The sequence below is a fragment of the Oncorhynchus kisutch genome, linkage group LG12 (assembly GCF_002021735.2).
Source record: "Oncorhynchus kisutch isolate 150728-3 linkage group LG12, Okis_V2, whole genome shotgun sequence".
Lineage (NCBI taxonomy): Eukaryota > Metazoa > Chordata > Actinopteri > Salmoniformes > Salmonidae > Oncorhynchus > Oncorhynchus kisutch.
In genome coordinates, this window is record NC_034185.2 from 9,787,823 (window position 1) to 9,859,911 (window position 72,089).

At 43.7% G+C, this 72,089-nt stretch overlaps 3 protein-coding genes across 3 annotated transcripts in view; 2 read left to right on the plus strand and 1 right to left on the minus strand.

Moving 5' to 3' along the window:
- The window catches only part of LOC109900499 (actin, alpha cardiac-like), a 10,377-nt gene extending 7,267 nt beyond the window's left edge, over nucleotides 1-3,110 (minus strand). Inside the window, exon 1 of the mRNA XM_031836827.1 lies at nucleotides 2,999-3,110. The gene's annotated coding sequence lies outside the window, so the exon portion shown is untranslated. The remainder of the gene's footprint in view (nucleotides 1-2,998) is intronic.
- A 19,232-nt stretch (nucleotides 3,111-22,342) lies between these two features.
- On the plus strand, nucleotides 22,343-28,332 carry ak7a (adenylate kinase 7a). Its single transcript, XM_020496158.2, has 18 exons — nucleotides 22,343-22,448; nucleotides 22,551-22,709; nucleotides 23,060-23,174; nucleotides 23,887-23,981; nucleotides 24,079-24,189; nucleotides 24,269-24,352; nucleotides 24,449-24,537; nucleotides 24,784-24,874; nucleotides 25,008-25,085; nucleotides 25,281-25,430; nucleotides 25,704-25,832; nucleotides 26,063-26,168; nucleotides 26,319-26,447; nucleotides 26,568-26,624; nucleotides 26,705-26,902; nucleotides 27,092-27,312; nucleotides 27,630-27,788; nucleotides 28,163-28,332. Exons 1-18 carry the CDS (start codon nucleotides 22,362-22,364, stop codon nucleotides 28,196-28,198), a joined length of 2,094 nt encoding a protein of 697 aa, XP_020351747.1. The 5' UTR covers nucleotides 22,343-22,361; the 3' UTR covers nucleotides 28,199-28,332.
- Nucleotides 28,333-35,302: 6,970 nt separating this feature from the next.
- On the plus strand, nucleotides 35,303-53,508 carry papola (poly(A) polymerase alpha). Its single transcript, XM_020496159.2, has 20 exons — nucleotides 35,303-35,517; nucleotides 36,851-37,021; nucleotides 38,166-38,232; nucleotides 38,663-38,744; nucleotides 39,100-39,209; nucleotides 40,974-41,027; nucleotides 41,148-41,259; nucleotides 41,614-41,703; nucleotides 42,812-42,950; nucleotides 44,287-44,359; nucleotides 44,891-45,011; nucleotides 45,381-45,465; nucleotides 47,967-48,020; nucleotides 48,218-48,337; nucleotides 48,415-48,524; nucleotides 48,680-48,801; nucleotides 48,961-49,215; nucleotides 50,609-50,815; nucleotides 51,018-51,089; nucleotides 51,263-53,508. Exons 1-20 carry the CDS (start codon nucleotides 35,510-35,512, stop codon nucleotides 51,356-51,358), a joined length of 2,148 nt encoding a protein of 715 aa, XP_020351748.1. The 5' UTR covers nucleotides 35,303-35,509; the 3' UTR covers nucleotides 51,359-53,508.
- Nucleotides 53,509-72,089: the final 18,581 nt, after the last annotated feature.

Genomic DNA, 72,089 nt, shown 5'->3' on the forward strand with positions numbered 1-72,089 from the left:
TCGTACCCTTCCCCAGATCTGTGCCTCCACACAATCCTCTCGGCGCTCTACGGACAATTCCTTTGACCTCATGGCTTGGTTTTTGCTCTGACATGCACTGTCAAGTGTGGGACCTTATATAGACAGGTGTGTGCCTTTCCAAATCATGTCCAATCAATTGAATTTACCACAGATGGACTGCAATCAAGATGTAGAAACATCTCAAGGATGATCAATGGAAACAGGATGCACCTGAGCTCAAATTCGAGTCTCATAGCAAAGGGTCTGAATACTTATGTAAATAAGGTATTACATTTTTTTTTATACATTTGCAAAAATGTGTTTTCGCTTTTTCATTCTGGTGTATTGTGTGTGTAGATTGCTGGGGAAAAAAAGATATTGAATCAGTTTTAAAATAAGACTGTAACGTAAAGCATAATGTGGAGAAAGTCAAGGGGTCTGAAAACTTTCCGAAGGCACCGTACACTACATTTAGGATTCAGTTACGTTATTAAAGACATCCTCCAAGGAGGTGACTGGTGAATTAATATGTTATCATTATTGTCTAATATAATGCCTAATGCCATGATATTTATTTTTATTTTTATGTTGTCAGTGTTTTAATAGTGCAAATAAATTCAAATGTTCCTAGAAATAACTTTTCAAAAGTGTTATTGAAATAACCTAGTACTCTTACTGACCACTGATAACCTAATCTTCTCCCTCTTTGTCAGAGCTGCCCTGTAAAGCCAAACAGGGACATAGTAGAGCCCCCCCACACACACACTACTGTCTCTATTCTTAACCATGGCCCTTGTCATTCCAAACAACGGCCACATGGAACACTACCTCCTCCCCCATCTCCTCATCCTCCTCAATCCTCCCCTATCTCTAACAGAGCCTTGTCACAGCTGAAGTAACTTGTCTGTTGACAATTAACAGTGGTGGCCAAGTAACTGTCGGCACAATAGTACCTCCTGTATGCTTTGTAGGGGAGCTGGAGAGCATATGTTACTGTCCCCCTAATCCTCCACCCAACCTCCTCTTAATCTATCCCTCCATACTCCTGTTACTGTCCAGCTATCCCTCCCTGCTTCTCTTAATCTATCCCTCCATACTCCTGTTACTGTCCAGCTATCCCTCCCTGCTTCCCTCTATCTATCCCTCCATACTCCTGTTACTGTCCAGCTATCCCTCCCTGCTTCCCTCTATCTATCCCTCCATACTCCTGTTACTGTCCAGCTATCCCTCTATCTATCCCTCCATACTCCTGTTACTGTCCAGCTATCCCTCCCTGCTTCCCTCTATCTATCCCTCCATACTCCTGTTACTGTCCAGCTATCCCTCTATCTATCCCTCCATACTCCTGTTACTGTCCAGCTATCCCTCCCTGCTTCCCTCTATCTATCCCTTTTACTGTCCCTCTCCATCCCTCTCTTCAGCCAGGCTTGGCCTGGCAGCTCTCTTCAGAGCTTGTATTTCTGTCCCTCCATTCCTCAATCCATTATCCTCTTTCTGTATCTTTCCATCGCTTTATCCCTCCATGCCAACCGGTCAGCCAACCAACCAACCAGCCAGCCAGCCAACCAGCCAACCAGCCAACCAGCCAGCCAACCAGCCAACCAGCCAACCAACCAACCAGCCAGCCAGCCAGCCAACCAGCCAGCCAGCCAACCAGCCAACCAGCCAGCCAACCAGCCAACCAACCAACCAGCCAGCCAGCCAGCCAACCAGCCAACCAACCAGCCAACCAGCCAGCCAACCAGCCAACCAGCCAACCAACCAGCCAGCCAGCCAACCAGCCAGCCAGCCAACCAGCCAGCCAACCAGCCAGCCAACCAGCCAGCCAACCAGCCAGCCAGCCAACCAGCCAGCCAACCAGCCAACCAACCAGCCAGCCAACCAGCCAACCAGCCAGCCAACCGGTCAGCCAGCCAACCGGTCAGCCAGCCAGCCAACCAGCCAGCCAGCCAACCGGTCAGCCAACCGGTCAGCCAGCCAGCCAGCCAACCGGTCAGCCAGCCAGCCAACCAGCCAGCCAGCCAGCCAACCGGTCAGCCAACCAGCCAGCCAACCGGTCAGCCAACCAACCAGCCAACCAGCCAACCAGCCAGCCAACCAGCCAACCAGCCAGCCAACCAGCCAACCAGCCAACCAGCCAGCCAACCAGCCAGCCAACCAGCCAACCAGCCAGCCAGCCAACCAGCCAGCCAACCAGCCAGCCAACCGGTCAGCCAACCAACCAGCCACCCAGCCAGCCACCCAAAAGGTCTGCCAAAACTGGCATGACACCTCTCTTCATTAGTAGACCTGTCCAGTGGTCAGAAGTCGGGACGCCTGGCGCTCCACAGCGGGCGATCTGTTCCTCTGTCTGACCCCCTGGTCAATCCACCAGATCACTGATCACCAGATCACGTGTTCACACGTGTTGCCACCAGCACGGCCTGTCAATCAATGACAACAAGCCTGGCTGCTACAGACTGCTGAACTACATGTACTGTCTTCCTGTCTCCCCATTCAGCTCCTTTCAGATCTCTTTCTTTCTCCACCCTTTATTCCTTCTCTCCACAACCTCAAAACATCGTTCTCTCACCAGCCAATTAGAAGTAGACAGACATCCGTTGTAGGCATTAACTCTACATGTGGTGATGCGCTGTCTCTTTCAACCGCAGCATCAGCTCCCGGCAGTTAAACCAAACATCCTTCTTCCCTTTCCAAAGCCACAACAACACAGCGGCACCATGCTTCCCAAGAGTAGCTCACAAAAGTGTGAATCCTTCCTAACACCACCAAGTCATGTAGTCCTCCTCCTCTCCCCTCTCTCTGTCGTCTGTCTGAAGTAGTCGTAGACCAGTAGATAAACAGTGTTATAGACAGTACTGAGTCCAGTAGAGAAACAGTGTTATAGACAGTACTGAGTCCACTAGAGAAACAGTGTTATAGACAGTACTGAGGCCAAGAGAGAAACAGTGCTACAGGGCAGTAGTGGAACATGAACAAAGCAAAAGAAGACACTCACCAAGTTGTACGCCAAGACTGGAGTTTCCACTGGGACAAAGGATGAGGGTGAAAGGTGTCCCTTAAATATCCCCCCTTTGTCCCGGGGCCGGTGGCCAGGGGCCTGGGGCCGGTGGGCGGGGGTCTGGGGCCCGGGCGGGGGCCTGTGGGCGGGACCAGGAGTTCACAGAAGCCCAAATAAGAGCTGCTAGATAACGGTTCACTAGAAAGTATATCCTGTGTCACTCAGGGCCTTCTTTGTGATGGGACGCCATCTAAAACGGAGTGTTGTTACCTAGGAGACGGAGGGATCTAGTCCCGCCCCTGACTGGCTGGCTGGTACAAAAATAAGAATTGGTTGGCAGAGTGAACTGAAAGGGATTATTTCTAGATGTTTTCCATTACAGTGTTACAGTTGATTATAGTTGTGTCATGATGAAGTAGGTGTTAACAGACTGACTTTTGAAGACCTGTGATTAGCTCAGACCGTATTCGTGACCGTATTCAGATACATTAAAACTGTAGAGGAATTTCTGGCCCTTCCTATTGGAGGAGCGAAAATAATTTACTGCTGTATCAGATTTGACCCTGTTTGTTATTGTGTTATAAAGGAGAGAAAATGAAGTGAAAAGAATGGAGGACACACAATTAATCTCCATGTTTTACATAATTTGCATATTCATTTGCATATCGACAATGATTATAAATGACTAAAGCATACATTGAGAGTCTTCTTTTTATTTTGTATATGAATGTATGTCTCAAATAGCCTACAAGTGTTGTCACTGAATGTAACAGAAGCTTGTGTATCTGTCAGGTCTGTTATCATGTTGATGAATGGATGATTTATTTACCCTCTCCTACACCTTTTGGCTGATAACAGACAACCAATAGATGATTTGTTTACCCGCTCCTACACCTTTTGGCTGATAACAGACAACCAATGGATGATTTATTTACCCCATCCTACACCTTTTGGCTGATAACAGACAACCAATGGATGATTTATTTACCCCATCCTACACCTTTTGGCTGATAACAGACAACCAAGCCATTATTTATTCACGTCAATCATGACTGACTCCTTACTGGCTGTCATCTCATCCCAACACAGAGTGAAATATTGAAGTCACAACTTTTATTTATTTTTATTTATTTATTTCACCTTTATTTAACCAGGTAGGCTAGTTGAGAACACCTTTATTTAACCAGGTAGGCCAGTTGAGAACACCTTTATTTAACCAGGTAGGCCAGTTGAGAACACCTTTATTTAACCAGGTAGGCTAGTTGAGAACACCTTTATTTAACCAGGTAGGCCAGTTGAGAACACCTTTATTTAACCAGGTAGGCAAGTTGAGAACACCTTTATTTAACCAGGTAGGCTAGTTGAGAACACCTTTATTTAACCAGGTAGGCTAGTTGAGAACACCTTTATTTAACCAGGTAGGCCAGTTGAGAACACCTTTATTTAACCAGGTAGGCAAGTTGAGAACACCTTTATTTAACCAGGTAGGCTAGTTGAGAACACCTTTATTTAACCAGGTAGGCTAGTTGAGAACACCTTTATTTAACCAGGTAGGCTAGTTGAGAACACCTTTATTTAACCAGGTAGGCAAGTTGAGAACACCTTTATTTAACCAGGTAGGCTAGTTGAGAACACCTTTATTTAACCAGGTAGGCTAGTTGAGAACACCTTTATTTAACCAGGTAGGCAAGTTGAGAACACCTTTATTTAACCAGGTAGGCTAGTTGAGAACACCTTTATTTAACCAGGTAGGCTAGTTGAGAACACCTTTATTTAACCAGGTAGGCTAGTTGAGAACACCTTTATTTAACCAGGTAGGCCAGTTGAGAACACCTTTATTTAACCAGGTAGGCCAGTTGAGAACACCTTTATTTAACCAGGTAGGCTAGTTGAGAACACCTTTATTTAACCAGGTAGGCTAGTTGAGAACACCTTTATTTAACCAGGTAGGCCAGTTGAGAACACCTTTATTTAACCAGGTAGGCTAGTTGAGAACACCTTTATTTAACCAGGTAGACTAGTTGAGAACACCTTTATTTAACCAGGTAGGCTAGTTGAGAACACCTTTATTTAACCAGGTAGGCTAGTTGAGAACACCTTTATTTAACCAGGTAGGCCAGTTGAGAACACCTTTATTTAACCAGGTAGACTAGTTGAGAACACCTTTATTTAACCAGGTAGGCTAGTTGAGAACACCTTTATTTAACCAGGTAGGCCAGTTGAGAACACCTTTATTTAACCAGGTAGACTAGTTGAGAACACCTTTATTTAACCAGGTAGGCTAGTTGAGAACACCTTTATTTAACCAGGTAGGCCAGTTGAGAACACCTTTATTTAACCAGGTAGGCTAGTTGAGAACACCTTTATTTAACCAGGTAGGCTAGTTGAGAACACCTTTATTTAACCAGGTAGGCCAGTTGAGAACACCTTTATTTAACCAGGTAGGCTAGTTGAGAACACCTTTATTTAACCAGGTAGACTAGTTGAGAACACCTTTATTTAACCAGGTAGGCTAGTTGAGAACACCTTTATTTAACCAGGTAGGCTAGTTGAGAACACCTTTATTTAACCAGGTAGGCCAGTTGAGAACACCTTTATTTAACCAGGTAGACTAGTTGAGAACACCTTTATTTAACCAGGTAGGCTAGTTGAGAACACCTTTATTTAACCAGGTAGGCCAGTTGAGAACACCTTTATTTAACCAGGTAGACTAGTTGAGAACACCTTTATTTAACCAGGTAGGCTAGTTGAGAACACCTTTATTTAACCAGGTAGGCTAGTTGAGAACACCTTTATTTAACCAGGTAGGCTAGTTGAGAACACCTTTATTTAACCAGGTAGGCTGGTTGAGAACACCTTTATTTAACCAGGTAGGCTGGTTGAGAACACCTTTATTTAACCAGGTAGGCTGGTTGAGAACACCTTTATTTAACCAGGTAGGCAAGTTGAGAACACCTTTATTTAACCAGGTAGGCTAGTTGAGAACACCTTTATTTAACCAGGTAGGCTGGTTGAGAACACCTTTATTTAACCAGGTAGGCTAGTTGAGAACACCTTTATTTAACCAGGTAGGCTAGTTGAGAACACCTTTATTTAACCAGGTAGGCTAGTTGAGAACACCTTTATTTAACCAGGTAGGCCAGTTGAGAACACCTTTATTTAACCAGGTAGGCTAGTTGAGAACACCTTTATTTAACCAGGTAGGCCAGTTGAGAACACCTTTATTTAACCAGGTAGGCTAGTTGAGAACACCTTTATTTAACCAGGTAGGCCAGTTGAGAACACCTTTATTTAACCAGGTAGGCTAGTTGAGAACACCTTTATTTAACCAGGTAGGCTAGTTGAGAACACCTTTATTTAACCAGGTAGGCTAGTTGAGAACACCTTTATTTAACCAGGTAGGCTAGTTGAGAACACCTTTATTTAACCAGGTAGGCTAGTTGAGAACACCTTTATTTAACCAGGTAGGCCAGTTGAGAACACCTTTATTTAACCAGGTAGGCCAGTTGAGAACACCTTTATTTAACCAGGTAGGCTAGTTGAGAACACCTTTATTTAACCAGGTAGGCTAGTTGAGAACACCTTTATTTAACCAGGTAGGCTAGTTGAGAACACCTTTATTTAACCAGGTAGGCTAGTTGAGAACACCTTTATTTAACCAGGTAGGCTAGTTGAGAACACCTTTATTTAACCAGGTAGGCTAGTTGAGAACACCTTTATTTAACCAGGTAGGCTAGTTGAGAACACATTTATTTAACCAGGTAGGCTAGTTGAGAACACATTTATTAACCAGGTAGGCTAGTTGAGAACACCTTTATTTAACCAGGTAGGCTAGTTGAGAACACCTTTATTTAACCAGGTAGGCTAGTTGAGAACACCTTTATTTAACCAGGTAGGCTAGTTGAGAACACCTTTATTTAACCAGGTAGGCTAGTTGAGAACACCTTTATTTAACCAGGTAGGCTAGTTGAGAACACCTTTATTTAACCAGGTAGGCTAGTTGAGAACACCTTTATTTAACCAGGTAGGCTAGTTGAGAACACCTTTATTTAACCAGGTAGGCTAGTTGAGAACACCTTTATTTAACCAGGTAGGCTAGTTGAGAACACCTTTATTTAACCAGGTAGGCTAGTTGAGAACACCTTTATTTAACCAGGTAGGCTAGTTGAGAACACCTTTATTTAACCAGGTAGGCTAGTTGAGAACACCTTTATTTAACCAGGTAGGCTAGTTGAGAACACCTTTATTTAACCAGGTAGGCTAGTTGAGAACACCTTTATTTAACCAGGTAGGCTAGTTGAGAACACCTTTATTTAACCAGGTAGGCTAGTTGAGAACACCTTTATTTAACCAGGTAGGCTAGTTGAGAACACCTTTATTTAACCAGGTAGGCTAGTTGAGAACACCTTTATTTAACCAGGTAGGCTAGTTGAGAACACCTTTATTTAACCAGGTAGGCTAGTTGAGAACACCTTTATTTAACCAGGTAGGCCAGTTGAGAACACCTTTATTTAACCAGGTAGGCCTAGTTGAGAACACCTTTATTTAACCAGGTAGGCCAGTTGAGAACACCTTTATTTAACCAGGTAGGCTAGTTGAGAACACCTTTATTTAACCAGGTAGGCTAGTTGAGAACACCTTTATTTAACCAGGTAGGCTAGTTGAGAACACCTTTATTTAACCAGGTAGGCTAGTTGAGAACACCTTTATTTAACCAGGTAGGCTAGTTGAGAACACCTTTATTTAACCAGGTAGGCCAGTTGAGAACACCTTTATTTAACCAGGTAGGCCAGTTGAGAACACCTTTATTTAACCAGGTAGGCCAGTTGAGAACACCTTTATTTAACCAGGTAGGCTAGTTGAGAACACCTTTATTTAACCAGGTAGGCCAGTTGAGAACACCTTTATTTAACCAGGTAGGCTAGTTGAGAACACCTTTATTTAACCAGGTAGGCCAGTTGAGAACACCTTTATTTAACCAGGTAGGCTAGTTGAGAACACCTTTATTTAACCAGGTAGGCTAGTTGAGAACACCTTTATTTAACCAGGTAGGCCAGTTGAGAACACCTTTATTTAACCAGGTAGGCCAGTTGAGAACACCTTTATTTAACCAGGTAGGCTAGTTGAGAACACCTTTATTTAACCAGGTAGGCTAGTTGAGAACACCTTTATTTAACCAGGTAGGCTAGTTGAGAACACCTTTATTTAACCAGGTAGGCTAGTTGAGAACACCTTTATTTAACCAGGTAGGCTAGTTGAGAACACCTTTATTTAACCAGGTAGGCTAGTTGAGAACACCTTTATTTAACCAGGTAGGCCAGTTGAGAACACCTTTATTTAACCAGGTAGGCCAGTTGAGAACACCTTTATTTAACCAGGTAGGCCAGTTGAGAACACCTTTATTTAACCAGGTAGGCTAGTTGAGAACACCTTTATTTAACCAGGTAGGCTAGTTGAGAACACCTTTATTTAACCAGGTAGGCCAGTTGAGAACACCTTTATTTAACCAGGTAGGCTAGTTGAGAACACCTTTATTTAACCAGGTAGGCCAGTTGAGAACACCTTTATTTAACCAGGTAGGCCAGTTGAGAACACCTTTATTTAACCAGGTAGGCTAGTTGAGAACACCTTTATTTAACCAGGTAGGCTAGTTGAGAACACCTTTATTTAACCAGGTAGGCTAGTTGAGAACACCTTTATTTAACCAGGTAGGCCAGTTGAGAACACCTTTATTTAACCAGGTAGGCTAGTTGAGAACACCTTTATTTAACCAGGTAGGCCAGTTGAGAACACCTTTATTTAACCAGGTAGGCCAGTTGAGAACACCTTTATTTAACCAGGTAGGCTAGTTGAGAACACCTTTATTTAACCAGGTAGGCTAGTTGAGAACACCTTTATTTAACCAGGTAGGCTAGTTGAGAACACCTTTATTTAACCAGGTAGGCTAGTTGAGAACACCTTTATTTAACCAGGTAGGCTAGTTGAGAACACCTTTATTTAACCAGGTAGGCAAGTTGAGAACACCTTTATTTAACCAGGTAGGCTAGTTGAGAACACCTTTATTTAACCAGGTAGGCTAGTTGAGAACACCTTTATTTAACCAGGTAGGCTAGTTGAGAACAAGTTCTCATTTACAATTGCGACCTGGCCAAGATAAAGCAAAGCAGTTCGACAGATAAAACGACACAGAGTTACACATGGAGTAAAAACAAACATACAGTCAATAATGCAGTATAAACAAGTCTATATACAATGTGAGGTGAGAAGGGAGGTAAAGGCAAAAAAGGCCATGATGGCAAAGTAAATACAATATAGCAAGTAAAATACTGGAATGGTAGTTTTGCAATGGAAGAATGTGCAAAGTAAAAATAAAAAATAATGGGGTGCAAAGGAGCAAAATAAATAAATAAATTAAAATTAAATACAGTTGGGAAAGAGGTAGTTGTTTGGGCTAAATTATAGGTGGGCTATGTACAGGTGCAGTAATCTGTGAGCTGCTCTGACAGTTGGTGCTTAAAGCTAGTGAGGGAGATAAGTGTTTCCAGTTTCAGAGATTTTTGTAGTTCGTTCCAGTCATTGGCAGCAGAGAACTGGAAGGAGAGGCGGCCAAAGAAAGAATTGGTTTTGGGGGTGACTAGAGAGATATACCTGCTGGAGCGTGTGCTACAGGTGGGAGATGCTATGGTGACCAGCGAGCTGAGATAAGGGGGGACTTTACCTAGCAGGGTCTTGTAGATGACATGGAGCCAGTGGGTTTGGCGACGAGTATGAAGCGAGGGCCAGCCAACGAGAGCGTACAGGTCGCAATGGTGGGTAGTATATGGGGCTTTGCTGATAAAACGGATTGCACTGTGATAGACTGCATCCAATTTGTTGAGTAGGGTATTGGAGGCTATTTTGTAAATGACATCGCCAAAGTCGAGGATTGGTAGGATGGTCAGTTTTACAAGGGTATGTTTGGCAGCATGAGTGAAGGATGCTTTGTTGCGAAATAGGAAGCCAATTCTAGATTTAACTTTGGATTGGAGATGTTTGATATGGGTCTGGAAGGAGAGTTTACAGTCTAACCAGACACCTAAGTATTTGTAGTTGTCCACGTATTCTAAGTCAGAGCCGTCCAGAGTAGTGATGTTGGACAGGCGGGTAGGTGCAGGTAGCGATCGGTTGAAGAGCATGCATTTAGTTTTACTTGTATTTAAGAGCAATTGGAGGCCACGGAAGGAGAGTTGTATGGCATTGAAGCTTGCCTGGAGGGTTGTTAACACAGTGTCCAAAGAAGGGCCGGAAGTATACAGAATGGTGTCGTCTGCGTAGAGGTGGATCAGGGACTCACCAGCAGCAAGAGCGACCTCATTGATGTATACAGAGAAGAGAGTCAGTCCAAGAATTGAACCCTGTGGCACCCCCATAGAGACTGCCAGAGGTCCGGACAGCAGACCCTCCGATTTGACACACTGAACTCTATCAGAGAAGTAGTTGGTGAACCAGGCGAGGCAATCATTTGAGAAACCAAGGCTGTCGAGTCTGCCGATGAGGATATGGTGATTGACAGAGTCGAAAGCCTTGGCCAGATCAATGAATACGGCTGCACAGTAATGTTTCTTATCGATGGCGGTTAAGATATCGTTTAGGACCTTGAGCGTGGCTGAGGTGCACCCATGACCAGCTCTGAAACCGGATTGCATAGCAGAGAAGGTATGGTGAGATTCGAAATGGTCGGTAATCTGTTTGTTGACTTGGCTTTCGAAGACCTTAGAAAGGCACGGTAGGATAGATATAGGTCTGTAGCAGTTTGGGTCAAGAGTGTCCCCCCCTTTGAAGAGGGGGATGACCGCAGCTGCTTTCCAATCTTTGGGAATCTCAGACGACACGAAAGAGAGGTTGAACAGGCTAGTAATAGGGGTGGCAACAATTTCGGCAGATAATTTTAGAAAGAAAGGGTCCAGATTGTCTAGCCCGGCTGATTTGTAGGGGTCCAGATTTTGCAGCTCTTTCAGAACATCAGCTGAATGGATTTGGGAGAAGGAGAAATGGGGAAGGCTTGGGCGAGTTGCTGTTGGGGGTGCAGTGCTGTTGTCCGGGGTAGGAGTAGCCAGGTGGAAAGCATGGCCAGCCGTAGAAAAATGCTTATTGAAATTCTCAATTATGGTGGATTTATCAGTGGTGACAGTGTTTCCTATCTTCAGTGCAGTGGGCAGCTGGGAGGAGGTGTTCTTATTCTCCATGGACTTTACAGTGTCCCAGAACTTTTTGGAGTTAGTGTTGCAGGAAGCAAATTTCTGCTTGAAAAAGCTAGCCTTGGCTTTTCTAACTGCCTGTGTATAATGATTTCTAGCTTCCCTGAACAGCTGCATATCACGGGGGCTGTTCGATGCTAATGCAGAACGCCATAGGATGTTTTTGTGTTGGTTAAGGGCAGTCAGGTCTGGGGAGAACCAAGGGCTATATCTGTTCCTGGTTCTAAATTTCTTGAATGGGGCATGTTTATTTAAGATGGTTAGGAAGGCATTTTTTTTAAATATCCAGGCATCCTCTACTGACGGGATGAGATCAATATCCTTCCAGGATACCCCGGCCAGGTCGATTAGAAAGGCCTGCTCGCAGAAGTGTTTCAGGGAGCGTTTTACAGTGATGAGTGGAGGTCGTTTGACCGCTGACCCATTACGGATGCAGGCAATGAGGCAGTGATCGCTGAGATCTTGGTTGAAGACAGCAGAGGTGTATTTAGAGGGGAAGTTGGTTAGGATGATATCTATGAGGGTGCCCGTGTTTAAGGTTTTGGGGAGGTACCTGGTAGGTTCATTGATTATTTGTGTGAGATTGAGGGCATCAAGTTTAGATTGTAGGATGGCTGGGGTGTTAAGCATGTTCCAGTTTAGGTCGCCTAGCAGCACGAACTCTGAAGATAGATGGGGGGCAATCAGTTCACATATGGTGTCCAGAGCACAGCTGGGGGCAGAGGGTGGTCTATAGCAGGCGGCAACGGTGAGAGACTTGTTTTTAGAGAGGTGGATTTTTAAAAGTAGAAGTTCAAATTGTTTGGGTACAGACCTGGATAGTAGGACAGAACTCTGCAGGCTATCTTTGCAGTAGATTGCAACACCGCCCCCTTTGGCAGTTCTATCTTGTCTGAAAATGTTGTAGTTTGGAATTAAAATGTCTGAGTTTTTGGTGGTCTTCCTAAGCCAGGATTCAGACACAGCTAGAACATCCGGGTTGGCAGAGTGTGCTAAAGCAGTGAATAGAACAAACTTAGGGAGGAGGCTTCTAATGTTAACATGCATGAAACCAAGGCTATTACGGTTACAGAAGTCGTCAAAAGAGAGCGCCTGGGGAATAGGAGTGGAGCTAGGCACTGCAGGGCCTGGATTCACCTCTACATCGCCAGAGGAACATAGGAGGAGTAGAATAAGGGTACGGCTAAAAGCTATGAGAATTGGTCGTCTAGAACGTCTGGAACATAGAGTAAAAGGAGGTTTCTGGGGGCGATAAAATAGCATCAAGGTATAATGTACAGACAAATGTATGGTAGGATGTGAATACAGTGGAGGTAAACCTAGGTATTGAGTGATGAAGAGAGAGATATTGTCTCTAGAAACATCGTTGAAACCAGGAGATGTCATTGCATGTGTGGGTGGTGGAACTAATAGGTTGGATAAGGTATAGTGAGCAGGACTAGAGGCTCTACAGTGAAATAAGCCAATAAACACTAACCAGAACAGAAATGGACAAGACATATTGACATTAAGGAGAGGCATGCTTAGTCGAGTGATCAAAAGGGTCCGGTGAGTGGAGAGGTTGGTTGGTGATTTAGACAGCTAGCCAGGGCATCGGTAGCAAGCTAGCATAGGATGGAGGTCTGTTGTTAGCCACCTCATGCGTTCCGTCAGTAGATTAGTGGGGTTCCGTGTGGTAGAGGGGATTAATCCAAATCACACAACAACAACAAAAATAAAAACAATAGATATAGTTATAGAGGCCCAAGAAGAAAACATAATAATAATAATTAAAAAAAAGAAAAAAAAAAGAAAAAAAATATTTGTCTATTCAGATAGCAGCCGGTAAGACAGCTAACGGTTAGCAGGCCGCAGATGGGCGTTCAGGTAACGTCGCGACGGAGGAGCCAGCCGAATAACTCCTTCGGGTAGATAACGTCGGCAGTCCAGTTGTGAAGGCCCGGTGGGGCTCCGCGAAGGCAGTAAAACGGGTCCGGATAGGTGACTGCAGCCCAGGTGTGATTGATGGAACTCAGGAGTGATTGACGGAGCTTGCTAGCTCCGGAATAATTGATGTTTGCTCCGGAATCGACGAAGGCCGATAGTCACACGGATAGCAGCTAGCTAGCTGTGAGATCCAGGTATGAATGTCCAGAGATCAGTCGAAATCCAGGGACATGGAGAGAAAAATTGGTCCGGTATGTTTCGTTCCGAGCCGCGCTGCGCCGTACAGAACTGGCGATAGATTTTCGAGCTAAAGGATAGCTGATGACCACAAACCGTGGTTAGCTGAATACTAACGATTTGCCAGTAAAGGAGCTAACAAGCTTCTGAACTAGCTTCTGAACTAACTTAACACAGACACTGTATTTTATTTACATACCAAAACTGAAACTTGAAGCTTGAAATCTCAGCTCCATTCATTGAAACTGTCCTCCTATCCATGACAGAGATACAGTCGTGTTATAAAGACTAAGCTCAGATATGGGGTGTCTATCAGAGAGGGTAGATGGCGTGGGGTGTCTATCAGAGAGGGTAGATGGTGTGGGGGTGTCTATCAGAGAGGGTAGATGGTGTGGGGGTGTCTATCAGAGAGGGTAGATGGTGTGGGGGTGTCTGTCAGAGAGGGTAGATGGTGTGGGGGTGTCTGTCAGAGAGGGTAGATGGTGTGGGGGTGTCTGTCAGAGAGGGTAGATGGTGTGGGGGTGTCTGTCAGAGAGGGTAGATGGCGTGGGGGTGTCTGTCAGAGAGGGTAGATGGTGTGGGGGTGTCTGTCAGAGAGGGTAGATGGTGTGGGGGTGTCTATCAGAGAGGGTAGATGGCGTGGGAGTGTCTATCAGAGAGGGTAGATGGCGTGGGGGTGTCTATCAGAGAGGGTAGATGGCGTGGGGGTGTAACTTTAGACCTCCTTGGGGGTCTGCAGATAGGGCCTATAGTAGGGTAGGGCCTGTGGTGGGATAGCGTCTGTGGTGGGGTAGCGTCTGTGGTGGGGTAGCGTCTGTGGTGGGATAATGTCTGTGGTGGGGTAGCGTCTGTGGTGGGATAGCGTCTGTGGTGGGGTAGCGTCTGTGGTGGGGTAGCGTCTGTGGTGGGGTAGCGTCTGTGGTGGGATAGCGTCTGTGGTGGGATTGTGTATGTGGTGGGATACTGCCTGTGTAGATTTGCCAACCAAGAGCTGTTGTGGAATGTTTGAGAGTGAGGACCCAAAAATATGCCAGACAGCTGAGAGGGAGGGGGCAAAGGGGGGTTAGAAGTTAAAGGGGGGGAGGAAGTGAAAGAGAGAGCGAGACACAGAGAGAGAGAGAGGAGTGGGGGGGTTGGAAGCCAAGCGAGAGGAGGGAGGAGGGGGGATAACAATCAGTGTCCAGAGTCCAGACCCTCCTCTCTCTCCGTGCGCTTGGCTCAACGTGTCTTGGGGCCAGCCTGTGGCAGCAACCGGGTGGTAGCCTCTTTCCGATTGGCTCCTCTCTCTCCTTTTAGGGGCATGCTGGGTAACAGGTGTCGGCGGCTGCACGTTGTGGTGGCTTCCGGAAGTAACGTACTCTGCCCCAGCTCCTTATTAGTCACCTCCCTCCATCCCCCCATACACCCTGGCTTTGTATCTTATCAGGAGACAGAGAGGGTTTTTTCAGAATAGAATCTTGGGCCGGTAAGGTCCAATAGGAATGCGAGGACCCCCCCCACCGCCACCATTTTGGACTGCAGTATTCCATTTGTAGCTGCTGTACTGTGTGTGTTGGGATGTTGATGTACCCAAAGGGAGTATCTGTAGCCAACCTACTTTAATGTGTCTATTCTCAGAATTCACACAAGAAGATAACTGTTTAAAACCAAGGCTTCCTACAACTCTTCTTGTACCTATGTTGGAGAATAATAGCTAGGTTGAATACATATTGAGAAATCTCCTGGTGAATCTCTTCACACAACAACACTACTTCACAACTCTCATTGTTGGAGTCTCTCTTAAGTACAATAGCGTCACATTGTTTTAGAAATGTATCATGACAGTATAGATACCTACACCTGTCTAGTCATCTGAATGGGAGAGATGTGAGATGGATAGAAGGATGGCGAGGTGTTGTGTGTTACACTATGTCCCGTTTCAGACAGTGAATCAACACTATGAGGTATTGGCCTAACCGTGTTCAATCACGATTATGTGAGAGCATTTCTCTGGTTGCGTCCTAAATGGGACCATTCTCCCTATGTAGTGTACTACATTGGAACAGAGCCCTAGACCCTATTTCCCTAAGACCGTATGGCCCTGGTCCAAAGTAATGCACTCTAGTGAATAGAGTGGCATTGGGATGCAACCACAGTGTAGTCTCACTGGATACCTTGCTGAGGAGAGGCTAGGGGGCTATATTTACTAGATACTGTGCTGAGGAGAGGCTAGGGGGCTATATTTACTAGATACTGTGCCGAGGAGAGGCTAGGGGGCTATATTTACTAGATACCGTGCTGAGGAGAGGCTAGGGGGCTATATTTACTAGATACTGTGCTGAGGAGAGGCTAGGGGGCTATATTTACTAGATACCGTGCTGAGGAGAGGCTAGGGGGCTATATTTACTAGATACTGTGCTGAGGAGAGGCTAGGGGGCTATATTTACTAGATACCGTGCTGAGGAGAGGCTAGGGGGCTATATTTACTAGATACTGTGCTGAGGAGAGGCTAGGGGGCTATATTTACTAGATACCGTGCTGAGGAGAGGCTAGGGGGCTATATTTACTAGATACTGTGCTGAGGAGAGGCTAGGGGGCTATATTTACTAGATACTGTGCTGAGGAGAGGCTAGGGGGCTATATTTACTGGATCCTGTGCTGAGGAGAGGCTAGGGGGCTATATTTACTAGATACTGTGCTGAGGAGAGGCTAGGGGGCTATATTTACTAGATACTGTGCTGAGGAGAGGTTAGGGGGCTATATTTACTAGATACTGTGCTGAGGAGAGGCTAGGGGGCTATATTTACTAGATACTGTGCTGAGGAGAGGCTATGGGCCTATATTTACTAGATACTGTGCTGAGGAGAGGCTAGGGGGCTATATTTACTGGATCCCGTGCTGAGGAGAGGCTAGGGGGCTATATTTACTGGATCCTGTGCTGAGGAGAGGCTAGGGGGCTATATTTACTAGTTACTGTGCTGAGGAGAGGTTAGGGGGCTATATTTATTGGGGGTTATCACAGCAGTAAGTAGAGAGCCTGTGAACACAACCCTTCAGGATTCCCTGTAGTTGTACTGTAGTCTGGATCTTAATGAGGGATGAGGAACCATGTAGATGAAGAACAACATATCACTGTCTGTAGGGAGGGTAGAGGGATGATCTGAACAACAGATCACTGTCGGTAGGGAGGGTAGAGGGATGATCTGAACAACAGATCACTGTCGGTAGGGAGGGTAGAGGGATGATCTGAACAACAGATCACTGTCGGTAGGGAGGGTAGAGGGATGATCTGAACAACAGATCACTGTCGGTAGGGAGGGTAGAGGGATGATCTGAACAACAGATCACTGTCTGTAGGGAGGGTAGAGGGATGATCTGAACAACAGATCACTGTCGGTAGGGAGGGTAGAGGGATGATCTGAACAACAGATCACTGTCGGTAGGGAGGGTAGAGGGATGATCTGAACAACAGATCACTGTCGGTAGGGAGGGTAGAGGGATGATCTGAACAACAGATCACTGTCGGTAGGGAGGGTAGAGGGATGATCTGAACAACAGATCACTGTCGGTAGGGAGGGTAGAGGGATGATCTGAACAACAGATCACTGTCGGTAGGGAGGGTAGAGGGATGATCTGAACAACAGATCACTGTCGGTAGGGAGGGTAGAGGGATGATCTGAACAACAGATCACTGTCGGTAGGGAAGGTAGAGGGATGATCTGAACAACAGATCACTGTCGGTAGGGAGGGTAGAGGGATGATCTGAACAACAGATCACTGTCTGTAGGGAGGGTAGAGGGATGATCTGAACAACAGATCACTGTCGGTAGGGAGGGTAGAGGGATGATCTGAACAACAGATCACTGTCGGTAGGGAGGGTAGAGGGATGATCTGAACAACAGCTAGGGTCAACGGTTTCCGTTTAAAGTCTAAGAACAACAACAACAACAAAAACAATTATAATTGACTTTTGAGAATGAAAATGGTATGAATCACCATAAGTTTGTTTCCTGTGAAATGTGTAGGGTATTCACCAAAGGATGGCAATAGTGAAAATATGTCAGATAACAGATAAACAACAAAGGAATGATACACAATGAATACCAATCCAATAGTGAATACCACTCCAATAGTGAATACCACTCCAATAGTGAATACCACTCCAATAGTGAATACCACTCCAATAGTGAATACCACTCCAAGAATGAATACCACTCCAATAATGAGGCTAAACAAATACCATATATTCTGTTACCAACGGGGGTGAAAAAGGAAAAGAAAATCACTTTGAATCACCATTGAATTTTTTAAATTCTTTTTATTACTTGTTTCACGGTCAAGTGGCACCAAGCCCAGTGAGAGTTGACCAGGATAATCAGAATAGGTCTGAAACAGGGCATCATTTTAAGGGACCTTCGTCCTTATAAGGTAACACAGGAGACCCAGGATATGTCTGTCCCTGACAGCTGCCTGGCCTGGCCTGCCCTGTGTGTGTGTGTGTGTGTGTGTGTGTGTTTTGGTTTTTAATTTCCTTGTGGGGACAAGAAGTCCTCACAAGGATAGTGAAACAAGGAACATTCGGACAAGTTGGGACATTTCGCCGCTCACCCCAAGGAAAAATTTTAGGCTTAGGGGTTAGGTTTAGAGTTAGGGCTACAATTATGGTTAGGGTTAGGCATTAGGTTTAGGGGTTTGGGGTTAAAGTTAGGGTTAGGTTTAGGGAAAATAGGATTTTGAAAGGGAATCGATTGTTTGGTCCTCACAAGGATTGTGTGTGTATGTATGTGTGGGGGGGGGGGTGCATGCGTGCGTGCGTGCGCATGGCAGCAGTGGTCATCACCATAGGCAGCTGTTCTGTCGGCCTCAAATGCTTTTTAGCATTAGCACGCGCATCTGTGTTTTTCAACAATTTCCTGTGTTTGAGGGGTGAAAATTCCACTTGTCACTTAAATCCTGCTGGATTGATTGCTTTAATTTGACTCCTGCGACTCTTTCATACTATTGCTTGTGCCTGTTAACGTTACGACCACGGAAATGTTTGTTAAACACACAGGCTATTAGTTGGTTGTGTTGTACTTACCAGTACCCAGTGTTCGCGGGGTCTGACATACCAATCAACCTGCTATCTGCCAATCACGGGAATGCCTGGAATGTTCTGACGCCGGGCTTCCTGGTGGTTGGCGGAGTGGCGTGGAGGGGGGTTGAGCAGGGGGATGGAGCATTGGAAGTTAAGACCAGGTTTAGCCTTTGTTCTCTCTCTTATGTCTGGCCTTCACAAGAGAAGGCCATGGTTGTTTTATAGGGTATCCTTCATCTGTTTGTCGAGGGCTACGGCCAAACAGTAGCCTGTGTTAAGTTGGGTTAATAAACCGTACATTCGTAAACTCAACCATCTGTCTGGACAATTGTTCCTTTATGATCTAGTCAGGTCAATACAATAAGAACGCTAAAGCTTCATCAGGGATTTAATGCAATGTCTCAACACTTACATCACAAGAAAGAGGCGAGAGAGAACTTTGTTTTGATGGGTGTTCATTTTTGGGGGAATTTTAAAAAATGTTATAATCACTACAGTTAAAATTTTTACAAATTAGACACGATGAAATGAAAGCAACTTCCTGAGAATGAACACTCAGATTATAGTGATACGGGGGGAGAACCCCCTGTCTACATATTCATCCCTCTCAATATCTACACCACAATTTCGCCCTTAGTCTAGAGGTGTAATCTAGAGCCTAGCGTGTTGATTATTATTATTATTTTTTAATCGGAGGCTATCCTGCTTGTTGAATGATGCAACAGTATGTGACAACAACTGTAATTAATGAGGCAGTCTAGACAGCACAGGCGAGTGCAGGAAGGACTAAACAGAGCGAGTGGTTGGTGGTGGCAGCTCTGTTCCACCCCTTTATGTTAATGTATTCATATATGCAAATGATCCCGGTGTGTTTATGCAATTGAGGCGCATATCATTATCTTTATTTTAACTCAAAATATAAAAAAAATACCTTATATCATTAGAACATTTATATTTGAGTGCATGCTAAGAAAAAAAGGGGAATGTGCCAATAAATTTAATTCCTGAATTCCCACCAAAATCCCTGAACTCTGTTCAGTATTCCCACCAAAATCCCTGAACTCCGTACCAGTAAGATGTTTTATGTGCTAAAATTCAGTCAATATCTGATGGATTATAAAAATTATAAAATTATAAAAGTTTGGAGTATCAGGAGTCCCCCTTTTTCTCCCCAATTTTGTGGTATCCAATTGGTAGTTACAGTCTTGTCCCATCACTGCAACTTTCCTACGGACTCGGGAGAGGCGAAGGTTGGGAGCCATGCGTCCTCCGAAACAGGAACCTGCCAAGCCGCACTGCTTCTTGACACACTGCTCGCTTAACCCGGAAGCCAGCCACACCAATGTGTCTGGGGAAACACCAGTCAGCATGCAGGTGCTAGGCCCACCACAAGGAGTCGCTAGAGCGCAATGGGACAAAAAAATCCCGGCCAGCCAAACCCTCCCCTAAACCGGACAACACTGGGCCCAATTGTGCACTGCCTCATTGGTCTCCCGGTCACGGCCGGCTGTGACTCATCATGGGATCGAACCCAGGTTTGTAGTGATCCCTCAAGTCCTGCAATGCAGTGCCTTAGACCGCTTCACCACTCCAGAGGCCCCTGCAAATTGATTTTATCAAACAATTGGTCCCCCCAAAAATGCATCCCTCCCATTGAATTTCAAAATCCTGATGTGGCCCTCGAGCCAAAAGGTTTGCACACCCCTGCTCTATACTCTCTCAAAGACAGGATTCAGATGCAGTTAGACCACTCGTTGAGTAGTGTGTAAAGGCAGGATTTAGATGCAGTTAGATCACTTGTTGAGTAGTGTGTAAAGACAGAATTTAGATGCAGTTAGACCACTCGTTGAGTAGTGTGTAAAGAATGACTAGGTGAATGACAGGAGCATGAAATCATGCAATTTGAAAAGGGTGAAAATAACTTTGACTTACAGTATTCTATTTGAGTTATTTACGTGTATTGCCTATTTGAATAAGAACTGAAGTCTCAATCGAAATATCTATACAGTTTGCCAGTGGCATCTACTGCCTAATTCTGTCACTCTACCTTGCTATTCTATGAATATGTGTTACAACTTCCTGCCAGGTGCCATGTATGTAATTATGTTTTATAGCATGCTGTCATTGACAGTCATTCCATTGTGTCATTGTGTTTTACAATGTGTTGTCATTGACAGTAATTCCATTGTGTAGTTGTGTTTTACAGTGTGCTGAAAGAGAGGCCTGTAGTAGGTAGTTGAGCCGTTTGAAGGCAGATAAGGCCGTGCCAGCAGATAATGTCACCTCTATAAATATGTGAAGTGCTTTGGAAGTTTCCATGTCAACGCTAACTAACCCTGTTGTTGTCCTGTGCTGCTATGTGTGTGTGTGTGTGTGTGTGTGTGTGTGTGTGTGTGTGTGTGTGTGTGTGTGTGTGTGTGTGTGTGTGTGTGTGTGTGTGTGTGTGTGTGTGTGTGTGTGTGTGTGTGTGTGTGTGTGTGTGTGTGTGTGTTTGTGTGAGTTTATGGGTTGCATTGCACATACAGTGTGTTCCAAAAGTATTGGGACAGTGACACATTTTTCTACAAACTTGTTGGATGCATTTGCTGTTTGTTTTGGTTGTGTTTCAGATTATTTTGTGCCAATAGAAATGAATGGTAAATAATGTATTGTTTCGTTTTGGAGTCATTTCCATTGTAAATAAGAATAGAATATGTTTATAAACACGGACAGTTCTAGGAAGAGTCTTGATGGTTCCCAACTTCTTCCATTTAAGAATAATGGAGGCCACTGTATTGTTGGGGAGCTTCAATACTGCAGACATTTTTTGGTACCCTTCCCCAGATCTGTGCCTCAACACAATCCTAACTCGGAGCTCTTACGGACAATTCCTTCGACCTCATGGTTTGGTTTTTGCTCTAAAAATAAAGAGAGTCGGACACTCTATATAAATAAACTCCCAGTCATTTATTTGGTGAAACAGGAAGCACCTGAGCTCAGTTTTGAGTCTCATAGCAAAGGGTATGAATACAGTTTTTATATTTTGAAAACATTTGCAAAAATTTCTAAAAAACAGTTTTCACTTGTCATTATAGGGTATTGTGTGTAGATTGATGAGGGAAAAAATGCATTTATTCCATTTTAAAAAAAGGCTGTAACGTAACAATGTGGAAAAAGTTAAGGGGTCTGAATACTTTCCGAATTCACTGTAAGTGAATTTGTCCCAATACTTTTGGTCCCCTAAAATGGGGGACTGGGTACAAAAAGTGCTGTAATTTCTAAACGGTCCACCTGATATAGATGAAAATACCCTCAAATTAAAGCTGAGAGTCTGCACTTCAACCTCATAGAATTATTTCAAATCCAAAGTGCTGGAGTACAGAGCCAAAACAACCAAGATATATGTCACTCTCCCAATACTTTTGGAGCTCACTGTATAATAGCCTACAATCACCTGTCCTATTGTGAATTGCAATAATATCAACGTAACAGAGTAGTTTAAAAGACTAGTTGCGTTGAGTTTTGGAGGAAGACGTACTTTAAATCACCAAACAATCAACACCCTTCCCACAGAGGAAGGTAAAGGATGAAGGCATTTATCATTCACATGACAGGACACAACAGAGAGTTACTAGGTAAAAGTAATGAGGAGAGTTTTATTATGTTATGTGACTGACAAAAATAGCAAATATTTCACACAACTGGAGAACAAGTGCTATCTTCTGCACAAAACTCCACCAAAATAACCTGTGTAAAAAAATATGTATTTTTTTAAAATGTATTTTTTAATAATTAACTGGTATCTAAGCAAGACGCTTTTGGTGCTGTCATTGCTCATTGCTCACTTTTGCAAATGCACTTATTTCATTGGTTGAGGTGACGTTAGCAACCCCAAAGCGTCCCTCTTTCCCCAGCAACGGCAAACATGGCAAATGAAAAGACAGGAAGTTACCGAACTAAACGGGTTTTCGTCAACAATATTGATACGTATTCATCTAAATGTATCGCAAAGGTAAAGTTGCAACGATATAAGTCTTTGTATCAGAGTTTGATGTGGCGAAATATTACATAATGTAGCTGACAATGTTTACACTTTTCTTGCGACTGTGAATAGTTTCTGTCAACCTGCAAGGTTGGCGGCTCCTTGGAGGAGGCAGATGAAGATGGTCCCGCTGAGGATGAGACAACACTTCAAGATGGGACTTTTCAAATTGTTGGAACTATCTCAAACAACGAAGGGGAAAAACCCAGTTTTGCATTACAATGTTATGCAGTGAGTATAGCTAATAACCAACTATAAACTGGGTGGTTCAAGCCCTGAATGCTGATTGTCTGACAGCAGTGGTATACCACGGGTGACAAGTCATTTATTTTTACTGCTCGTATTACGTTGGTAACCCGTTTACAATAGCAATAATACACCTTAGGGGTTTGTGGTATATGACCAATATACGCGTTGTGTTGCGCGAACAGCACTTAGCCGTGGTGTATTGGCCATATACCGAACCCCCTCTTGCCTTATTTCTTAAATATACAATATTGATATAACCACACACTTCATCATTCAGCGCTATGCAATTTTCATCTATGCCTGTCATTGACGTCTGTCCATGTCCATTCCAGTCACAGAAGCGAGATCAGCTGCTGCCAAGCCTATTGGAATGTGCTGTGGTGGTTTACAACATCTCAGAACATGCAACAGCAGAGCTGATAGATGAGGCAACTTGGGCTATTTCAGGTAGGCTATGGACCAGTCCATCTGTTGGATGAAACCATCACGATAAATTCACTCTCAGATAGGGTTGTCAGAGTTCATCAGTTTTACTCAAGTTAACTTTTTGTAATTTTAGTGCGCTCATTTAAAAAAAAAACTATTGTGTTTTAGTCGCAGTCTGAAAACATTCAAAATACACATCATTTATACAGATAAAAACAACAATGTAATGTCAAAACAAGTTGACATTGAAGTTAAAAGTGACCTTTATCAATTTGCTTGATTTTGCAAACCATTACTTTGGACAAAATCAAGATGTCAATATTCTTGTAATGCTTTTTGTATAAAAATAAACATTTAATTACAGCCCATTTTGATTAATCACAGCAATTTCTGCGATGAACTAGATGTGTTCCTTTCTTAATGTCTGTCAGCCATACTCTCAGTCTGTCAGCCCTACTCTCAGTCTGTCAGCCCTACTCTCAGTCTGTCAGCCCTACTCTCAGTCTGTCAGCCCTACTCTCAGTCTTTCAGCCCTACTCTCAGACTGACAGCCCTACTCTCAGACTGACAGCCCTACTCTCAGACTGACAGCCCTACTCTCAGACTGACAGCCCTACTCTCAGACTGACATATTACCTCACTGGACATTTTGAGTTACATTGCAAATACTGCATGGCCTATAGCCTACTGTACCTACGGTAAGACGCTGTCTCCTCTTCCTTTTATGCTGCAGCTCTTCACTCAGATATTGAGAGTTTTACGTCTCAGAAGATATTCATTTTGATATCATCAGTCATGACCTGGGCAATGAGCAAGCCAGCCGATCCTGTAAGTTTCTATTCAAATCCCGTGTTTCCTAACTACTATATCTATATATGTGTCAATACACTTTTCTGAATATTACTCATATATTTTCTGTCCTTAGAATGACCCAGAGATTCCTCTGACAGAGGACGACTACAGGAGGAAAAGACATCATCCTAACTTCAAGGAGCACGCCAATGCAGAGAAAATGGTGCTCAAACTGGGCAAAACTGTAAGTATAATGGGTAGGGTTCGGCAATTGTCAACAACAATGTCAACATCAACAACAACAACTTTTGTTTACCATACAGAAAAAGTCCAAGCTGTCCAGTTATGTTGTGGCGGCAGGTGTTCAGTATGGAATGGGAGAAAACCTCCTCCACTACTTCTTCAAGGTACATCTGAACTATATAACGTGAGACATTATTGTTCTATCAAGACATTGATGGATGTTCTCTATCTCACTCTTTCCTCTGGCTTGACTCCTCAAGACGTCTTGGCTGGGGGAGTTTGCAAAAGTTCCTGTTTTTGGGCCTGGCACAAATGTTATCCCTACCATTCATGTCAATGACCTTGCAGGGTGTGTATTTTTCAATGAGTCCATTCCATTGTCTTGATGTTCAATTATTGCTTATTTAAGGGCATCTGCTAGAGTTTGGGTGAAAAAAAACACTAATTATATGATATTGTCTACTTTTGTGTATTTTTCAATGAGTCCATTCCATTGTCTTGGATGTTCAATTATTGCTTATTTAAGGGCATCTGCTAGAGTTTGGGTGAAAAAAAAAAGACTAATTATATGATATTGTCTACTTTTGTCTACAAGGGTTATTCAGAATGTAATCGACCACAAGCCAAAGATACATTATTTCCTCGCTGTGGATGATTCCAATAATACTTTTGAGGATATTGTGAAGGTAAATAGGCTAAGCCAGACAGACATCTTGTTGATCATTTCAAGTTGGTAAAATTGTTGCATTTCTTTCTTTTTTTAAATAGATTTGTAGATCTACAAAATGGTTGGTGTATTTTTCTGTATTCCCCTGCTAGATAATAAGCTTTGTGCTCGGTCCAGGGAAGATCAAGAAAGTCCCTAAGGAGGAGACCTACCTCACCAAAGTTCTGACGGTCTGTCTGTTTTCATCCCTCATCTCAGGTTTAGGAAAGCTATTTCAGAAATGGCCGTTGTCAGTTGGAGCATATCTTAACTAGCCTGGTCCCAGATCTGTTTGTGTGGTCTTGTTTGACCATGGGAAATTGACAGAACAGCGGTAGATCTGGGTCTGGTCAATGTTGGAGCATCAATTTCACCTTGTTTTCCAGAACGCTGATGTGGATTACCTGAGTGTCAACCTGCGGATAGAGCCAGTCTTTCTGAAGGAAACCTTCAACCTTCACTGGGTGTCGGAGGCTGGCATCATTGATAACATCAACCGGGTGGTGGAGGAATACAAACTGTTGAGACTACTACTGGTGAGGGACCAAACCAACTACTGTATGTTTACCTCTTCTGTTCTTAGCTAGGGACTGAATAGATTTTCCCAGCACCAATTTAGAATGTGAACATGTGTATTGTCTCTTATTGGAAGGAAAGATTCGTTACACAGCAATACAGGCTTATAGATAGATAGAAGTATATGATAGATTATAGATAGTGTCATTATATTATTTTATATGATATTATATACTCATATTCAAGCCAAAAATTGTTAAAATATGTATCATGCTCTTTGGTTTCCCCATCAGCCCATCAGAATCTGTCTCCTGGGTCCTCCAGCAGTAGGAAAGAGCAGCGTGGCAGAGAAACTGTGTCAACATTACAAACTGCACCACATCAACCTCAAAGAGGTCATTGATGAGAAGATGCAACATCTGGTCAGTAAAAGCAAAGCGATGACACTTTATTCCTTCTTGTAAAATTCGAAATGCCTCCCCCTTGTGGTAGATCAAAGGAAATGCACCCCTTGTTATTTTCTGACATTACAGGTCTCTGTACTATACATGTACACTCTACAGTATCAATAGGTGTGTGAACCATTTTGTAAAACAACATCTTACAATATATGAATCCAGGTATTCATTTGAGTTGTCCATTATATTTTCAGGAGGAGGCTGTGAATGGGACTGAGCAGGAGGGAGAGAGTGAGGAGGCGCTCAGTAACGCTCAGGACCAACTGGACTCTCTGAAGGACAGCATGGAGCAAAATGGAGGTACAATAATATTCCACAACACAGCCATGAGTTGTTCCTGAAAGCATGTTTGTAAATTTAATTTAGACTCCACCCCTCATCTCTATAATTGGTTTGATTTCATATTATGAAGATGCAGTGGTTTCATGAATGTCATCATAACTCTTGCAGGTCGCCTGAGCGACGGCCTTGTCTACCGTATCATGCGTGATAAGCTGAACTCAACGCCTTGCAGGAACCATGGCTTCGTCCTGGACGGCTTCCCCAAGTCCTACGATCAGGCCAAGGAGATCTTCTATGGTAAACATAAATTAAATGAACGTTATTTACAATTACAGCGTTTGATGATATCGTAAAATACTTTTCAAATAAATGATGGAAAAGATCCTGCTTGTTCTCTTAAACACTGATGTTTTCCAGATGAACAGGATGATCCCAGGTCCAAAATGCCTGCCTTCAACAAGAAGATCATTCCTGGTAAGTGATTGTTAATATAACTGAATTGCACAGTATTGCATGTCTATCACTGATTCCCCCCTCGTCTGTCTCTTCTGCAGAGTTCATTTTCTCCCTGGAGGCATCGGATGACTTTTTAAAGGAGCGGGTGCAGAACCTGCCTGAGAGTGTGGCAGAGAAAATGCACTACTCTAAAGACGAGTACCTTACCCGGCTGAAGAAGTTTAGAAAGGCCAACGTGGAAGATGCAACGGTTCTGAACTACTTTGACGAGCTGGAGATTCACCCAGAACACATTGGTAAGGACGAAATACTGTAGATATTGATTTACCAAAAGAGAGTAATGCGATAGATTTTTGAATCATTTTGAAACCCTAATATTCAACTGTAACTATCAGAACCAGTAATTGTAGTAAATAGTGATTTGATTTGAACTCAATGCATTGAGAGGAAGTCTGTCAGTCTTTCATAGTCTGTCTGTCTGTCAGAGGTGAACAATGCCGTCGATCCTGAATACGGTGCTGTGATGGACAAAATCACCAGGCTGGTGGGGCGTCCCAGGAACTACGGACCCACCCCTGAGGAGAGAGAGGAGATGGAGAGGAAGTCCGTAGAGGAGACAGCACAGCGCCTGGTACTGGAGACAGCAGAGTGGAATAGGAGGGAGGCTGAGACCGCTGCCAAGATGGCCACACAGCTCGAGGAGTGGGTAAGAGATGGGCTGCATCAGAAGTAGTATACTAGAATGGGAATAGGGTGGCATTTCAGGAAACATCTCTCTCACATTACTCATTGAGATTTGATTCCATTTTGGAATCCTTATAAACTCATCTCCACATTGCTTACCCCTATCCAGTCCTCTCAGCTCCACATTGCTTACCCCTATCCAGTCCTCTCAGATCTATAAACTCTTAAAACCCCTCTTTGTATTCCATGGAAGAGTGGGCCACCAGCAGCGACGTAAACCCTGGAACTGTAGTTTCTGTTTAGCTGAGCTGTACATACGTTGTGTGTGAGTATCTCTAGAACCGTCACGTGACTGAGGTGAAGAGGCAGGAGCACGAGCTGCTGGAGGCTCGCTCCGCCCCCTTGAGGAACTACCTGATGAATTACGTAATGCCTTCTCTCACTGAGGGCATGATGGAGTGCTGCAAGGCCAAGCCAGACGACCCGGTAGACTTCCTGGTAATGTTTTTATTTGATTTTAAAAAATTAAATAAACTTTATTAATCCCACAAAGAGAAATCAGATTTGTCACCGGCAAGAGATATACAGAAAAAAATATACTGTTCATACGCATACATCAGAGACCAGTAGACGGAGGACTGATGGCTGGTGAAATAAGCAAAACAAATGTCTTCCATAGAAGCAAATAGATTCAGAGTAGCCTACTTCTCCTCTTCAATTATATAGGTTGCACTTCACAATAAACGGATGTGAATAGTTGTCAGGTACCGAAGTAGCTAGGCCTACAGTAAAGAAATGTCACGTTTCCAACCGAATTGTCCTTTTTTTTGGTTTGTTTCTAAATACTACATTTTTGTGTTTATCTATTTCAGGCTGAATATCTCCTCCGGAATAATTCACAAGATTAGTGTGATGTGGATAAGACATTCCAAACGTCTATGAGACCTTGTCGACTGGTATTATAAATGCTTTGTCATGACAGTGTTCTGTGTTGATCAAGTCTACCTTGTTTATTTTTCCCCACAATAAATACAAAAACATATAATTCTCTGTTTGGAGGAATTATTGTAAAGATCATTTTATGAATATAATGATCTTTAACTAAACAAAAGTTAAATGTATATTCTGATTAAATTGTGTGTTAATGCTTCTTCTACACCCACCCTAGCATGAATTGTAATCCAATTACAAACCCACAGCTGATTGGCACAGCGGCTGAGTATTAAAAACAGGTGTGAAAACAGAGCTAGTGATTTTCTGAACAAGAAGTTCAACTGATTAAAACTCACAGCAAGAAAAAAGCTTAAATTTTAAGGCCAGGCATCACAGGCTGACATTTTAAGGCCAGGCATCACAGGCTGACATTTTAAGGCCAGGCATCACAGGCTGACATTTTAAGGCCAGGCATCACAGGCTGACATTTTAAGGCCAGGCATCACAGGCTGACATTTTAAGGCCAGGCATCACAGGCTGACATTTTAAGGCCAGGCATCACAGGCTGACATTTTAAGGCCAGGCATCACAGGCTGACATTTTTGCGTCTTATTAATTTTGAGATTTGTTTGTATTTTGGTCTATTAATATTAGTATTTTCACACCAAAAAATATAAACATTTCAAAAACGTGATGAAAATATATATTTTCTTTAGCTGATCATATTCTACCTTAATTTGAATGAATTTTAACCACTTTAAAATGGAATTATATCAATAATTTCAAAGCTCACTACATTCCCCATCATTTAAAATCCCATTTTCATAGAGAATGTTACAAACTGGACTATATTTAGTAACTTACTTTGAAGAGGTGGTGATTGGGTCTAAGTAGGCATTTAGGAGTCTAATTTCAGTGTGCTTGTCAGACATTTACCACCACATTTTTTTCTCAGCATCAGAAGCATCTGTATTCACCGATGTGTGTGTGTGGTTATGATAAGATATATTCTCCAGACTTGCCCTGAGGGAATTGTTGATATGTTGTAAATGTTTTATTCTAGATAACATTTTCTTTGGAAAATGAAAAAATAAATGAATGTCATTAGTATTTTAATCTGCTCTACTAATGTCCGGTGCTGGAGTGAAACCATCCAGCATCCAGAAAAAGGGATATGTGCGATATGCAAATATGCACATATAATGAGACATCACCTAATTTGGATATTTGTACAAAATATTGATTGAAAAATATATTTAAAAAAATGTGTGTCTATGTTCAACTGGTAAAAGTTGATTGTGACATAATTAAGATAAAACAAATCCCTATTGGGGTGTGGTGACATGAATGGGACAGTGTCACAATCGCAGATTAAATTCTTGTTAATATAACTGCACTGTCCAATTTACAGTAGCTATTACTCCGAAAAATGCCATGTTATTGTTTGAGGAGAGCTCCTAACAGCAAAACACTTTTCACCTCGATAAGTTTGATAAATTCACCTCTGAAGGTGAAATGTGTACTTACATTCTGAAATCATGCTCTGATTTATCATCCAAAGGGTCCCAGAGATAACATGAAGTGTTGTTTTGTTAGATCAAATCCTTTTTCATGTCCTAAAAGGTCCATATAGCATGCACGATCGATTTTGTATTTCCACTCCACTGTATTTCCACTATTTCCTTCAATTTGCAAAGAAAGGAATCTGCGAAAATCTAACCCTAAATGTTGTTTCAACCAGTCAAATCACATTTGTATGTAATCCTCAGAGATCCTAGAACATAACCAGACTTCATTATATCATTAGGGATGTAGTATATCCTATGGGACAACAGATTTGTTCAGAGAGCGATGCCTTCATGGCACGCCAATGACGCGGGCGGTCTTCATTTGATCGAATGTAACTTTCTCAAATAAGCACCAATCGGGGTCAATAAAAGCTAGCTAGATAGCCAATGAGCTGGGCTTTACGGGAGTGTCGGGAAACCCTGTATCTGTCGCGAGTGTTGCTGCTAACCTTGTGCAACATCAAGCCTTTCCCTTTGGACAAAAATTATAAGAATTTAGAGTGTTATGAAAACTGGGTGCTTTGCAAATGTTTAACTTATAATATGGCTACTAATATTGGAAAAGATCAATCAAAGTCCAAGTATACAGATTTGACGAAATTCTTGCAGAAAAATGTAATGTGAATGTCTCCTTCACGATTTGCCCAAATGTACCTGGGTGACTTCACACTAAAAGTCATGTAGTTTGCTCATACTTCAAGTTATCCGTCTGACAATTTGCACATACACTGCTGCCATCTTGTGGACACTATCAGAATTACAACCAGAGTGATGGCTAGATTTGGGGCCTTTCTGTCAGAATTTCAAAGATTGTGGTAGAAGCAAAAAAAAAAAGGTTTTTCTTCATTTTCTTCTACCAGATCTATTGTGTTATATTCTACATTCAATTCACATTTCCACAAACTTCAAAGAGTTTTCTTTTATATGCATATCATTGCTACAGGCAGTTAGATTTGGGTATGTCATTGTAGGCGAAAATTGAAAAAAAGGGGGCTATCCCTAATTAATAGTGAACACAGAACAGCGCTAAACTTTCTCTGTTCATGTCCTCCCTATTGAGTAGTAGACTATATGTGTCAAGGTGACATCTAGATGGTTATCAATATTAGTTATTATTTGTCCAGGCTGCTATCCTACTTGAAATAAAATCATGTGACAGAGTGAATTTTGTAATTTAGGTTAGTATTGTGGAGTATCTACAAAGGTGTTGATCCATCCTCAGTGTTCTCCTATCACAGCCATTAAACTGTAACTGGTTTAAAGTCACCGTTGGATTTAATACCTGAGCGGTTTCCTTCCTCTCTGGCAACTGAGTTAGGAAGGACACCTGTATCTTTGTAGTGACTGGGTGTATTGATACACCCTCCAAAGTGTAATTAATAACTTAACCATGCTCAAAGGGATATTCATTGTCTGCTTTTGGGCTCAACTGAGGGACCTTACAGGTAATTGTATGTGGGGTACAGAGATGAGGTATTCATTCAACACTAGTATTGCACAAATAATCCATGCAACCTGTTATGTGACTTGTTAAGCACATTTTTACTCCTGAACTTATTTAATCTTGCCATAAGAAAGGGTTTGAATATTTATTGACCCAAGATATTTCAGCTTTTCATTTTGTATTAATTTGTAAAAAAATTCAAACAACATAATTCCACTTTGACATTATGGGGTATTGTGTGTAGGCCAGTGACACAACATATCAATTTAATCAATTTTAAAATCAGGCTGTAATGTAACAAAATGTGGAAAAAGTCAAGGGGTTTGAATATTTTCTGAAGGCACTGTAGTAGGTCTATGAATGTCTATGTAATTACAGTGCATTCAGTATTCAGACCCCTTGACGTTTTCCACATTTTGTTACGTTACAGCCTTATTCTAAAACGGATTCAATTGTTTTTTTCCTTCGTCAATCTACACACAAATACCCCATAATGACATCACAATACCCCATAATGACATCACAATACCCCATAATGACAAAGCAAAAACACTTTTTTAGAAATTGTAGCAAATTTCTAAAATAAAAAATGGAATTATAACATCTACATAAGTATTCAGACCTTTGCTCAGTCTCGGGTCTTCTTGGGTATGACGCTACAAGCTTGGCACACCTGTATTTGGGGAGTTTTTCCCATTCTTCTCTGCAGATCCTCTCAAGCTCTGTCAGGTTGGATGGGGAATGTCACTGCACAGCTATTCTCAGGAATCTCCAGAGATGTTCAATTGGGTTCAAGTCCGGGCCCTGGCTGGGCCACTCAATGACATTCAGAGACTTGTCCTGAAGCCGCTCCTGCGTTGTCTTGGCTGTGTACTTAGGGTCGTTGTCCTGTTGGAAAGGGCACCTTTGCCCCAGTCTGAGGTCCTGAGCGCTCTGGAGCAGGTTTTCATCAAGGAGCTCTCTGTACTTTTCTCCGTTCACCTTTCCCTCGATCTTGACTAGTCTCCCAGTCCTTGCCACTGAAAACCATCCCCACAGCATGATGCTGCCACCACCATTCTTCACCGTAGGGATGGTGCCAGGTTTCTTACAGACGTGACGTTTGATATTCAGGCCAAAGAGTTCAATCTTGTATTCATCAGACCAGAGAATCTTGTTTCTCTTGGTCTGAGAGTCCTTTAGGTGCCTTTTGGCAAACTCCAAGCGGGCTGTCATGTATCTTTTACTGAGGAGTGGCTTTCGTCTGGCCACTCTACCATAAAGGCCTGATTCATGAAGTGCTGCAGAGATGGTTGTCCTTCTGGAAGTCTCCACAGAGGAACTCTTGAGCTCAGTCAGAGTGACCATTGTGTTCTTGGTCACCTCCTTGACCAAGGCCCTTCTTCCCTGATTGCTCAGTTTGGCCGGGAGGTCAGCTCTAGCCTTGGTGGTTCCAAACTTCTTCCATTTGAGAATTATGGAGGCCACCGTGTTCTTTGGGATCTTCAATGCTGCAGAATTTTTGTGTTACCCTTCCCCAGATCTGTTCCTCGACACAATCCTGTCTCTGAGCTCTGCGGACAATTCCTTCGACCTCATGGCTTGTTTTTTTCTCTGGCATGCACTGTCAACTGTGGGACCTTATATAGACAGGTGTGTGCCTTTCCAAATCATGTCCAATCAATTGAATTTACCACAGGTGGACTCCAATCAAGTTGTAGAAACATCTGAAGGATGATCAATGTAGACAGTATGCACCTGAGTTAAATTTAGATTCTCATAGCAAAGGGTCTGAATACTTATACAAATAATGTATTTCTGTTTTTTGTTTTTAAAAATCTGTTATCGGTTTGTCATGTGGTATTGTGTGTAGATTGTCGGGGAAATTGTTTCATTTAATCAATTTTAGAATAAGGCTGTAACGTAACAAAATGTGGAAAAAGTCGGATCTGAATACACAAAGCTTTTGTTCTGACCTCAAGATGCAGATTCCAGTCGACTGCAGTTGAAAGTTCATGACCTTTGATCACATGGTTGTTGTAAAGGTCATGCAGTCCACATGTAGTTGCAAGTCAGACAATTATTGTACCAATATTCAGCGGTGAAAGTAGAATTAATCTCTTCCTGGTACGGGACTTCCTATATACAGTACCAGTCCAAGGTTTGGACACACCTTGTCATTCAAGGGTTTTTCTTTATTTTTACTATTTTCTACATTGTACAATAATAGTGACGACATCAAAACTATGAAATAACACATATGGAATCATGTAGTAACCAAAAAAGTGTTAAACAAATCTAAATATATTTGAGATTCTTCAAAGTAGCCCCCCTTTGCCTTGATGACATCTTTGCACACTCTTCCAACCAACTTAACCTGGAATACTTTTCCATCAGTCTTGAAGGAGTTCCCACATATGCTGAGCACTTGATAGCCAGGGACACACTCCAACACTTAGACATTAATTTACAAACGAAGTATGTGTGTTTAGGGAGTCCACCAGATCAGAGGCAGTAGGGATGACCAGGGATGTTCTCTTGATAAGTGCGTGAATTGGACCATGTTCCTGTCCTGCAAAATGTAACTAATACTTTTGGGTGTCAGGGAAAATGTATGGAGCTAAAAGTATGTTATTTCCTTGAGGAATGTAGTGAAGTAAAAGCTGTCAAAATTATAAATAGTGAAGTAATTTACAGATACCTATCACGTTTCAGGTAAGATCCAAATGCAGACTGTGTTGAAGTAACAATGTTTATTACAGCAACAGGGGCAGGCAAACGACAGGCAGGGATCGATAATCCAGAGTAGTGGCAAGGGCACAGGACAGCATGCAGGGTCAGGTCAGGCAGAGGTCGGTAATCCAGAGTAGGGGCAGAGGCACAGGACGGCAGGCAGGGTCAGGCAGAGTGGTCAGGCAGGCAGGCTCAGTCAGGACAGGCAAAGGTCAAAACCAGGAGAGCGAGAAAAAGAGAGACTGGGGAAAAGCAGGAGCAAAACGCTGGATGGCTTGACAAACAAGATGAACTGGCAACAGACAAACAGAGAAGACGGGTATTAATACCCAGGGGATAATGGGGAAGATGGGCGGCCCATTGAGGGGGGTGGAGACAAGCACAAGGAGAGGTGAAACAGATCAGGACGTGACAGATACCCCCCAAAACGACTTAAGTAGTACTTTAAAGTATTTTTACTTAAGTACTTTACACCACTGTGAGAAAGTTGATGCACAAATATCATACCCCCAAAACATGATAACATTTCTTCATTACAATAACAGGAGGTTAGCATTTTTTGGGGCATATGATATTTAACAAATTTGTAGAGTCACAAGCTTGATGATGTCATTGAGTGCAATGAATATGGGACCAAATACTTAACTTTTTACTCCTTTTGGTCCCCTAAAATGGGGAGACTAAGGGTTGATTTGGGATTTGGCCAGACTTTTGTTGAAACGAGAAATTGCCCTTGTCCTTCAGCAGAGGTGGAACTGTAGCGATAGATAGACGATTCATCTTCACATCTGTGCCATCCGAGCGTGCCCATGCTAAAATTCACTTTTGGCCACTGTGGCCGAAGAGGAAGAGAGGCCCAACTCTGCGGAAAATCTGTCTCCCTCCAGCAGGTTGCGGTTTTTCGTTGTTTTTCCCATCAAACAAAGAATTTTTGAATGGAGGTCAAATAGTGCATGTAGAATTTGTTCAACAAAAACATGAATGGCTTATTTGCTACGTGGCCGTTTATTTAATCAAATATAAGTTGTGTAATGCTTAAGTTGTTACGAGTGTACTGATATAAGTAGAATTTTTGCCTGAATTGACATCCCGGCAACTTTGAGAGAAAAGATAAGTTTATATTAGAGTCTGGAGATGGCTTTGCATAGTCATGACATGAGGCAAGAAGCATCGTATAGATCTCGATTGAATTACAGGCGGTAGAAGTAAATAATCATATTTAAAAAATAAAATAAAATGTAATTAAAATAAATAAAGAAGGGGTCGGACATTTAAAGGACTACAGTTCCCATGTGCTCAAAGTAAAATTGTGCTTTACGTCATGACGGTCACGCAACACGCCCACCCTGTCAAGGTTGCGGTTTTTTGCGGTGACAGCAAAGCGGCACACGCCATGTTCAGTGGAAACAAAAGGGGCAAGTTTCCACTGATTGGTTGCCGGGTAAAGAAATAACATCGCTGGCTAGTTAGCTAAATTTGATGAAAAATGATAAAACGAGTATGAGAAGGGATTATTTTTTGGGGGCGGGGGGCTGATTGGAAAATTGCTGGAAGTTGTTACAATGCCCTTGTAAGTATCTCCCTTGGACACTGTACTGAGTGTGTTTGGAAAGGGGATTGATTGGGCCTACCGATGCGAGGTTGCCAGTCCATGTTTGCAACAAAAAGAAAGAAAGAAAGAATGAAAGAGAAAGAAAGAAGGAAAAGCTTGCAGGTTGTGTAGTGGGAAATGGCTTTGAAACAAGATGGAGCACATTTGTTTTTAGACTATTGGCTAAGCTAATGTTACTTAGGTCTGACATTATAGGCTAGACATTTTAAGAGGTCTTGAAAAGTTGCAAACGGTATCAAGCTAGTTAGCTACATAGCTACATGCAGTTTATTAATGTTAACGTTTAGTCAGTTAGCTACATGTTGTAGTTTAGTCATGTTAACGTTTAGCTAGTTAGCATAGCAACGCTAGCTACCGTTAGTTATTTTTAACTAACACGCCGCAATTCGTTACAGCAGTAAATTTGCTATTTTATAGTCCCATGTACCACCTAACTAGTTACCAAATCACAATTGACTGCTAACTACCTGTTTTTAGGCCGAGTGTCCATGTTGTTGAAGTGTAAATGAATATCCGCAGAAGTAATTAACTTAGTTAAATAGTCATCCGTGTACGTGACAGAACATTTGCAATATTGCCTGTTGTCTGTAAGATGTAACGTTACTCGTTTTATAATAATTTTCTCAAACTAAACATGATCATATTTTTCTGGTAGACTACTTAAGTCACATCGTTTTTGTTGTTGTTACCGTCTCTGACACGAAGCTATAGCAGAGGACAAATCACGTTTTGGGAGTCTTGAGTACCTACTTTTGTGTTGTTCATTGTAATGGGACACAATAAGACATGCAAAACATCATATTTCGCCTTTACAATGTCATGTTAACATGAAACTGTACGATAGGTTACCAAGTTGATGATGATTTCCTTATTGGTGCTTTACACCCAAACACTGTCAAAAGACGTTTGACTATAAACGTATGAGGCATGAGAAGAATACACGTACATGTTTTTACCCAGAGGCCAACATTTTAGACCTATACCTTCTACCACATCCAAATAAACCACAGCAAGCAACGTAGCTATGTAAATCAGCATAGAAATAAGCTAAAAACAAGCTAAAAACACACAGTACGAGCAGCAGTTGTAGCTCACTATGTACTTTTTGATACCATGGAACACTTGCTGTACAGGTTATCAGGTGTATATTTTTTTATTGATATTCAAATCCTTTATTTAAAAAAAAAATGTGTTTCTTTGCACAACACCAAGAGAAATTCCTAGTAACATTTTGTTGCATGGCTATAAAGTCTTCTTATTCTGATCACAACCACATCTGTCCTGTTTTCAGTCCGTCTACAAACCAGGTGTTGTTGGGTCGGGAAACACCCAAGCACTATGGGATCACTTCTCCTATCAGCCTCGCCCAAGCCAAGGAGGCTGACCTGGTCCTCACACACAGGCTGACTGAGGCCCTGAAACCATACGGGGTGTTTGAAGAGGAGCTGGAACTACAGCGCAGGTAAGATGGTTGTCACTAGTAGGCTAAATTGTCATGTTAGAATGGGCACAAGTTTCATCAAGGCCTATTAGGGGTGGTGGTGGTAGGATGAGGCCTATTAGGAGAAGTGGTGGTGGTAGGATGAGGCCTATTAGGAGAAGTGGTGGTGGTAGGATGAGGCCTATTAGGAGAAGTGGTGGTGGTAGGATGAGGCCTATTAGGAGAAGTGGTGGTGGTAGGATGAGGCCTATTAGGAGAAGGGGTGGTGGTAGAATGAGGCCTATTAGGAGAAGGGGTGGTGGTAGGATGAGGCCTATTAGGAGAAGGGGTGGTGGTGGTAGGATGAGGCCTATTAGGAGAAGGGGTGGTGGTGGTAGGATGAGGCCTATTAGGAGAAGGGGTGGTTGTGGTAGGATGAGGCCTATTAGGAGAAGGGGTGGTTGTGGTAGGATGAGGCCTATTAGGAGAAGGGGTGGTTGTGGTAGGATGAGGCCTATTAGGAGAAGTGGTGGTTGTGGTAGGATGAGGCCTATTAGGAGAAGTGGTGGTTGTGGTAGGATGAGGCCTATTAGGGGTGGTGGTTGTGGTAGGTTGAGGCCTATTAGGGCTGGTGGTAGGTTGAGGCCTATTAGGGCTGCTGGTGGTAGGTTGAGGCCTATTAGGGCTGCTGGTGGTAGGTTGAGGCCTATTAGGGCTGCTGGTGGTAGGTTGAGGCCTATTAGGGCTGCTGGTGGTAGGTTGAGGCCTATTAGGGCTGCTGGTGGTAGGTTGAGGCCTATTAGGGCTGCTGGTGGTAGGTTGAGGAGGATAATAACTGGATCCAATATCTTGCCAGTACATCAGCCAATTATTCTTGGCTGGTGGGGCGGCAGGTAGCCTAGTGGTTAGTGTTGGACTAGTAACCGAAAGGTTGCAAGATCGAATCCCGAGTTGACAAGGTAGTTCTGCCCCTGAACAGGCAGTTAACCTACTGTTCCCAGGCCGTCATTGAAAATAAGAATTTGTTCTTAACTGACTTGCCTAGTTAAATAAAAAAAAAGAAACTTCTTCGGTTGGTGTTTTGGTCAGTACTAGGTAGACTGTATTTGTGGTTATAAAGTGCCATACTAGTTTAGTTATGATTTTTTTTAAAGACTTCCTCTAAATCATGCCTTGTTTTCCATAGAATACATGTGTTGGGAAAACTGAACACACTGGTGAAGGAATGGATCCGTGATGTCAGTGAGACAAAGGTATGATTTTACTTCCTCCTCCTGACGGTTCTGTCTGCTCACCAGCAGGGGTCTGGTGATCAATGGATGTGTCCCAAATGTTCCCTTTTTAGTGTACTACTTTTGACCAGGATTTTGCACTATGAATGGAAATGGGTGCCATTTGGGACATGGATGATATTACAACAACAAGGCAGTGTTGCCTACCATAATGCGGTGTTGCCATACCATAATGCGGTGTTGCCATACCATAATGCGGTGTTGCCTCCCATAATGCGGTGTTGCCATACCATAATGCGGTGTTGCCATACCATAATGCAGTGTTGCCATACCATAATGCAGTGTTGCCATACCATAATGCAGTGTTGCCATACCATAATGCAGTGTTGCCATACCATAATGCAGCAGGTCATAATGGGTTTTTTTTTGTTGTTTTTTTTGGTCCTCCTAGAATCTGCCTGCCTCAGTGATTGAAACGGTTGGAGGGAAGATCTTCACATTTGGGTCCTACAGGTTAGGAGTCCACACTAAAGGTAATTATGTCATCTTTAGGAGGGATACAGGTTGTTGAGTTGTGGTTAACACATTTGGTAACCTACTCGTCAGGAGTTGAACACTGAAGGTAGGCGGCACTATTGTACGGTCAACCTTTCCATTTTGATGTTGTCCTCTAATCTTAGGAGGACTTGTCCAATAGCAACATTTTCTCCAGTTTGGTTTTTAAGGTTCCTTTGACATTCTCTTTGAAAAGCACTGTATAATATACTATATAATACGCTATATAAAATACTTATTAAACACAGCCTGGGTGCACTGCATAGGTAAAACATTTTCACACAACTCTTTATCACAGTGAACTTTGAATTGTTGTGTCTTGTCCTTGTGTAGGTGCTGACATTGATGCCCTGTGTGTGGCTCCTCGGCATGTGGAGAGAACAGACTTCTTCTCCTCGTTCCTGGACAAGCTGAAGGAGCAGGAGGAGGTCAAAGATTTGAGGGTGGGTATCTGGACTATCTCAATTACATTGCCTTCATTCCTTGCGTCTTCTTTCCTCTTCTCAAACACCATTTTGTACATCGACTAACCTGTACCCCCACACATTGACTCGGTACCGGTACCCCCTGTATATAGCCTCCACATTGACTCTGTACCGGTACCCCCTGTATATAGCCTCCACATTGACTCTGTACTGGTACCCCCTGTATATAGCCTCCACATTGACTCTGTACCGGTACCCCCTGTATATAGCCTCCACATTGACTCTGTACCCGTACCCCCTGTATATAGCCTCCACATGGACTCGGTACCGGTACCCCCTGTATATAGCCTCCACATTGACTCGGTACCGGTACCCCCTGTATATAGCCTCCACATTGACTCTGTACCGGTACCCCCTGTATATAGCCTCCACATTGACTCGGTACCGGTACCCCCTGTATATAGTCTCCACATTGACTCGGTACCGGTACCCCCTGTATATAGCCTCCACATTGACTCTGTACCGGTACCCCCTGTATATAGCCTCCACATTGACTCTGTACCGGTACCCCCCCTGTATATAGTCTCCACATTGACTCGGTACCGGTACCCCCTGTATATAGTCTCCACATTGACTCGGTACCGGTACCCCCTGTATATAGTCTCCACATTGACTCGGTACCGGTACCCCCTGTATATAGCCTCCACATGGACTCTGTACCGGTACCTCCTGTATATAGCCTCCACATTGACCCGGTACCCCCTGTATATAGCCTCCACATGGACTCTGTACTGGTACCCCCTGTATATAGCCTCCACATTGACTCTGTACTGGTACCCCCTGTATATAGCCTCCACATTGACTCTGTACTGGTACCCCCTGTATATAGCCTCCACATTGACTCTGTACCGGTACCCCCTGTATATAGCCTCCACATTGACTCGGTACCGGTACCCCCTGTATATAGCCTCCACATTGACTCTGTACCGGTACCCCCTGTATATAGCTTCCACATTGACTCTGTACTGGTACCCCCTGTATATAGCCTCCACATTGACTCTGTACTGGTACCCCCTGTATATAGCCTCCACATTGACTCTGTACTGGTACCCCCTGTATATAGCCTCCACATTGACTCTGTACTGGTACCCCCTGTATATAGCCTCCACATTGACTCTGTACTGGTACCCCCTGTATATAGCTTCCACATTGACTCTGTACTGGTACCCCCTGTATATAGCCTCCACATTGACTCTGTACTGGTACCCCCTGTATATAGCCTCCACATTGACTCTGTACCGGTACCCCCTGTATATAGCCTCCACATTGACTCTGTACCGGTACCCCCTGTATATAGCCTCCACATTGACTCTGTACCGGTACCCCCTGTATATAGCCTCCACATTGACTCTGTACCGGTACCCCCTGTATATAGCCTCGTTATTTTATTGTTACTCTTTATTTTTGTATTTTAGTAAATATTTTCTTAACTCTATTTCTTGAACTGCATTGTTGGTTAAGGGCTTGTAAGTAAACATTTCACTGTAAGGTCTACACCGGTTGTATTTGGCGCATGTGACAAATACCATTTGATGAGAAGGTAAGAGGCCTCGCCCCTCTGACCTTCGTATCCAATGGGTTTTGACAAGGCGGTGAGAAGAGGACGTGAGGAATTAAGGCAATGTATTTGTGATTCTGGTGTTGGTAGACTAGGAGGGGAAGATGTGTTTCCAAAAGTTGAGGTGCAGACTGTTCATCAACTCTTCTTTTTTTTCCCCCCAGGCTGTTGAGGAGGCATTTGTCCCCGTGATAAAGCTGTCTTTCGACAGCATTGAGGTATGACATTTGAAAGTATTTATTGTTTAGGATTTCATTATAGGCATAAAGTCAGGTCATTCAATGTGAATTGAGATTTGCGGCTTTTTTAAATGTGCAATGAGTTTTGTGTATTTCTAGATCGATATCCTGTTTGCTCGGTTAGCGTTGCAAACCATCCCAGAGAATCTGGACCTCCGAGATGACGGGCTGCTGAAGAACCTTGACATCCGCTGCATTAGGAGTCTCAATGGTAACACAGCTCTTTATATCTCCTGAGCTCCGGTCCTGATGTGGTTCAGTTGGTAAAAAGGGTGCCACTGTCGTCAACGGTGTTGTGGGTTCAATATTATCGCTGGGGTCACATGGTAAAATGTATGTCGCTTTGGATAACATCATCTGCTGCATGGTTTCTCCACTTCACTGATGTTGATATCGGATCCATGTTAAAAACATAAGGTCTAACAATTGGTTGTTGGCTCACCTCTGACCCTACCTACACTTAGTTGAAAGCATCCACTGTGTTGTAGAATTTCAAGTAATCTTATGTTATCCCCCTCTGTCTATTGTGAGTGATAATGACTTGGATGTTTTTTGTTGTTGTCAGGTTGTAGAGTTACAGATGAAATCCTCCATCTTGTGCCCAACATTGAGAACTTCAGACTGACACTGAGGACCATCAAGCTGTGGGCTAAACGTGAGTTGGATCTGTGTAGTGTTGCGTAGCATCAAGCATAGGAGTACAATCATTTGCCTTGGTGGAAACAACTGTTGAGTCTGCATCTCCTGTAAGCGTGTGTATGTGTCTGTACTTGTGTGTTTTGAGTCGGTCCCTGTACTATATCAGTTTGTATGTCTTGCTGCGTAACACTGTTGTGGCTAGGCAGGTGGGATTATCTCTTTCTCATCTTGTCCTCTTTTCACACAAACTATCAACTAATGGCATGTCAACACGCTGGGCCCACACTGACAGCCTTCAGGTCCTATTCCCTAAACAGGATTAGCCTCTAAAATAAACTGAGTCATGGCATTTTTTTTTACACAGGACAGACCACACCCCTCGTGGCCATGGTGAATTTGTTTGGCTTGCATACGCTGCCTGGCAACCAACTGTCCAATCATGTTTTGTCCTGTGGGAACAACTGCCGTGGAGTCACTCACTGGCTTGTATAATAGGCCAGGTGCATAACTAAGCTCAATCCAAAACATCCCCCCCCCCCCCCCCCAACCCTTTGGTGATCTTTAGAAACTAGATAGATGTAAGCTATATGGCATAAGCATTTCCAAGTTTATTGGGAGGCAAGGCAGAACCATCAAGGAATTGCCTTTTGAATTACAAAATCAGAAAAATTACACTGTTGCCTTGTGGTCATTGATGTAATGCCCTTATTAGGTCTTTGTGTTTCTTTCACCTGTACCAAATGGCTCAATTACCATCACGTGAATCTACTGGTATACTTTACCAGAAAATGTCTCTACGACTCGCTTGCCTCTATCCTGCTGACTGGCATGTAGGACAACAACAACATAACTAAATCTATGCCATCTACAGTGCTATACACCTACTCCCCCAGGTCATAACATCTACAGTGCTGGAACCCCCCCCCCCCCCCCCCCACCCCAGGTCATAACATCTATAGTGCTATACACCTCCTCCCCCAGGTCGTAACATCTACAGTAATATCCTGGGCTTCCTGGGTGGAGTCTCCTGGGCCATGCTGGTAGCCAGGACCTGCCAGCTCTACCCAACACCATTTTATATATATATATACACACACACACCTAATGTTATTGTTCTCCCCCAGGTCATAACATCTACAGTAACATCCTGGGCTTCCTGGGTGGTGTCTCCTGGGCCATGCTGGTAGCCAGGACCTGCCAGCTCTACCCCAACGCCGTGGCCTCCACCCTCGTACACAAGTTCTTCCTCGTCTTCTCCAAATGGTAAGCAGTCGCTCTCCATTCGGATGTGCTCCGTGACCTGTTTCTCATGGACGTTGAGTTGTTCTGTCTTTTTGAAGGAGATTTCTTTGTTTCTCTTTAGTCTGAAGTAGAGGTCGACCGATTTAATTAGGGCCGATTTCAAGTTTTCATAACAATCGGAAATCGGTATTTTTGGGCGCCGATTTGACGATTTTTGTTTGATTTATTCGATTTTTAACACCTTTTTTTAGACATTTATTTAATCTCTATTTCACTAGGAAAGTCAGTTAAGAACACATTTTTATTTTCAATGACGGCCTAGGAACGGTGGGTTAACTGCCTTGTCAGCTCGGGTCTTGCAACCTTACAGTTAACTAGTCCAACGCAATAACGACCTGCCTCTCATTGCACTCCACAAGGAGACTGCCTGTTACGCGAATGCAGTAAGCCAAGGTAAGTTGCTAGCTAGCATTAAACTTATCTTGTAAAAATATAATCATAATCCCTAGTTAACTACACATGGTTGCATATAATCTGACTGTGCATAAAAGTATCTGACTGAGCGGTGGTAGACAGAAGCAGGCGCGTAAACATTCATTCAAACAGTGCTTTCGTGCGTTTTGCCAGCAGCTCGTCCTGTACGTCAAGCATTGCGCTGTTTATGACTTCAAGCTTCAATCAACTCCCGAAATGAGGCTCGTGTAACCCAAGCTATACTGTTACACTGGCATTACTAAAGAGCCTATAAGAGCATCCAATAGTCAAAGGTTAATGAAATACAAATGGTATAGAGGGAAATAGTCCTATAATTCCTAGAATAATTACAACCTAAAACGTATTAACTGGGAATATTGAAGACTCATGTTAAAGGGAACCACCAGCTTTCATACGTTCTCATGTTCTGAGCAAGGAACTGAAACGTTAGCTTTCTTACATGGCACATATTGCACTTTTACTTTCTTCTCCAACACTTTTTTAAATTGATTTTATTGATATATTAAGTTAAAATAAGTGTTCATTCAGTAATGTTGTAATTGTCATTATTACAAATAAATAAATAAAAATTAATAGACCGATTTTAATCGGTATCGGGTTTTTCGGTCCTCCAATAATCGGTATCGCCGTTGAAAAATCATAATCGGTCGACCTCTAGTCTGAAGTGTGTATGAACCGTGAAAACATTTTTCTCAGTCCTTGGTGCTTGTGGCAGCTCTATTACTGCTGTTTTCCTTAGGAACATAGTGAAACAAGATGATGTGTGTCTAAAGGGGTGACTGACTGGTGTAGTGGGGTTGCCTGATCTACTGGTATTACCTGGTCTGTATCATCACACTAAACTGGAGTTGTGTTAATGCAGGGAATGGCCCAACCCTGTTCTCCTGAAGCAGCCAGAGGACTGCAACCTGAACCTGCCAGTCTGGGACCCCAGGGTAATGTTGATCATAATGTTGAACCTGCCAGTCTGGGACCCCGGGGTAATGTTGAACCTGCCAGTCTGGGACCTCGGGGTAGTGTTGAACCTGCCAGTCTGGGACCCTGCGGTAATGTTGATCATAACTACGACACGTGTTCATACTGTTACTAGTCCGGTCCTGAGCAACACTGACTACGTCAAGGACGGTCATGAACTTAACTACCTCAAGCATTTTACCTGTAGAGCTGCCAAGTTAAGGGAAATCCAATAGAAACAGGTGGTTAATAAACCCTGTTCCTCCAGGATGTATCCCAGGGTGTTAACCGTGTAAAGTCTAGTGCCATGGGGTTTTTCCCTGTAACAATGTCAGTCCCACTTCTTTCATCTGTTCCAGTACAAACACATTTGATTCACCTGCATTAGATGCTTCATAACACTATTATCAAGATAGTTACACACATTCTCAGAGTTCTATTGTACCAAGTGACCCCTTCTGCATGGAGTGGAGGGTTTTGATTGGCTCTGAGTGTCCTAACTGCTGTTCCAGGTGACCCCCAGTGACCGGTACCACCTGATGCCCATCATCACACCAGCCTACCCCCAGCAGAACTCTACCTACAACGTCTCTGCCTCTACGCGTGCCGTCATGGTGGACGAGTTCAAACAGGGTCCGTAAAGCCGTCTCAAATTCTAACTTTATACACACCAACTGTTGCATCCACTCCTAGGTCCAGTCTCTCTGAAACTGGATGCTCTTAATACAAAACCCTTCAGGCCAGAGTCCTAATTTCAGAGACTTGAGCAAGAGACATACTCCCAACATTCACATAAATGATCCATTGATGTGAAAAAGGGAAGTTGCATCAAATGTAAATAGTTTATTCCAATGTCAAGTAAATTCAGCCTCCTTCGGGTGTCTTTTCTCAAGAGGTTCCCTAACGGCTGTCTTCATTGTAGCCTTAGCTACGTTGCCTCATCTAGTTTTTCCTTTTGGTTCTCCTTCCGTTTTGGTCAACACGTTTTCCTTCCCTCTACAGGTCTGGCCATCACAGATGAAATTTTGCAGAGTAAAGCAGAGTGGTCCAAACTATTTGAAGCACCAAACTTCTTTCAGAAATACAAGTATGTATTAAGGAGCTTACCCTGTGGGACACGCATGGTGAGACAAACCAACTATTTCAATAAAGATTTTGATTTTCAAAATGCACCCAACCACCTCACTCGCACCTTTTTCAGTAAATGTGAAGTTCTCTTGTTCCTCTCTGTATATGTGATCCACTCATTCAGTTTGATTTATTTGTGTTATGAAATAAACACTTCAGGCTTAGACGAGACTCAAAAGATGCTTTCTTCTGCCCTAAGCACCCTCTCTGATTCTCAAAACGATGATGGTAAAGACGGATACAATGTTAATGTTATGCAGAGCCTGAAGTCCAGTATAATCACTGCTATTACCTATAGACTGTGCTCTCTAATGTAAGCACAACTCAATATTTGCTGTTTGTCTATTTTAATATCTTACTAAAGGTAGGTACTTCAGCTGTAAGGTTCTTATACTGTACATCTACTTCCCCAAATAAAATGCTTTAGTTAAACATTTGCACTATGTATTTCTTGTTAGTCTTCATTTTGTAGATATGTTTTTTTTTTTTTCTTAAGTTTTGATCATGAGAAATCCGTAAGTTGTAGCACAACATTAGCAGGAATCCATGTGAAGAATACAAGTCATTGGATCTTTGTTTCATTCTATACATGTGGGTACTACTTCCTCTTTCACTTATCAGTTCTGCTCCATCTGGAGAAATGTACTTGAATGTTGAAATCTGAAGTGGTGGGGGGGAGTAAAGATGAAAAGATCATTTTGTTAATTGGTTTATCAGTAATATGCGAAGAGCATGAAGCTAGCCTTGTACAGTGGCAACAATTGTGTTACTGAAGGGGCCTTGTCCTTTTGGTGGAGGAGACATTCCTCCTCTTGCAGCCCCAATCAACATGTCGACCTATTTCCAGAAGGCTGATATTTTTGTTGCCCAGTCCCCTCCTTTTAAGTGTTCTAGATTGACTTGTTCCAATCCCCTTTCTTCTACCAAAATCTTCTATTCCCGAGGCTCTCTATTTTAAATCAAATCCCCTCAAGTCTTTTGGGAAATCAGTTTGATCCAGCAACCCTTTCTTTGACAGAGAAGTATCAGAACATGTTGATGTGTACTTGCCTTAAGCACACCCTGGCTTAAGCACCTCTTCTCATCCTTTGAGTTGCTGACAGAGGAAAGGACAAAATGCACCAGCACATTCTGGACAGTCATTTGACAGCACTGGAGAGCCTGGAAACATGGATACAATTAAAAGTGATTTAAAAATAAATCTAGCCTGTGGATTGGACTGCAGAGTTAGAGACAGTATATATCCAGCCTCTGGATTGAACTGCAGAGTTAGAGGAGACAGTATATATCCAGCCTGTGGATTGGACTGGCGCATTAGAGGAGACAGATGTTGTTATGCTTTGCTTGCTATCCAGGTTAGACTGTTTCCACATCAGGCTTGATGAACATATTTCATAATCAGACCATCCTGCTGGTCTGGCTGGCACCCTGCTGATTACTACACCTGTTTCTCTGTACTCTTGTTGTTTGAATAAATCAATCATTTGTCCTGGGCTCAGACCTTTTTATTTTCAACGTGGCCTGAAAATGAAATATCTTCTCCTTTTCCATTCATCTGCTTGGTAATGTAATCCTATTTATATTATTCTAACCTCGTGGGAACTGATCGGAACGAGCTCCTGTGATTGGACTAACAGTGAGGTAGTGTGGTTTTCAACCGGTGCAAGACAGAGTATACAGTAGAACATGACTATGCTTGGTGCTACTGGGATAACTGCATGGAGATTGGACATGTAGGCAGACAAGACTTGTAAATGAATACGTTTGTACAGTTAGTAATTAATAATAGTGACTTTCAGTATACTTGAATATCGTGGAAGATATATTTTACACTTAATTAGGTTCGTTCTCAAGTTGACGTGAAGAGGGTTTGGTGAATGAATTATCTTGGTAGTGCGATTGGGTTTTTCTCTGGCTAGTTGGATTTGTTATGGAGCGTTTGTAGCTGTTACTGTGACATGTTTGTGTAAAAGACATGTTCAGTTTAGGACCATGTAGTTTCTTGCCTTTTAAAACACCGTTGGTAATTTATTTGTAGTTTTTTTTTAGCTGTTTAAGTTTGATAAAGTGTGTTTTTAGAAATGAACATATTTCCATGACCTGCTGTAGGGTGGTGGCGAGGACTGGGTGATCTGGTCCGGGCCCCTCTGTGCCTGGGGCTCTCCTAGCCTGGGGCTCTCCTAGCCTGGGTTCGTTTCCTGGCTGCTGTCTTTAGGGGTTCCTAGCCTGGGGCTCTCCTAGCCTGGGTTCGTTTCCTGGCTGCTGTCTTTAGGGGTTCCTAGCCTGGGGCTCTCCTAGCCTGGGTTCGTTTCCTGGCTGCTGTCTTTAGGGGTTGCTAGCCTGGGTTTGTTGCCTGGCTGCTGTCTTTAGGGGTTCCTAGCCTGGGTTCCTAGCCTGGGTTCGTTTCCTGGCTGCTGTCTTTAGGGTGTAATGGTAATGTTCTGTCTCTTATGTTCCAAGGCATTATATTGTGTTGCTAGCAAGCGCCCCCACCGAGAAGCAGCACCTGGAGTGGTGAGTACTGACTGTGTGTGGGGGGGGGGGGGGGGGGGGCTGGAAAAACCTTTGGGTGAGATTATGACTGACTGAATGAGGGTGGAGACATGGTGTATTACATGTGAATCAATTTCAATGTTACTCTTTTAAAGCCTTTATTCACCTACTGTTAGGGAATACATTAGGAAAAGTGCTGTTTTTCTCTGTCCTGGCAGGGTTGGTCTGGTTGAGTCTAAGATCAGGATCTTGGTAGGAAACCTGGAGAAGAATGAGTTCATAACGTTGGCCCATGTCAACCCCCAGTCATTCCCTGGACCCAAGGAAAGCAGGGAGCAGTGAGTTTATTATACTATTATGCAAGGTTGTAGTACGCTCTTAATGGACACTTTCTCACCCGTTTTGTCTTTTCCAGAGAGGAGGTCAGCACCATGTGGGTGATAGGGGTTATCTTTAAGAAGATGGAGGCATCAGAGAACCTCAACGTTGACCTGACCATTGACATCCAGTCCTTTACTGACACGGGTATAAAATCACCTTACTCAATTCAACTCAAGAATGTAGAATTTGAAAACGATATTTGTCATGTTTTCTGCACTTGTATCTAGTTCTATTATTTGACACAAACTAGCATGCTAATGTTATATTAAAAAGTTATATTTTCTAAATGCTTCCTGCAGTGTACCGGCAGGCGATGAACAGCAAGATGTTTGAGGCGGACATGAAGATCCAGGCCATGCATGTGAAGAGGAGACAACTTCACCAGCTACTGCCCAACCTGGTCATGCCCAAACGCAGGAAGGTACGACATGTCATTTAATTATTTAGTCTGCTCCTTGTTAACAATAGAGGTGTAATTTAAATAGTTTTATATTCTGCTTTTCACACAGTCTCTTAGCTGACTGATTGCTTGCTTGCGGGTATTGAGTTGTAACCAGTGTCGTTTTGTTCTGTCCTCCAGCACTCGACAGAGGGGCTTCGTCAGATGAATGACAGTAGTCTGGACCTATCGTTAGACAGTGACAACAGTATGTCTGTGCCATCCCCCACGGCCATGCCAGCCACTGTGCCCACGTCAACCCCAGTGAAGTGTGGCCCACTAGGTCCCCCTCCAAGTCCCCTTGCGGCTGCAGCCGACCAGCCTGAGGCCCCAGCTGTGAAGAGACCTGGCTCCCCTATGCAGGAAGAGAGGAAGCGGTTCAAATCAGATGCTGAGGTATTCAATCTTTAATTGTCCCAGTAGAGAAATTCCATTTTCATTGTGTAGCCAGGAGTTTACCGATAATACTGTAACATGTGTATTCCCTATATGTTTTATTCTGCTTTTTACTGTCAATATGAGACTCCTCTCTTCTGTCTACAGATTTGTCTCTTATTTCTGGCATAGTAGTGGGCAGTGTTGGGATAAAAAAATAATGTAACACTATATATTATCTTGCGTTACTTTCATTAAAGAAATCTGTTTGACTGTCGGGAGAAGCCAGGACGAGCTACCAAAGATAGTCTACTTACTAGGCGGCAGGTAGCCTAGTGGTTAGAGTAGGTAGCCTAGTGGTTAAAGTAGGTAGCCTAGTGGTTAGAGTAGGTAGCCTAGTGGTTAGAGTAGGTAGCCTAGTGGTTAGAGTAGGTAGCCTAGTGGTTAGAGTAGGTAGCCTAGTGGTTAGAGTAGGTAGCCTAGTGGTTAGAGTAGGTAGCCTAGCGGTTAGAGTAGGTAGCCTAGCGGTTGGAGCAGGTAGCCTAGCGGTTGGAGCAGGTAGCCTAGCGGTTGGAGCAGGTAGCCTAGCGGTTGGAGCAGGTAGCCTAGCGGTTGGAGCAGGTAGCCTAGCGGTTGGAGCAGGTAGCCTAGCGGTTGGAGCAGGTAGCCTAGCGGTTAGAGCAGGTAGCCTAGCGGTTAGAGCAGGTAGCCTAGCGGTTAGAGCAGGGAGCCTAGCGGTTAGAGCAGGGAGCCTAGCGGTTAGAGCAGGGAGCCTAGCGGTTTAGAGCGTTGGGCCAGTAACCGAAAGGTTGCTAGATCGAATCCCTGAGCTGACAAAGGAAAACAAATGTCATTCTTCCCCTGAACAAGGCAGTTAACCCACTGTTCCCCGGTAGGCCGGCATTGTAAATAAGAATTTGTTATAAACTGACTTGCCTAGTTAAATAAAGTTTAAATAAAAATAATACTAACTCTGGTTTGAGCACAACTTCCTCCTCCTCTGTGGCACTGCTTTCCTGTGCTGCTGAATTAGCCATGTACACTGCAAGACAAACAAATGTACAGACCCATAGAGATGTATAGAGGACACACTTCCCACTAGACGGGGTAGCCCTCTGTGGGCTTTGCGATCAATGGCAAAGATCAGAGGTGCACCCTCTATACGTTTCTATTGGACAGTAGCTGTCATGGCGTTTCCCCGAACAGTTTCTCACATGAGAACTAAATGAGGAAATGAGATATGATTGTGAAAGTAACCACATAAAGTAACTAATAAAGTTACCCAATTTATAAAGTAAACCGTTACTTAACTCCGTTACTCATATAGAGTCATCTGAATACTTAACCTCCAACACGGAGTCCATTTATTGATCTAATAAATATGCTTAACGGATAAACTTCTCTTCCTTTGTAGGATTCAGCTGTTGAGAAAAAGCCTTCAGGAGACACAGTCCCCACAAGCATGACCCCCTCTCCTCCGCCCACCATGGGCCCCCCAGCGGCCCCCCGCACCTCTCGCCAGGAGATGCTGGAGGAGGAGGACCCCTCCCCAGTCCCAGAGACTGGGACAACAGAGAATGGGGCAGCTGCCGGAGAGGAGTGCACCACTGTGGAGGCACAGGTACGTAACAAGCTTATCCATAGTGTCACATCATCATGTATAAATATATTAATTGTTGTAGTCTATCTTTTCAGAATATGTTTGGCTACATCTTGCTGATATAAGAAGCATATATTTTTTAATTAATGCTAGATTTAGAAGAGTCAGGTGAACATGGTTAGATAGTTGTGATAAACTGTTCTGTGGGCCTTGCTGTTCCCAGGTCAATGAGGACAGTATGTCCGAGGAGATACCTGCTTCTGAAGGGGAAGGCAAGATTGAGGCAGATATTAAGGTATCAATGCACTCTATTTTTCTGTCTGCCTCTCTCTCTCTGCCTCTCACTTTCATAATTCATGTCTGAAAAGTGTACAGATCATTTTCTAAATGGTCTATATTTCCACTTTGGTCTGTCTGTTGTTAGTTTTGCAGTCAAACTACAACTTAATTATCTTACTCTTCCCTCAGCAAATGGTCAGTGCGGATCTGTCTGATGTGCCCCTCCTGCCAGCCAACCCAATTCCAGTGGTGAAGAACTCTATAAAGCTTCGCCTCAGCAGGTAGGAGAGAGGACAGACAGACGCATCTACTCGCCTTCCCGGCCCCTATACCCTGAACTCTACTGTTGGTGTCCTAAGACATTCTCAGTCCTCTGCCACGGAATGCCCACAGTGCTGCAGATAAAGACACAGACCGACAACACAGGCGACTAGACAGTCGTCATCTCTTTTCAACCAGGGACATTGTCAGTTGACACGAAAGGACGTAACTGTCTCCACAAGAGGGCGATGTTGCTCTTCTGCTGAATTCTCCTAGGTGGCTTCCACCTATACCTTACTGGTTAAAGGGTAGAAGTTGTCCCATAGACACAGATCTAGCATCAGCACACCTTCCCCTGAGTCTTAGTAAAACACAAAACGGACCCTAGATCAACATGTCGGCATCTTCATCCTACTCCTTCCAGAGCTGCTGGTTACCAGGAATAAACAACGTGACATAAAGATGTCATCTTTCCTGTGCATGCAGACGTGTGTGCTGTGCGTGGACGTGGATGCTCATTGGTTCTCTCTCTTCTTCTCTCCTCATTGTGTTGTCCAGAGAACAGATGATGACGGAACAAGTTCTGTTGACTGATGATTTTGGGATTTCTTTGTCCCAGTGGTTTACGGTGTGTGTGTGTGTGTGTGTGAAGCACCTTGGTATGATGTCAAAACGTACTTTGAGTAATAAAGAAGAGCAGAACGGAAAATGAAGATTGGGTCAGTTGTGTTAGATGTCTTCCTGTTACCGTTGTGATATACCGAACTGTGTAACAGATGACAGGTTACGGCTGCGCCAAAGGTAGTACACTATAAAGGGAATTGGGTGCCATTTGGGACGCCCAAAGCGAATCACTGTCAGTCAGTCAACTGTTGGGATGTGAGGTGGCCTTTGGGGTTGTATGGAGATGTATAGAAAAGGGTATGAGGGTGTTTGGGATGCCTCAAAAAGACATGGACACAGTCACACATGCAGCTAACGCTTGCTAAAGGAACTAGCTCAGGTTAGACTACATACAAAACACTAACTTTGACCAAAAAATAAAAAGCTCACAACTTCTGTGGGAACAGAATAACTTCAGGATAGTTTAGTGTTTTTATTACGGTAGTCGTATGTACAGGATACACATGGAAAACATCGTCTGACGAAATGCTAACTGGTTCCTTCTGGACAATGCAACAATAATAAGACCTAATAAAATATAACAATAGGAACATGAAGTAGATGTCACAGTAGAATAGAATAAACCTTTTTTTTTAAGTATAATAACAGGAAGTCACAATTTCTAGTACAATATTTGGACAGGGTAGAATAGTCAATAGTGATACAGGTCTATAGTCTAGAGATGACAGGGAGTTAAGAGTTGAGTTCTACAGGAATGTTCAGATTATATCAGAGGAAAATATGGTTTTAGAGGTCTATGGCTGGCATGTTGAGTGGAGAAGTGGTCTGGTGTCTTGAGTAGACCATTTAGTTATAAATATATATGCATAGACTTTGAATGAATAGAACAGGTGTAGTACCTCTGACCATTCTAATCATTCTGATTCTATGTATACATGCATTGTACAGTAACTGTTAGTGTCATGTACCAAAAACATGAAAAACAATGCTTTTTCTTTTGCGTGGAACATGTAAGACTTGAGCTTTCGCATTGTTGGATTATTTGAATAGAAATATAATTACTCAACTATCACGCAGAAGGTTAAGAGCACAAATATTCTTTGTTGGCTATTAATTTCTGATTTACTAGGTCATAACATAATTGGAATTTGCCAGAATAGTCGACGGGTTGAATACTCAATGGTATTGTTAGAGGACGACAGTTATTTTTGGTTTCACAGTTTGTTTTTTAAGTTTTAAAACGATGTGTACTGAATTTTCACTTACTCAATATTTTGTTGATGTCTTAACAAAATGTAGCTTTTGTCTCGGTTGTTTTGTGCTATTTGTGTGGGACTCGTATGTTAACGATGAATCTGAATTTAGACCGCTGTCAACATAGAGTGCGTTAATCTACATGAATAGATAATTTCCTTCAATGACAAAACATTATTTCCCGTTCTTACAATGCTCTTTTTCTGTTCAAAATGGTTTCTTAGGTGTATTTGTAAGGATGAGGTATTGTACTTTTTTTCCCCCCCCTCAAAAATAAAGCTCTACGTTGCAAAGATGCGTTGGTCTTGTGTTCTTGTTCAAAGTACCCCACCACCATGAACAAAAATAGTGATCGCTTCCAACACCGCGACATAACGCCACATCAGACTCTTACCCACCCAACACCGCGACATAACGCCACATCAGACTCTTACCCACCCAACACCGACATAACGCCACATCAGACTCTTACCCACCCAACACCGCGACATAACGCCACATCAGACTCTTACCCACCCAACACCGACATAACGCCACATCAGACTCTTACCCACCCAACACCGCGACATAACGCCACATCAGACTCTTACCTACCCAACACCGCGACATAACGCCACATCAGACTCTTACCCCACCCAACACCAACATAACGCCACATCAGACTCTTACCCCACCCAACACCAACATAACGCCACATCAGACTCTTACCCACCGCTGCGGTTTCCCAACACCACGAGTCATCGGTTTTCTTTCTTTCATTTGTGCTGTAGGGGTCTCATGGTGCTGTAGGGGTCTCGTGGTGCTGTAGGGGTCTCGTGATGCTGTAGAAGTCTCGTGGCGCTGTAGGGGTCTCGTGGCGCTGTAGGAGACTCATGGTGCTGTCGGAGACTCATGGTGCTGTCGGAGACTCATGGTGCTGTAGGAGTCTCATGGTGCTGTAGGACTCTGTAGGAGACTCATGGTGCTGTAGGAGACTCCTGGTGCTGTAGTAGACTCATGGTGCTGTAGGAGACTCATGGTGCTGTAGGAGACTCATGGTGCTGTAGGAGACTCATGGTGCTGTAGGAGACTCATGGTGCTGTAGGAGTCTCATGGTGCTGTAGGAGACTCATGGTGCTGTAGGAGACTCATGGTGCTGTAGGAGTCTCATGGTGCTGTAGGAGTCTCATGGTGCAGTAGGAGACTCATGGTGCTGTAGGAGACTCATAGGGCTGTGCTCTAGGAGACTCATGGTGCTGTAGGAGACTCATGGTGCTGTACGAGTCTGATGGTGCTCTAGGAGACTCATTGGGCTGTGCTCTAGGAGTCATGGTGCTGTAAAAGACTAATGGTGCTGTAGGAGACTCATGGTGCTGTAGGAGACTCATGGTGCTGTAGGAGATGGTTCAAATTACTTTGGCAGTGCTTACATCAGATGTTTCATCACATTTTTGAATAATTGCTGGTAGTTTTCATTATTTAAAATGTGTTTAAAACATTTCAGTGAATTCACAGAAGAAATCCTAAAAATCTGAGATGGGAAGAAAGTAAATTCTAAAGTAGAAAAAGTTTCAACTCCTAGTAGACGAGGAGACTTCTACCCAGGGAGTAGAATCACAAGTCAGACAATAGTTTCTAAAATATCACAAAGGAAATGTAAAAGACTGGAAACTGGCTACCCAGAGAGCAGGCTCATAACTCGGCCTAGTTAAAGGTGTCTGTAGTCTGTTGTTATTCCTGTCTGCATCCCGATTTGGTCCGAATTTCCCAAGACGTTATACGGATCTTACAAGAGTTTCCTGTTGCTTAGGAACAGTCTTCCTCCTGGCTCAGCAGGTGGTCTGTTTCCTTTTGAATATCATTATGGCACACACACACACACACACCACCTCATTCACTCCCAGATCATCTTTATCACTCCTTTAATTTATTGCTTCAATATGGTACGGTGTTCATGTCTCTGCTTTACATAGGGCCTAACTTAGACTCTATAGGTCCTATGTATTTACAGCGAACTGTATATGTGGCACACAGCTCCTCAGTCAGCAATCCCTTAGATAAAGAGGCAGAGGTACATAAGAAATACTAAACTTGGTAGTTTGTATGACTGTCTCTGCTGGCGTCGTAATCACATGCAGACTCAGTGGTGCTCCAGCTGGTCTGATTCAGATGGATCCTCATCATAACCCACTGTGTATGTTTCAACCACAGCAGTGATACTGCACCATAGAACGTAGGTGGGTATGTCCATTCTAGTCATTCTACTTCTATATGCGTGGATATCCGTCCATACCGTTCTCCATAGAAACACATTGAATAACTGTTGTATTTAATTATATGCTATTCTCATAAATCATTCTCTAGTTTAGGTCTTCATCCAGAGGTGTGTCTGCTCTGTGGGAGAGAAATGTGCCAGGCCATGGGTTACCCCCAGTGTTGTGGCCCCTCTTAGCCCAGCAGAGTGTTCTCTGTGTGGGGTAGAGGCCCAGGGCATTGCCCCATGTCCTCCTGCTGGGCCTCCATCTGCTGGAGGTTGTTAGACCACCAGATTGACGGGACAAGGAGGAAGTGACACGTGTACCATGAGAATGACAGAGTGGCTCTGTACCACCTACTGGCACACGTCTATGTTGCCATGACCACACACTATGGTTACCAGGAGGGAATAGTCTGCAAATGCATACTGGGACTTGTATTTTAGTTCAGGACAGCTCATTTTGAAAGTACAGTACTGTCTTTAGGTAGTCTGGTTTATTGGCACGCCTGGATTCTATCAGTGAATGAATAGAACATTTTCCTTATTTTCCACGTTGACTTTTCAAAACATAGTTGACATAGGGCCATAGTGATATTATGATTTGACATAGTGCCATAGTGATATTATGGGTTGACATAGGGCCATAGGGATATTATGAGTTGACATAGGGCCATAGTGATATTATGAGTTGACATAGGGCCATAGTGATATTATGAGTTGACATAGGGCCATAGTGATATTATGAGTTGACATAGGGCCATAGTGATATTATGAGTTGACATAGGGCCATGGTGATATTATGAGTTAACATAGGGCCATAGGGATATTATGGGTTGACATTGGGCCATAGTGATATTATGAGTTAACATAGGGCCATAGTGATATTATGAGTTGACATAGGGCCATAGTGATATTATGAGTTGACATAGGGCCATGGTGATATTATGAGTTAACATAGGGCCATAGGGATATTATGGGTTGACATTGGGCCATAGTGATATTATGAGTTAACATAGGGCCATAGGGATATTATGGGTTGACATAGGGCCATAGTGATATTATGAGTTGACATAGGGCCATAGTGATATCATGAATTGACTTAGGTTTAGAGTGACCTTAATAACCTCTCCTCTAAGTGGCACCCAGGAGAGTGCTATGTACAGTGGGGCAAAAAAGTATTTAGTCAGACACCAATTGTTCTCCCACTTAAAAAGATGAGAGGCCTGTAATTTTCATCATAGGTACACTTCAACTATGACAGACAAAATGAGGAAAAAAATCCAGAAAATCACATTGTAGGATTTTTAATGAATTTATTTGCAAATTATAGTGGACAATATGTATTTGGTCACCTACAAACAAGCAAGATTTCTGGCTCTCACAGACCTGTAACTTCTCCTTTAAGAGGCTCCTCTGTCCTCCACTCGTTACCTGTATTAATGGCACCTGTTTGAACTTGTTATGAGTATAAAAGACACCTGTCCACAAGCCAGTACATGTCCAGGCCCGTCTGAAGTTTGCTAGAGAGCATTTGGATGATCCAGAAGAAGATTGGGAGAATGTCATATGGTCAGATGAAAGCAAAATATAACTTTTTGGTAAAAACTCAACTCGTCGTGTTTGGAGAACAAAGAATGCTGAGTTGCATCCAAAGAACACCATACCTACTGTGAAGCATGGGGGTGGAAACATTTGGGGCTGTTTTTCTGCAAAGGGACCAGGACGACTGATCCGTTTAAAGGAAAGAATGAATGGGGCCTTGTATCGTGAGATTTTGAGTGAAAACCTCCTTCCATCAGCAAGGGCATTGAAGATGAAACGTGGCTGGGTCTTTCAGCATGACAATGATCCCAAACACACCGCCCGGGGCAACGAAGGAGTGGCTTCGTAAGAAGCATTTCAAGGTCCTGGAGTGGCCTAGCTTGTCTCCAGATCTCAACCCCATAGAAAATCTTTGGAGGGAGTTGAAAGTCCGCCCAGCAACAGCCCCAAAACATCACTGCTCTAGAGGAGATCTGCATGGAGGAATGGGCCAAAATACCAGAAACAGTGTGTGAAAACCATGTGAAGACTTGCAGAAAACGTTTGACCTCTGTCATTGCCAACAAAGGGTATATAACAAAGTATTGAGATAAACTTTTGTTATTGACCAAATACTTATTTTCCACCATAATTTGCAAATAAATTCATTAAAAATCCTACAATGTGATTTTCTGGATTTTTTTCTCTCATTTTGTCTGTCATAGTTGAAGTGTACCTATGATGAAAATTACAGGCCTCTCTCATATTTTTAAGTGGGAGACCTTGCACAATTGGTGGCTGACTAAATACTTTTTTGCCCAACTGTATATCTACACAGACAAACACACAGACATACAGACCTGACTTTCCTTTGTTTTGGATGCCTTCTCCTCCTACCCTGCCTTCTCCTCCCACCCTGCCTTCTCCTCCTACCCTGCCTTCTCCTCCCACCCTGCCTTCTCCTCCTACCCTGCCTTCTCCTCCCCTGCTTCCTCCTCTTCCTCTCTGAGTTGCTGTCTGTGAAGTCTGTTAAATGCTCTGGTATCCTGACTACTTTCCCCCCCAGTTAATCCTTTACTTTTAGATGCCCTGCTCTTTAACCATGTTATACCAGCGATTGATTCTATCCTCTTTACCATGGTATACCTGCTATTGATGCTATCCTCTTTACCATGTTATACCTGCTATTGATGCTATCTTCTTTACCATGTTATACCTGCTATTGATGCTATCCTCTTTACCATGTTATACCTGTTATTGATGCTATGCTCCTTACCATGCTATACCTGCTATTGATGCTATCCTCGTTACCCTGCTATATCTGCTATTGATGTTATATCTGCTATTGATGCTATCCTCTTTACCATGCTATATCTGCTATTGATGTTTTCATCTCACCTCTTAGATGCTTCCTATGCCTGACTGTCATTGTCCAAATTGAAAAGACATCTCTCCTGACTGTTTTCAAGCGTCTCCACAGGGCAAACAGGGGATTAAAGTGAGAACGGCTTTCACAAACTGAGAGGTGAGGTGAAAACAATGAAACGATGGATGCTACTGTACTGTATACCTTCAAAAGAAAAGTAATTCCAGGGAAACACCATAATGTCTGTTGGGAGACAGGAAGGGAAACACCATAATGTCTGTTGGGAGACAGGAAGGGAAATACCATAATGTCAGACTGTTTGGAGACAGGAAGAGAAACACCATAATGTCTGTTGGGAGACAGGAAGGGAAATACCATAATGTCAGTTGGGAGACAGGAAGGGAAACACCATAATGTCTGTTGGGAGACAGGAAGAGAAACACCATAATGTCTTTTGGGAGACAGGAAGGGAAACACCATAATGTCTGTTGGGAAACACCATAATGTCTGTTGGGAGACAGGAAGGGAAACACCATAATGTCAGACTGTTTGGAGACAGGAAGGGAAACACCATAATGTCTGTTGGGAGACAGGAAGGGAAACACCATAATGTCTGTTGGGAGACAGGAAGGGAAACACCATAATGTCTGTTGGGAAATACCATAATGTCTGTTGGGAGACAGGAAGAGAAACACCATAATGTCTGTTGGGAGACAGGAAGGGAAACACCATAATGTCTGTTGGGAGACAGGAAGGGAAACACCATAATGTCTGTTGGGAGACAGGAAGGGAAATACCATAATGTCTGTTGGGAGACAGGAAGGGAAACACCATAATGTCAGACTGTTGCGAGACAGGAAGGGAAACACCATAATGACTGTTGGGAAACACCATAATGTCTGACTGTTGGGAGACAGGAAGAGAAACACCATAATGTCTGTTGGGAGACAGGAAGGGAAACACCATAATGTCAGACTGTTGGGAGACAGGAAGGGAAATACCATAATGTCAGACTGTTGGGAGACAGGAAGGGAAACACCATAATGTCAGACTATTGGGAGACAGGAAGAGAAACACCATAATGTCAGACTGTTGGGAGACAGGAAGGGAAATACCATAATGTCAGATTGTTGGGAGACAGGAAGGGAAACACCATAATGTCAGACTGTTGGGAGACAGGAAGAGAAACACCATAATGTCAGACTGTTGGGAAACACCATAATGTCTGTTGGGAGACAGGAACGAAAACACCATAATGTCTGTTGGGAGACAGGAAGGGAAACACCATAATGTCAGACTGTTGGGACACAGGAAGGGAAATACCATAATGTCTGTTGGGAGACAGGAAGGGAAACATCATAATGTCTGTTGGGAGACAGGAAGGGAAACACCATAATGTCTGTTGGGAGACAGGAAGGGAAACACCATAATGTCTGTTGGGAGACAGGAAGAGAAACACCATAATGTCAGACTGTTGGGAGACAGGAAGGGAAACACCATAATGTCAGACTGTTGGGAGACAGGAAGAGAAACACCATAATGTCTGTTGGGAGACAGGAAGGGAAACACCATAATGTCAGACTGTTTGGAGACAGGAAGGGAAACACCATAATGTCTGTTGGGAGACAGGAAGGGAAACACCATAATGACTGTTGGGAGACAGGAAGGGGAACACCATAATGTCAGACTGTTGGGAGACAGGAAGGGAAACACCATAATGTCAGACTGTTGGGAGACAGGAAGAGAAACACCATAATGTATGTTGGGAGACAGGAAGGGAAACACCATAATGTCAGACTGTTGGGAGACAGGGAGGGAAACACCATAATGTCAGACTGTTGGGAGACAGGAAGGGAAACACCATAATGTCAGACTGTTGGGAGACAGGAAGGGAAACACCATAATGTCTGTTGGGAGACAGGAAGGGAAACACCATAATGACTGTTGGGAGACAGGAAGGGGAACACCATAATGTCTGTTGGAAGACAGGAAGGGAAACACCATAATGTCTGTTGGGAGACAGGAAGGGAAACACCATAATGTCTGTTGGGAGACAGGAAGGGAAACACCATAATGTCAGACTGTTGGGAGACAGGAAGGGAAAGACCATAATGTCTGTTGGGAGACAGGAAGGGAAACACCATAATGTCTGACTGTTGGGAGACAGGAAGGGAAACACCATAATGTCTGTTGGGAGACAGGAAGGGAAACACCATGTCTGTTGGGAGACAGGAAGGGAAACACCATAATGTCAAACTGTTGGGAGACAGGAAGGGAAACACCATAATGTCCGACTGTTGGGAGACAGGAAGGGAAACACCATAATGTCTGTTGGGAGACAGGAAGGGAAATACCATAATGTCAGACTGTTGGGAGACAGGAAGGGAAACACCATAATGTCAGACTGTTGGGAGACAGGAAGGGAAACACCATGATGTCTGTTGGGAGACAGGAAGAGAAACACCATAATGTCTGTTGGGAAACACCATAATGTCTGTTGGGAGACAGGAAGGGAAACACCATAATGTCAGACTGTTTGGAGACAGGAAGGGAAACACCATAATGTCAGACTGTTGGGAGACAGGAAGGGAAACACCATAATGTCAGACTGTTGGGAGACAGGAAGGGAAACACCATAATGTCAGACTGTTGGGAGACAGGAAGGGAAACACCATAATGTCTGTTGGGAGACAGGAAGGGAAACACCATAATGACTGTTGGGAGACAGGAAGGGGAACACCATAATGTCTGTTGGAAGACAGGAAGGGAAACACCATAATGTCTGTTGGGAGACAGGAAGGGAAACACCATAATGTCTGCTGGGAGACAGGAAGGGAAACACCATAATGTCAGACTGTTGGGAGACAGGAAGGGAAACACCATAATGTCTGTTGGGAGACAGGAAGGGAAACACCATAATGTCTGACTGTTGGGAGACAGGAAGGGAAACACCATAATGTCTGTTGGGAGACAGGAAGGGAAACACCATAATGTCTGTTGGGAGACAGGAAGGGAAACACCATAATGTCTGTTGGGAAATACCATAATGTCTGTTGGGAGACAGGAAGAGAAACACCATAATGTCTGTTGGGAGACAGGAAGGGAAATACCATAATGTCTGCTGGGAGACAGGAAGGGAAACACCATAATGTCAGACTGTTGCGAGACAGGAAGGGAAACACCATAATGACTGTTGGGAAACACCATAATGTCTGACTGTTGGGAGACAGGAAGAGAAACACCATAATGTCTGTTGGGAGACAGGAAGGGAAACACCATAATGTCAGACTGTTGGGAGACAGGAAGGGAAATACCATAATGTCAGACTGTTGGGAGACAGGAAGGGAAACACCATAATGTCAGACTGTTGGGAGACAGGAAGAGAAACACCATAATGTCAGACTGTTGGGAGACAGGAAGGGAAATACCATAATGTCAGATTGTTGGGAGACAGGAAGGGAAACACCATAATGTCAGACTGTTGGGAGACAGGAAGAGAAACACCATAATGTCAGACTGTTGGGAAACACCATAATGTCTGTTGGGAGACAGGAACGAAAACACCATAATGTCTGTTGGGAGACAGGAAGGGAAACACCATAATGTCAGACTGTTGGGACACAGGAAGGGAAATACCATAATGTCTGTTGGGAGACAGGAAGGGAAACATCATAATGTCTGTTGGGAGACAGGAAGGGAAACACCATAATGTCTGTTGGGAGACAGGAAGGGAAACACCATAATGTCTGTTGGGAGACAGGAAGAGAAACACCATAATGTCAGACTGTTGGGAGACAGGAAGGGAAACACCATAATGTCAGACTGTTGGGAGACAGGAAGAGAAACACCATAATGTCTGTTGGGAGACAGGAAGGGAAACACCATAATGTCAGACTGTTTGGAGACAGGAAGGGAAACACCATAATGTCTGTTGGGAGACAGGAAGGGAAACACCATAATGTCTGTTGGGAGACAGGAAGGGAAACACCATAATGTCAGACTGTTGGGAGACAGGAAGAGAAACACCATAATGTCTGTTGGGAGACAGGAAGGGAAACACCATAATGTCAGACTGTTGGGAGACAGGAAGGGAAACACCATAATGTCTGTTGGGAGACAGGAAGGGAAACACCATAATGTCTGTTGGGAGACAGGAAGGGAAACACCATAATGTCAGACTGTTGGGAGACAGGAAGGAAAACACCATAATGTCAGACTGTTGGGACACAGGAAGGGAAATACCATAATGTCTGTTGGGAGACAGGAAGAGAAACACCATAATGTCAGACTGTTGGGAGACAGGAAGGGAAACACCATAATGTCAGACTGTTGGGAGACAGGAAGAGAAACACCATAATGTCTGTTGGGAGACAGGGAGGGAAACACCATAATGTCTGACTGTTGGGAGACAGGAAGGGAAACACCATAATGTCTGACTGTTGGGAGACAGGAAGGGAAACACCATAATGTCTGTTGGGAGACAGGAAGGGAAAGACCATAATGTCAGACTGTTGGGAGACAGGAAGAGAAACACCATAATGTCAGACTGTTGGGAGACAGGAAGGGAAACACCATGATGTCTGTTGGGAGACAGGAAGAGAAACACCATAATGTCTGCTGGGAGACAGGAAGGGAAACACAATAATGTCAGACTGTTGGGAGACAGGAAGGGAAACACCATAATGTCTGTTGGGAGACAGGAAGGGAAACACCATAATGTCTGACTGTTGGGAGACAGGAAGGGAAACACCATAATGTCTGTTGGGAGACAGGAAGGGAAACACCATAATGTCTGTTGGGAGACAGGAAGGGAAACACCATAATGTCAGACTGTTGGGAGACAGGAAGGGAAACACCATAATGTCAGACTGTTGGGAGACAGGAAGGGAAACACCATAATGTCTGTTGGGAGACAGGAAGGGAAATACCATAATGTCAGACTGTTGGCAGACAGGAAGGGAAACACCATAATGTCTGTTGGGAGACAGGAAGAGAAACACCATAATGTCTGTTGGGAGACAGGAATGCAGGAATATTAAAGAGTTGTCTCCTCAGGGAGATCAGAGAAGATAAACTGACGTGTGTTACGGTGTTGTGATGCACTGAGTGATCTGACCCTGCCTGGTCTTCTAGACTAGGCTTAACATAGTACTTTAAATGCAAATCCCGGACTCTCCAAGGGCATAATATGTTACGTTTTGTATGTTTACATACAATCGTCATGTCTGGAGGAAACCTGGCACCATCCCTACGGTGAAGCATGGTTGTGGCAGCATCATGCTGTGGGGATGTTTTTCAGCGGCAGGGACTGGGAGACTAGTCAGGATCTAGGGAAAGATGACTGGAGAAAAGTACAGAGAGATCCTTGATGAAAACCTGCTCCAGAGTGCTCAGGACCTCAGACTGTGGCGAAGGTTGACGTTCCAACAGGACAATGACCCTCAGCACACAGCCAAGACAACGCAGGAGTGGCTTCGGCACAATCCTCTGAATGTCCTTGAGTGGCCCGGACTTGAACCCGATCAACCATCTCTGGAGAGACCTGAAAATAGCTGTGCAGCAACTCTCCCCATTCAACCTGACAGAGCTTGAGAGGATCTGCAGAGGAGAATGGGAGAAACTCCCCAAATACAGGTGTGCCAAGCTTGTAGCGTCATACCCAAGAAGACTAGAGGCTGTAATCGCTGCCGAAGGTGCTTCAACTTAGTAAAAGGTCTGAATACTTATGTAAATGTGATATTTCCATTTTTGAAATATTTTTAATATATTTGCAAAAAATTCTAAAAACCTGTTTTTGCTTTATCATTATGGGGTGTTGTGTGTAGATTAAAAACATGTAATACATTTTAGAATAAGGCTGTTACGTAACAACATGTGTTAAATGTCAAGGGATGTGAAAACATTCTGAATGCACTGTAAAGCAGAAGGTTACAATCTGCAGTTGCTACATCCATTTTCTGGACCAGTCCTATAGAGGAGAGTGTGGTTTCATGGCAGACAGGTTGACCAAGTCATGTCTCGATGGAATACACTTCAAAAGTAGACTCTTTTTTTTCTCTTTCATTTTCAATAACCTAACTCTTTTCCCAAACCTTAACTTAAATTCTCATAACCTGCTACGTTAATTCTCCTAACTTGCTATGAAAAGTCAATTTTGACATAAAAGCTGTATCCTATCTAGTCATAACTGGTTGAGGGTGTGTGGATAATTTGTTGTACTGTTTGAGGTAAGTGAAGGTATAGTTAGCAAAGGCTTAGCTTTAGAGGAGACAGTAGCAACGTTTGTCGACTTCTCAGACAGAGGTGTGATGGTGAGGAGGACATGTATGTAGAGGAGGATGCGGAGGGCTGTTTTGTAGTACTGTTTTCAATTTTAAAAAAGAAACAAAAATATCTTCTTAGCAAAGAACAATTTCTCAAACCAGAATTTTGCTAGGACTGTCTGGGAGCGGTCTGAGTAGGGAGGGGAAAACTAGCTGTTATTGGCAGAGAGGATTGGAACTCTTTGTTATTCGTCTATTAACTCATTTATCGCCTGGGGATGTCACCAAAAATACATCCCACCAAAACAGGCAGTCATTTCAGACAGTCTTTTCAAAGAGCTCTTACACTAAAGGGGCATTATCATAATTTTCACAATTTCACAGTATTATTCCAACATCATGTCAAGGTAAATTATGATATTTTATCAAAGTTGTGTGTTTATTTGTTAGCAGGACAATATATTGAGCTCCCACCTTGAGCTGTTGATTTGGCAAGCCCATATCAACCCCTGCCCTGCACCTAGCCCATATATATATATACATATAGCCCTGCATCTTATCCCTGTACTTACTTCCTCCCTGGTACTGTCCCTATCCCTCAGCACCAATACCCCCAGCCCCAGTCCCTATCCCTCAGCACCAATACCCCCACCCCCAGCCCCAGTCCCAGTCCCTATCCCTCAGCACCAATACCCCCACCCCCAGTCGCTATACCACCGCCCAGTTGCCATCCCACCCCCTAGTCGTGTGCCACCTCACACCCGCTGGTCACACTCTCCCTACACGAGTGCTCTCTCTCTCACGGGTGCTTGCACTACACAGAGCCTAATTAAGGCATTCATATGCAAATGAGTGTCTCCACAGCTGCTGGCACACAGCCTGGCAGCTCCGCCTCTGGGGGTTTGTCAGGAGGGCGACGATGGGGCTCGAAGTGTTGGTGACAAGGAGAGGAGGAGGCTGGGGCTGAGATGGAGGCCTCTCTCTCTCACTTGCTCTCTCTCACTGGCTGAGTCTGCGGTGGGGGCTGATATGGAGGCCTCTCTCTCTCACTGGCTGAGTCTGCGGTGGGGGCTGAGATGGAGGCCTCTCTCTCTCACTGGCTGAGTCTGCGGTGGGGGCTGAGATGGAGGCCTCTCTCTCTCACTGGCTGAGTCTGCGGTGGGGGCTGAGATGGAGGCCTCTCTCTCTCGCTTGCTCTCTCTCACTGGCTGAGTCTGCGGTGGGGGCTGAGATGCAGGCCTCTCTCTCTCACTGGCTGAGTCTGCGGTGGGGGCTGAGATGGAGGCCTCTCTCTCTCACTGGCTGAGTCTGCGGTGGAGGCTGAGATGGAGGCCTCTCTCTCTCACTGGCTGAGTCTGCGGTGGGGGCTGAGATGGAGGCCTCTCTCTCTCGCTTGCTCTCTCTCACTGGCTGAGTCTGCGGTGGGGGCTGAGATGGAGGCCTCTCTCTCTCACTGGCTGAGTCTGCGGTGGGGGCTGAGATGGAGGCCTCTCTCTCTCTCGCTTGCTCTCTCTCACTGGCTGAGTCTGCGGTGGGGGCTGAGATGGAGGCCTCTCTCTCTCACTGGCTGAGTCTGCGGTGGGGGCTGAGATGGAGGCCTCTCTCTCTCGCTTGCTCTCTCTCACAGAATTTCACATTATATAAACAAACTTGAGAGGACAGTCTAGATAATATGCTTACAGTAGCCGTGACATTTCAACCAGTCCACAACTATCATAATATCATATAGAAATGAATCACCTGAGTAATCAGCCGATCTGAAGTACTAAGACACAGTAGCGGATGAATTAGACTAGAAGTTATGAACGACTAGATTTCCTTCACTCTGTGTTCCTTTCTTTTATTCAGCTACTCAAGTGTCCATAAAAAAAAACTCCCCTTTTCCATTCTGGGTGAATGGAGATGATATTTGCTCCTCCTCCACTTCCCAGGTCCCGTCTATGCATTGTGAGACTGTCTCCTCTACTTTGTCCTTGGTGATCTTAATTACTGTGCTGCGAGCCGAACGTATTTAAATCAGAACACATCACACCAGCCTCCATTATGGGGATGCCTGCTTGGCATTTGGTCTTTGTAACCCATTGCTCTTAAATTACATACTGCCAATCTCTGTGGGCACTGGGTACAGTAGATGGAGGATATGGGAGAGGTGAGGTGAGAGAGGGAATGAAGAGAGGGAGGAACAGAGAGGAAGCCCAGAGGTGGGTATGTCACATCACCAACCTGACAACCCATCCTCTCGGGTCTCATGTTAAACAGCAGATGAAATGCATTCACATATCCTGATTGTCAGAATAAACTTAAAGCATTCCTTTGATAACGTGATTGACCGTCTGAAAGGGTTCAAATGACTGCTCTTTTATGGTTCTCCTTATCCAGAATTCAGAGGGCGTATTCGCGATGGCAGGCCTCTAGATGAAGTGAACTCGGGCAGGTCTGATCTGAATGGCTCTGCTCTGATTGAATAATAGTTTGTCTTTGTGCGGCCGTGTGTTTAGAGGGGATAACTAGACAACCTCTGTAATGATTGTAATTAGAGCGATGACTGGTCATGTCAAATAGGACACGGTGAACCACTGTAATTAACCTTTGTTATCCACAACGACCATGGAGAGGATTGGAAACACACCCTGGAGCTAGCTGTCCTCTGTCTCGGGGGTCGAGGGTGTGTTGGTGTGCATCACCTCTGCTGTGGCATGAACAAGGAGCGCTGAACCCATGGATGTTCCCTGTGTGTGTGTGTGTGTGTGTGTGTGTGTGTGTGTGTGTGTGTGTGTGTGTGTGTGTGTGTGTGTGTGTGTGTGTGTGTGTGTGTGTGTGTGTGTGTATGTGTGTGTGTGTGTGTGTGTGTGTGTGTGTGTGTGTGTGTGTGTGTGTGTGTGTGTGTGTGTGTGTGTGTGTGTGTGTGTGTGTGTTGTGTGTTTGTGTGAGTGTGTCATCACGTCCCAGGGAAAGGAAAGGTTGCTGGTTAATTTACTGTACAATCAGAACCACTGGTGTTGATGACTGCAAAGCCACATGGAGGATCTTAAAACACAATACATTCCACGTTGTAGATCCACAAATGCTAACGGTGGGAAAGTGACACAGGTACTGCAACACTGTAATGACTCCATCAGCTTAATCCCTCTACTCCCTCTCTCCCCTCTCTCTCTACTCCCTCTCTCCCCTCTCTCTCTCCGTCTCTCCATCCCTCCATCTCTCTTCCTGAGGACACTACCCTCCCTCTCCTCTACTGCTCTGGGTGGCAGCTTCAGACCTCTCTCTCTACTCCCTCTCTCTCTCCGTCTCTCCATCCCTCCATTTCTCTTCCTGAGGACACTACCCTCCCTCTCCTCTACTGCTCTGGGTGGTGGCTGTATGTTCAGACCTTTTTCCTTTTAATTAGATTTGTAAAAACAATTTTTGGAGTGCTTTATTCGCTAAAAGCTCTCCGGGGTTAACATCCGCAAAGCACTTCTGTTCGGCTTCTTTTCACCAATGGAGCATAAATTATTTAAATTATTCAGAATTGCTCGACCTTTTATCTCACCCCCTTTGAAGGCAGCAAATTAAAAATGCAAATGGACTAACTAATTAATATGCAAATATATTCGTTCGCAGTTAACAATTAGCAATTAAACCTGCAGTGTCTAGGAAGAGCACAGGCAAAATTAGCAACATATTTTTTCGATTTGAAAAATAGAAGACAAGGCCCGGAAAAATTGATTGACTAAATGACTTTTACTGACAATCCACCTGTCCCCACTGCAAACGGAATTAAAATAATGTCATGTAGAATACTCTAAGAAAATCTTAGAAGACGAATGTCACAAACAAGAAAATGTCTTGTCATTTTGTCAGGGTTTAGTTCAAGACTCATATTTCATAACTCAATCAAAGTTAATTGAAATGTGAGTGTCTGGTAAGGAAAGTGTGTGTGTGTGTGTTCAATTATTGATTTATTTTCCTGTGAGAGAGTAGAATTACACTAGATGAATGAATGAAACTTTGACTTACAAAGACAACTCTTACATTACAACACCCTCCTTTCTGTCAAATACAACCCTCACATCACCCTCCTTTCAGTCAAATACAACCCTCACATCACCCTCCTTTCAGTCAAATACAACCCTTACATGACAGCACCCTTCTTTGACAAAGACAACCCTTACATGACAACATCCTTCTTTCTGTCAAAGGCAACCCTTACACAACAACACCCCCCTTTCAGTCAAAGACAACCCTTACACGACATCCTTAGTTCTGTCAAAGACTACCCTTACATGACAACACCCTCCTTTCAGTCAGACAACCCTTACACGACATCCGTAGTTCTGTCAAAGACTACCCTTACACGACAACACCCTCCTTTCAGTCAGACAACCCTCACATGACATCCTTAGTTCTGTCAAAGACTACCCTTACACGACAACACCCTCCTTTCAGTCAGACAACCCTTACACGACATCCTTCGTTCTGTCAAATACAACCCCTACATGACAACACCCTCCTTTCAGTCAGACAACCCTTACACGACATCCTTAATTCTGTCAAATACAACCCCTACATGACAACACCCTCCTTTCAGTCAGACAACCCTTACACGACATCCTTCGTTCTGTCAAATACAACCCCTACATGACAACACCCTCCTTTCAGTCAGACAACCCTTACACGACATCCTTAGTTCTGTTAAAGACTACCCTTACATGACAACACCCTCCTTTCAGTCAAAGACAACCCTTACACGACATCCTTAGTTCTGTCAAAGACTACCCTTACATGACAACACCCTCCTTTCAGTCAGACAACCCTTACACGACATCCTTCATTCTGTCAAAGACTACCCTTACATGACAACACCCTCCTTTCAGTCAGACAACCCTTACACGACATCCTTCATTCTGTCAAATAGAACCCCTACATGACAACACCCTAGTTTCTGTCAAATACAACCCTTACACGACATCCTTCATTCTGTCAAATACAACCCCTACATGACAACACCCTCCTTTCAGTCAGACAACCCTTACACGACATCCTTAATTCTGTCAAAGACTACCCTTACATGACAACACCCTCCTTTCAGTCAGATAACCCTTACACGACATCCTTCATTCTGTCAAATACAACCCTTACACGACATCCTTTGTTCTGTCAAATACAGCCCTTACACGACATCCTTCATTCTGTCAAATACAACCCCTACATGACAACACCCTAGTTTCTGTCAAATAGAACCCTTACAGGAAGTGAAGATACAATGCATATATACTCTGCTACACCTTATGAAACCTAATACAAAAATATGACATCAATCACACATTCCAGCCTGCCTGACAGCCTGCCTGTCTTCCCTTCCTCTGCATGACAATCTATCTGCACCACCGCCTTATCCTTTCATAAGATAGATAGGGGCAGAGCGGAGGGCAGGAGGCGTGAACTACACCTTACTCTAAAGGTTATCACTGATACACAGACCTCGGGGGCATGCTCTAGTCTCTCTGCAGAGATTTCATACAGAGAGAGAGAGTTCACACACACACACACATACAGACAGACATACAGACAGACAGACGTCGCTTCCTCACTGTTATTCTATTAATGTGGGAACATGCACAGTGTGATGCACAGTGTGATGCACAGTGTGATGCACAGTGTGATGCACAGTGTGATGTACGGAGATCACTGTACTGTCATCTCGTTATTCATTGCAGAGGTCAGCCAGGATGGCACAGGGGAGGGATTTCTCTTTATTTCATCATCATCTGAAGCACTGTTGCTAATCAAATTAAAACAATTAACAGGACCTATCTGTCTCTTGTTGGCATGAACTGGGCTTGTGAGTTCAACAAGGTATCATGGTTTGTCTGGTGGTGGGGTAAATGTACAATTTTGACAGTTAAGTTTAGGCATTAATTCTGACTGGTTAAGGTTAGGGACAGGGTAACCCACCTTCCTCTTAGCTCTAGCGAGCATACTAGGTGCTCACGTTGCCCCTAGTGGACAGTTTTGAAGACATCTCCCTACTAGATGGTACTAGGTGCTCATGTTGTCCCTAGTGGACAGTATTGAAGACATCTCCCTACTAGATGGTACTAAGTGCTCATGTTGTCCCTAGTGGACAGTATTGAAGACATCTCCCTACTAGATGGTACTAGGTGCTCATGTTGTCCCTAGTGGACAGTATTGAAGACATCTCGAAAATCAAATCAAGAGTCGGCTTTCTATTCCGCAACAAAGCCTCCTTCACTCACGCCGCCAAACTTACCCTAGTAAAACTGACTATCCTACCGATCCTCGACTTCGGCGATGTCATCTACAAAATTGCTTCCAACACTCTACTCAGCAAACTGGATGCAGTTTATCACAGTGCCATCCGTTTTGTCACTAAAGCACCTTACACCACCCACCACTGTGACTTGTATGCTCTAGTCGGCTGGCCCTCGCTACATATTCGTCGCCAGACCCACTGGCTCCAGGTCATCTACAAGTCCATGCTAGGTAAAGCTCCGCCTTATCTCAGTTCACTGGTCACGATGGCAACACCCATCCGTAGCACGCGCTCCAGCAGGTGTATCTCACTGATCATCCCTAAAGCCAACACCTCATTTGGCCGCCTTTTGTTCCAGTTCTCTGCTGCCTGTGACTGGAACGAATTGCAAAAATCGCTGAAGTTGGAGACTTTTATCTCCATCACCAACTTCAAACATCTGCTATCTGAGCAGCTAACCGATCGCTGCAGCTGTACATAGTCTATCGGTAAATAGCCCACCCATTTTTACCTACCTCATCCCCATACTGTTTTTATTTATTTACTTTTCTGCTCTTTTGCACACCAATATCTCTACCTGTACATGACCATCTGATCATTTATCACTCCAGTGTTAATCTGCAAAATTGTAATTATTCGCCTACCTCCTCATGCCTTTTGCACACAATGTATATAGACTCCCCTTTTTTTCTACTGTGTTATTGACTTGTTAATTGTTTACTCCATGTGTAACTCTGTGTTGTCTGTTCACACTGCTATGCTTTATCTTGGCCAGGTCGCAGTTGCAAATGAGAACTTGTTCTCAACTAGCCTACCTGGTTAAATAAAGGTGTTCTCAACTAGCCTACCTGGTTAAATAAAGGTGTTCTCAACTAGCCTACCTGGTTAAATAAAGGTGTTCTCAACTAGCCTACCTGGTTAAATAAAGGTGTTCTCAACTAGCCTACCTGGTTAAATAAAGGTGTTCTCAACTAGCCTACCTGGTTAAATAAAGGTGTTCTCAACTAGCCTACCTGGTTAAATAAAGGTGTTCTCAACTAGCCTACCTGGTTAAATAAAGGTGTTCTCAACTAGCCTACCTGGTTAAATAAAGGTGAAATAAATACAAATAAAATAAAATCTCCCTACTAGATGGTACTAGGTGTTCACGTTGCCCCTGGTGGACAGTATTGAAGACATCTCCCTACTAGATGGTACTAGGTGTTCACGTTGCCCCTGGTGGACAGTATTGAAGA

What these genes read in the sequence shown, in the direction of transcription:
- ak7a (XM_020496158.2), top strand. Translation starts at nt 22,362, where the DNA reads ATGGCAAATGAAAAGACAGGAAGTTACCGAACTAAACGGGTTTTCGTC. An exon ending in TGAGCAAGCCAGCCGATCCT is followed by an intron (nt 23,982 to 24,078) that starts GTAAGTTTCTAT and finishes TTCTGTCCTTAG; the next exon opens with AATGACCCAGAGATTCCTCT. An exon ending in AACTGTTGAGACTACTACTG is followed by an intron (nt 25,431 to 25,703) that starts GTGAGGGACCAA and finishes TTTCCCCATCAG; the next exon opens with CCCATCAGAATCTGTCTCCT.
- papola (XM_020496159.2), top strand. An exon ending in TGTCTTTCGACAGCATTGAG is followed by an intron (nt 41,028 to 41,147) that starts GTATGACATTTG and finishes GTGTATTTCTAG; the next exon opens with ATCGATATCCTGTTTGCTCG. An exon ending in TTCCTCGTCTTCTCCAAATG is followed by an intron (nt 42,951 to 44,286) that starts GTAAGCAGTCGC and finishes GTGTTAATGCAG; the next exon opens with GGAATGGCCCAACCCTGTTC.